The sequence below is a fragment of the Ornithodoros turicata genome, unplaced genomic scaffold, assembly GCF_037126465.1.
Source record: "Ornithodoros turicata isolate Travis unplaced genomic scaffold, ASM3712646v1 Chromosome22, whole genome shotgun sequence".
Classification (NCBI taxonomy): Eukaryota; Metazoa; Arthropoda; class Arachnida; order Ixodida; family Argasidae; genus Ornithodoros; species Ornithodoros turicata.
The window spans coordinates 483,136-555,224 of record NW_026999340.1 but is presented as its reverse complement, the minus strand read 5'-3'; the positions used below and the strand labels follow the sequence as shown (position 1 = coordinate 555,224).

General features: G+C 45.4%; 1 protein-coding gene across 5 annotated transcripts; it reads left to right on the top strand.

Moving 5' to 3' along the window:
- Nucleotides 1-45,238: 45,238 nt before the first annotated feature.
- Nucleotides 45,239-60,072, top strand: LOC135373196 (uncharacterized). 5 transcript variants are annotated; one of them, XM_064606440.1, is made up of 9 exons: nt 45,239-45,341; nt 48,170-48,601; nt 48,662-48,688; nt 48,768-48,821; nt 50,123-50,215; nt 50,503-50,699; nt 52,764-54,526; nt 57,609-57,711; nt 58,779-60,072. In XM_064606440.1, exons 3-6 carry the CDS (start codon nt 48,674-48,676, stop codon nt 50,674-50,676), a joined length of 336 nt encoding a protein of 111 aa, XP_064462510.1. In that variant the 5' UTR covers nt 45,239-45,341; nt 48,170-48,601; nt 48,662-48,673; the 3' UTR covers nt 50,677-50,699; nt 52,764-54,526; nt 57,609-57,711; nt 58,779-60,072. The 5 variants fall into 5 exon arrangements, 2 of the variants coding, with proteins under 2 accessions (XP_064462510.1, XP_064462509.1); XR_010416336.1 differs by having other exon boundaries at nt 48,170-48,272; nt 48,435-48,601; nt 50,123-54,526; XR_010416335.1 differs by having other exon boundaries at nt 48,170-48,340; nt 48,435-48,601; nt 50,123-54,526.
- The last annotated feature ends 12,017 nt before the right edge of the window (nt 60,073-72,089 follow it).

Sequence of the window (72,089 nt, the reverse complement as noted above, 5' to 3'; positions counted from 1 at the left end):
TGTTTGTTTTTGTTTTGTTTTTTTCTGCTGCAGATGATGAACCTTTGTACAAGGGGCATACGTCCAAATGCAATTTATCTCATATTTTTATCAGAACTACCTCAGTGTGTAATTAACGGATGAATACGCGATAAAAAGCAACATTTCCCAGATTCATTTTTTTTTCTGATAGTCTTCCAAGTCTGTGTACCTCAAAATATTTTTAACGCATTTTGTGCTTCCTATTCAACACCACTAACCATGATGTGTACCACTATTACATACTAGGTTTAAAAATAGGTTAACCACTAAAATAACTCAACATCAACTAAAATAAGCATGGAAGGGGTTACCATCTTGTCTGTACAAAAAAACCTTTTCCCTCAGCTTCTGAGTGGCCTCTCTGTCATCGCCATATGCACCGTTTCGCCATTGTTCATACCAGTGGTGCACTGTTGTCTGCGTTGGGTTGGGCTGCATTTGCAAGCAGTTAATGGGCATTGTTTCACATCTCCAGCTTAGTTTCATGTAGGCTGATGGCCTGCTACACAGGTTGCTCCACGGAAGCAACCTGGTTGTGACAACAAAGATGGAACAAATGAACAACAAATAGCATCTTGTAAGTTAGCTATGTAACATGAGAGTGCACTGTCTTGCAATAGGATCAACAGATATACCTCATGAGAACCTGAACTCCTTGTTGAGCAAGTTATACACATTTAAGATTGCATATTGTCAATCTAGTCTTGTTCCATGATTTTTCTATCTTAACTTTCCTACCAGTGTCCAGCATAATATGATCTAAAATGACTGTGTGCACCTCAAGACCCCTCATCATCAATCAGCATCATACCTAAACCTCTACCCTATGGTATCGCTCTCAGGAGGTGGGTAAGCAATGAATAGATTGAAACAGCAGAACTTCCTGAAAGTGCAAAAAACTCACCGTTCAGATCTCTTCACCGTGCTAATAGTAGTATAGAGATAGACTGCATAATATTGGAGCGGCATAAGAACCGAGCGGCATAAGAACCGAGCGCTATAACGGCATCCTTTTTCTAATCCAAGATGGCCGATTCTAAGCCAACACAATCCAGTTCTAAGCCAACACAAGCCAAATCTAAAGCCATCTGATTGGCCGCCATTAGCTCCGCCCACTTCACACGTTGATTGGCCCATGCTAAGCCTACTGATCTTTAATTGGTTGACCGTAGCTCCTTCATGCTAATTAATTGGCTCCGCCCCCACTTCACAAGCTGATTGGCTCATGCTAAAGCTTGACTGAGCATTGATTGGTTTACTGTAGCTCCACCCCTTCATGCTAATTACTTGGCTCCGCGCGCCCCCGTTGATTGGCCACCGCTAGTGATCGCGCGCGCGTTGATTGGTTCACCATAGCTCCGCCCCGCCCGTTTATGTTAATTACTTGACTCTGCCCCGCCCCCCGGCTTCACGCTGATTGGTGCACGCCCCGGCGCGACCGCTGATTGGTCCAGGCGCGGCGGCAGCGACCCCGCTGCGGCTTTATCTGAGATGTCCAAACTTACCCATCTCTTCATGCTGATTGGTCCATTCTAAGCCGGTCCGCGCTAATGAGCACTCTCCCAGCCCCCTCTGATTGGCCGCCGCTGCCGCCACTGCCTTCACCGGCGCCCACCAGACGGCGGCGACCCCGTTGCGGCCCTATCTCAGATGTTCAAACTTACCCGTGCCGATTGGCCCGCCACCAGATGGTGCGCGGATCGCTCGTCGGCGGCTTCAGATGGTTCTAATCCAATGTCTCTATCTCATACATCCAAACTTACCTCGTGCCACCAGATGCCGCGACTCAGGTGCATCAACTCCACGCGGTTCCGCTTCGAGGCGTCACACGAGCGAGAGAACTTCGTCGAGATGTGCTGCCACATATTGCGCTCCCGTATCACCGCAAACAAGTTGCGGGAAATCATACGCGAAATCTTGGACGAGTACCTGTCGGCTTACAGGGAGCAATCACTGCGCGAGCTTCAGGAACTATGTCAGGAAGAAATAAGAGTCCTGGAGACGATCATCAATCGCTCTAGGAGCTATGGATGAAAATAAAGATGCATCACACCTCGCTACACAGTCTGCTCAAGTTATTCCACGATGCGCATGCAGTTCCAGCACCCTGCTCGAATTCTCATCTCCGGCGCGTCCATGTGTGGGAAGACGGTGCTCACGCAGAATATAATGAGACACCCCGAATTATTTAGCATTCCACCGCAGAAGATACTCTACGTACGAAAGTATGCAGCCGGCTGGGAAAAGGATTTCGACGGTGTGGAGTTTATGGACCGGATACCCGCAGATTGGAATGAGCGATATCCCACTCGCATAGTTATTGACGATCAAATCACGGAAAAGGGGGTTCTATCGGAGGTAGAGTCGTTGTTTGTACGTGGGTAGCCACCATAAGAACGCGTCAGTGATCCTGATCACACAAGCCTTGTTCTATCACAACGCCGCTTTTCGAACGATATTGCTGAACGCCAGTTATATCGTATTGTTCCGGAACGCTCGGTCCGTACAACAGATCGAAACCTTCGGACGTCAGGTATTCGGGAAACAGGGGCTCTCCTATTTTCTCGACGCATATAACCAGGCGACGGAGAAGGCGCACGGTTATTTAGTTGTGGATCTGCACGCGCAAACACCTCCCTCTCGTAGCCTGCGAACGGGTATTTTACCGCACGACCGGCAGTTCCTGTTTACGCCCGCGAAATGACGGCCGATCTTAGAAGACATCTCACGCTCCTCAAAGTATTGGCCGGCAGCAAACCGACGCAATGCGCAGAGTTACTCAAAGAGCTCAGCTGCGACGACATTCGAATCCTTTCGGAAATCTGTCTGAATATTCTACGCGGAAATATCCCACTTTCGACGGAACTTCATAAAAACCTGAAGAAACACAAAAAAATCCTCCGCTTCCTCGCCTACAAGTCACTTCATAAGTGCCCCCGGCAGTTGAAGAAATATATTAGAAGACAACGAGGTGGTCTCATTCCCATACTTCCACTGCTCCTCTCAGGGCTATCAAGTCTCGTGGCGGGAGTCGCCGGGCGAGCGATATCCAAAGCCATCGGTCATGGCTCATAGAATAGAAATAGGTGAAGTTCTGAAATCTAACGATTCGGACGATGTAAAAGTGGGCAAAATACTGGAACCCCTCTATTACTTGCTGAAGCGAGCTCACTATCATCCTCCTCCTCCTCCTCCTCCTCTGGAACCTCTCCATTCGGAGCCCGAACCGGAACCCAATCCATTCGATTTTAATCTTCTACCCTCCGGCGTTGATAAAGCACGCGCGAAATCTGTGCTAAAAGAATTGAAGAAAGTTTTCACCTGGCAGGCGGATAATGTGCTAGTATATAGAGGGAAGCGAATCAATCGCTCAAACATTGTGGCTCTCGTGAGCTACTTAGCACGTCGTAGCGCGCTCATCAAGAAACCCCGCTGGTACAAAAAAGTATCGAAAATTATAAGTGCTCTGAAAATACACCGCATTGCTCGCTGGAGCAAATATGGGGCCCTATAGAAAGATCAAGGAGAAAGGGTTAGGTGGAGTGGATCGGTACCGACGTTATCACAAGCTCACGCGCGTAGAAGCGGTGGAACAGGTGAAAAAAGAAGATGCTTACACCCTTCACAAGCCAGTGAAGAAAACATTTAAGCGGCGCTCCATCATCGCAACTCACGTGTGGGATTTATATCAGGCAGACCTTCTGGATACGCGTAAATATCGGAAATTTAACAAGGGCTTCAGGTACATCCTAACGGTCATAGATACGCTATCGAGGTACCTGTACGTGGTCCCCATTCGCACAAAGCGCCCGCAAGATGTAAAGAAAGCCTTCCAACGAGTTTTCCGTCACGGAATTCCGAAGAATTTGCTCACGGATCGCGGGAGCGAATTTTGGGGTTCCCCCGTTCGTCAGTACTTTCAGTCGCTACTAAATCACTATAGCACGCAGAGCGGAATGAAAGCGGCCTCCTGTGAACGCGTGCAGAGAACATTTAGGGAAAGAATAGCCAGGCATTTCACTAGTACGGGGAAGTTTAATTATATCAACGCGCTGCCGAAGATAGTGGCCGACTATAACGACTCGGTACACTCCGTCACGGGCGAAAAGCCGAAAAACGTGAACGCCGGAAATGAAGTAGCTCTGTTCAACAGATTGAATCGTAAGACGACCCCGCGCGAGAGCAAGTATAAATCAGGGGACCAGGTGAGGCTCGCGTTAGATCGCGGCGTGTTCGCCAAAGGCTACGATCAAAGGTGGACGGCCGAAGTGTTCGAGGTGTCGCGAACGAGAAAGACCGATCTGCCCGTAGTGTACGTGAAAGATTCGACGGGAAAAGAAATACTGGGATCATTCTACGAGCAGGAGCTGCAGCCCGTCCACCATCTTTCCTCGTACGATAAGGGACTCATATCCGCGGTGATTAGAAAGAAGAAAATTAACGGGGTATTGCACTACTTGGTTCGTTGGTTCGGATACGCCAAAGATCACGATTCTTGGGTGCCCGCCAGCGATGTCAGAAAATGAATTTTACGTGTATCTGCTCTCGAACGCTAGCATGGTCCTGTACCCGTCCAAAACGCTGAATGACCTCACGATCGCGTTAGTTAGGTCGCTACACCTGGATGATTAGTACGTCGTCGGTCTAGAGGGATTTTCCATTCCCAACAGCTTCCTGAACGTGAACCAAGCGCCTGATAACCTGATAACGCTATCAACGGAGAAGTGGCAAACAAAACAGCTCACGTTCGAAGACACGGACACGCTATTGAATAAAATATTCCCCGAATATGGGATAGAGTGGACTTACGAGGAAGATCACTACGTGTTTAAGCTACCGTCGCGCGTGCGCTCGGCGAAACTAATCGACAGACCGCTGCATCTCGCCTTTGGAATCGTCGACATCGATGGAGATCACCCAGAGGGCGGTAAAGTACGCGCCGTCCCAAACGTGTTACCGCTCGCGGAGGAAAGAGCCGTTATGATGCGAGTTCGCCGGGTGATAGTGATCAATAACGATCTAATTTTAGAACCCCGATCGCTCATTACCGACACATTCAACGTATTCTTCAGAGCGACGAACGATACAGAATCACGGGTGGAATACAAAGACAACAATTACTCGCTTTCTCTCCCGGTGAATTTCAACTTGTCGACCGAGTTCCTGGACCTCATTCAGGTGAAGCACATCCATGTTGAAGGATCCCGAAAGCGCATCACGTGTAATCCCATAGTGAAGACGTACCGCATCCACATAAACACTCGAGAGACGGAAAGTCGGCGCATTTCACTTCCACCGAATTACTACGAAACACCCGAAGCTCTCGTGAGCGCCATCCATGAGCGTCTGCAGCCGGAGGCTTCCCTCACGTACGATGCGTGGGCGAGGATGTTCGTTGAGCTTGCGGGAAAACGTGTCGCTTACATTATCCGATTACTTTGCGTACCTACTGGGTTTCGGCGCGAAAACCGTATTTACGGAAAACGATACGGGCGTCGACGAAGTGACCATAGATCTTCCCATTAACTGTATTATGATATACACGGATCTCGTCACGCCCTCCGTAGTGGGAAACGGGCGGCATCCGATACTGAAATTAATTCCATTCGTATACGATAGAACGAAAGAACAACTGAGTTTCAGCTTTCTACCCGTTCAGTATTTTAAGTTAGTGCAGCGCGAAATTTCCTCAATCACCGTCTCCATACGCGACGACACGGGTCGCAAGCTACCGCTACAAAATCGCGGTAGATCGACGCTGACGCTGCACTTTAAGCATGTACACTAAAGCGGTACCAATCTACGGATTTGGCGTTCCAACGGTATACAGGTCGCACCTGTACCAGAGGGGAGGCAATTTCTTTTCTCAGCTCGGGCGTTTCGCTATTCCACTCTTTAAACGCGTATCGCCCTACTTAAAAAAGACGGCTGTTGCGGCCGCTAAGCGCGTGGCCAAAAATCTGTCGGAGGGAGACTCTTTCCGAAGTGCGCTTAAGAGATCGGCGAAAGATACGGGCCGTGAAATTCTCCGCGGCCTCGGGGGGGCTGGCGGGCGAAGAAAGAGGAGAAAACCGGACGTCTTCGACGGCATAAATCACGCTGGTTGCGCGGCCACAATTTAGTTGCGAGATGGACACGATTAACGTCGTACATCCCGACACTCCTCTGTTGGATAAGTCGGAAACACAGTTATTTTCCGTGCCGGGAACGCAGTGGCATATACTGAAGGGGGGAATATGATGTATTCTACCCGGTCGCTGACATATCCTCCGTCATAGAGTTCCAGCTTTCGAATTTGGGGCACCACTATCTCGATTTGAACTCCGCGTACATAGTGACGAAAGTCCGCATCGTACGTGACGATGGTTCGCTACCGGAAACACAGGCTGGCGATCGGACGACCTACGACGAGGTCTACCCCGTCAACGCGTTCGCCAGCTCGCTTTTCAAGAACGTAGCGTCTTCTTGAATCAGACCATGATTACGAATAATGATTTGTATAGCTATAGAAGCTACCTGGATATTTTGCTTCACGCCAGCACCACGGAGCAAAATACCGTGCATAAAGCAGGTCTGTACACGGAAGAAGAATCGCGTCAATCGGAAAACAACATTCGCGCTCATGGACCGACCGAACGATACAACCTCACACGCGGCGGCAAGACCATCGACCTGGTTTCCAAGATCAACTCGGACATTTTCCTGCAGCCTAAGCTACTCATATCGGGAGTGGAAATTAGGCTTGTTTTTTATCAAGGCTCCGACGCGTTCCGCATTATGAAGACCGATCAGGAGCAGCACACGCATAAAGTGGAAATCATGAGTGCCACTTTGTACATAAAGAAAATCACCGTGTCTCCCAGCCTATTCCTCGGACACGAAACGGAATTGCAGAAGCGCAAGGTTCTCTACACACTGGCCGGAAGTGAATCGCGTATTCGTTCGCTACCAGTTGGCAACCTGGATGCATGCCTGGAAGATTTATTTCCAGAGAAGATACCGTCTAAGGTGGTGGTCGCATTCGTGCCCTCCCTAGCCTACCAGGGAGCATTCAATCGGGACCCGTACCGATTCGTGAACTGCGACATTGAGTCGGCGACGCTCACCGTGAACGGGACGCAGCGAATAGACACGTTCGACTTCAGCAATAACCTGAACCACCGAAGCTACTTCAACCTCCTGGAGCAGCTGTGTGAGAAGCACGTCTCCTACGAATACGACCACTACGTTGGAAACAAGTTCCTACTGTACTACGACCTGGATCCGGATCAATCCTCCGTCCACCTGTCACCGATCAGGCGTGGAAACGTTCGTCTGCAACTCAAGTTCCGACGTGCCTTGGCCGAACCCACGACCGTATTGATACTGTCCGAGAGTGTGCGAATTATGTCCATCGATAAGAACAGGAACGTCACACTGGATTAGCGATGTTCGAGCAAGATATCGAGAGACTCCTGAAGTACAACGATTACACTTCGGCGCTCTTTCGCGGTGTATACGCTCGAGACGACCGTCTGCCCGCACTGGATAGACCGGGTATGATCGTGGTGAACACCGATCGGCGACGGCAAGCTGGGGAGCACTGGATTTTGTACGCGAAAATGAAGGATGACCTCATCTACTTTGATTCCTTCGGATTGGCACCCATCGAACGCATTGAAACGCCTCACTGTAGACGAATATAATGATGTCTGTATCCAAAGCCTCTATTCTCCAATGTGTGGTGTGTACTCTTGTATTGTGGCGACATTGTTGGCGAAAGGGAAATCACTGAAGAGCATTGTATCCCTGTTTTCCGATAATCTCGCCGCTAATGACCTAAAATCAATAAAGCTGCTAGAAAAGTTGTTTGTTGCTTAAAAACGCCTGGTGTCCTTTATTCTCCCCCCACGCGAACGCATACAACACACTATTTTATTGTCGTGTTTTATTAACTTTTTCTTTACAAGGCGCGTCGCTGGGTCTGAGTTTTGCAAAAGCCATACAATTTGGTAGGAGGACTCATTTTTACGCAGTTCTTTCAGTGGACTTAATACCTACAAGAAGCCTCTTCACGGAATGCGCTACATGTTGCAGCAACAATAAACAGTCCGGTGTCAGCACATTTATAGATCATAAGAATGCACAGCTGTGTAGCCCCCTTTTCTTCCCAGACTCATCCATGCCACGTCCAATAGGATATCCATGGGACGTCAATCGGTGGACAACGCGACGTCCCTGAAACGTCTGGCGGCGATAGTGGGATATCACATGGATCTCCCGCACGTCCCGCAGTGATCTCCTTGGGAAGTCCAGAGGATGTCACTGTGTTGTTTGGGAAGTGCTTCTGCGGACGAAACTTTCAAAGCATGTTGCAGCAAATGGTTCCTGAAACAGTTGCACAGCATAATCAAAGACAAATGTTTGTGCTTTATAGACAAAAACCATTACCTTTTCAGATCTGAGAGTGTTGTTGTTCAATATCCCTTTTTTTATACGTGCCCGCTAACCTGACACTGTCTGCTGCCACTACTCCGTGCATTTGTCACTAATCTGCGCTGTCTGTGTTGGATATAGGTATATAATATATTATATATATTATATATACGGGGTGTCCCACCGAAAAAGGGCCAGGGGCTAAAGAAAAAACTGAGTGCTCTACGCAAATGGAACCAAGTGCACGTGCTTGGCAGTTGTGTAGTCGATCCAAAAATATTTTTTCATCGCCCCTTGTCAATTAATTAGCGGTAATTAATTTTCTAACTTTTTAATTATCGGTTTTAGCTCTCGGATGTCAATCAGGAAGTTGTAGTACATGTCGAAAAAGACGCAACTGAAGTGGTTCGAGCTTGCTATGGCTTGTGGTTTCGTTTTTTCCCGGGTTTAAAAATTGGTTTCAGAAGCCGCGCGCACCACAGAGCGCTCCCCATAATTCGGCGCCCGCGCGCGACGATTGCAGTGCACTCTGATAGGTGTGCCGTGAAACAGGTTAAATATCTTCCTCTTGTATGACGTGGCCCAAGGATGGTCCCCAAGCGCTAATCTCAAGGTGAATGTACGCCGGAGGGCGCTGGAATCGTCGCGCGCAGGTGCCGGATTGTAGGCAGCGATCTGCGGTCCGCCCAGCATCAGAAACCCGGGAAAAAACGAAACCACAAGCCATAGCGACCTCAAACCACAACAGGTGTGTCTTTTTCGACATGTACCACAACTTCCTCGTTGACATCTGAGAGCTAAAACCGATAATTAAAAAGTTAGGAAATTATTTATCGCTAATTAATTGACTAGGGGCGATGAAAACTATTTTTGGATAGACCACACAACTGCCAAGCACGTGCAGTTGGTTCCATTTGTGTAGAGCACTCTGTTTTTTCTTTAGCCCCTGACCCTTTTTCGTTGGGACACCCTGTATATATGCGTACAGCTGTAGCTATGTTGTATATAGTGTGTGTCAATTAATATATAATTAAATGTGATGAGTTAACCAGTTTCTATGACATATCAAAGCATACTGACAACTTAGTGCGTTGACCCTAGTTGAGTCCAATGCCTCCTTTGCAGGCTTATCCTTGTACGCATTTGATGCAATGCCAAAGAGGGATTTGCTCATCAATTCTTCTTCGGTGAAGAGTACACGTAGAAGGGCCCTTGCAAACTTCGTTGGCTGCCTGCACAGCGACTCTTGAGGTAGGTCAGGTGTGTGATGCCAACGAGCACTCCACCACCAACGTCCACCCCATTGCAAAAGCATGATAACACGGCCACTGTGCATTGGCTTCGTTTCATGCACTAACACTGTACTACAAGCGTATTTAGAATCGGTTAAAGACTCTGTTGATTCACACAGTAAAAGATCCCAATATCCGAGGCTCATCCAGCATACAACAGCTGGATTTGTCGCTGAAGGACAGTGGCAGATCTGAGTCTGATTCATGAGGTCTAACTGCAATCAACGATTTAGCGCACAACTCATGACTAGCAAGCATAACAGAATACATCAGCTTGTTCTAAAACGTCAATAAAGGGCTTCCACGGCTCCCACTCAATTTTGAAACAAAAATTCAAGGGGGTTACAAGGGCCAGTGTGCGGCATTCTATTTAAGTAAGTATTACTTAAGAAAATACTTACTTAAGGGCCTTCTTACTTGAATATGTATATGAACTGTTAGGTAGGGACTGCTAGGCAAGCCCGAGATGCAGTCCCACTAGACCGCTAGCAGGGCTACACGAGACTGCAGCATCTACGATGTTCCTCTCGTTGATCGCACAGGCAGTACAAAGACTCGTCGAAACCGCTCTCTCATCCTCTACGCCTCGTGACCATATTTAAAGCTTTGGTTTTCAATCGCTTTCTTGCTTGCACTACTCTCACGCTTTTGTGATTCTCACCATCCCGCGCAACCACCTTCATCGTAACGTATCCCTGTCCAGACTGCGCCTCTCATTCAACGGAAAGCAGCTCGATCACTCATCCGTATAACTCTTTGACTTAAGGTTTCTTGTTCTGAGTACGCGTCCTGGAGTCCGTGGCTGACCATGTAATAGAAGACTAAGATTCGGAACATACACTGCACGCGTGTGCTTAACACAATGATAACATATAACAACCGCATCTCGCGTTTCTGCGTCAGGTAAAGAGTGGCGCCTCGTTATTGTGGTTACACGAGCGGTCATGTCGAAGACAATGCGAAAGGTGGCACTTCCGCTCCCTACGAAAAATGGATGGAGAGGCAGCTTCTCTTCCTTTCTCCATCTTATTATCTGGTGCCGGCGCACATTCGTAGAGGCGACGACATTTTGATTCATGGTACGAATAAATTAAATACCAAGGATCTGCCGCATAGATTTATTGTAATGTGGATTACAAACCATCGATTCAACCAACGGCTACCTTGGTGAAGAGATAACGGCGTCTCCATTGGTCGAAATAGCCAATTGCTGAATCACCATAGACGATGACAAGCATCACACAAAACGCGAGACTGAACATTGGCATGTTGCTATTTTGCTGCATACCTCTGTGTATATCAGTGTGTATCAGTGTATCTAGTTGATTCAGTGATGGATTCTTTCATACACTGTGTCCTTCGGATCGTCTACTTGACGCTAGCCACTGTTTGTATCATTATTGCCATAAACGGGGCTAACCTTATGGACGTTGTATTCTGCAGTTGCGCTGCTATTGCTCTTATTTTGTTCGCTGCATACGACTACGTAGTCTTCAGCAAGTGGTCAGATAAAGAGCCTTCTGAGCATTTTCTCGCTGAGCTTACCGTGGATCATAGTGCCTCTGCGTACCCGCCTACTGGATGGCTATCCTCGAACACAAGCACTACCATATCGATGGAATAATCTGAATACCGCCTAACCTGGTCCACCTATGCACGTGTGCCTGTGCCTGCCCTGAGCTTACTGAATCCTGGTAAAACAGTGCAGGAGCTCAGGGCAGGTTTACGCGAGGTACAGGAGAGGGGAGAAATTCGAAGCACATCAGGCATACATGACGTCAATCAGTCTGTCAACCAACAATTCAATCAGTCAGTCAACCAACCAGTTAATGAGTCAGTCAACCAATCAGTGAATCAATCAGTCAGTCAATCAGTCAGCCAACCAACTAATCAATCAGTGAACCAATCAATCAATCAGCCAACCAAACATTCAGTCAGTCAGTCAACCAACCGATCAATCAGTCACTCAACCAAAAAGTCTGTCGGGCATCTAACCAACCAATCAGTCAGTCAATCAACCAATCAGTCACTCAGTCAGTCAGTCAACCAACCAACGAATGAATCAGCTGACCAACCAACCGTTCAGTTAGTCAATCAAACATTCAGTCAGTAAAACAATCGGTCAGTAAAACAACGGATCAGTCAACCAACTAACCAATCAGTCAACCAACCAATCAATCAGTCAGCCAACCAACCGATCAATCATTCAGTCAAACAACCGTTTCAAGGAATCAGTCAACCAATCAATCAATAAGTCAGTCAGTCAACCATCCATTCAATCAATCAATCAATCAATCAATCAATGAACAAAACAGCTAATAAATCAGTCAGTCAGTCAACCAACCAACCAATCAGTCAGTCAACCAACCAATCAACTAGTAAATCAAGCAACCAATCAATCACTCAGTCAGCCAATCAATCGGTCAACCAATCAATCAGTCAGTCAACTAATCAATCAGTCGGTCAACCAACGAATAATAGTCAATGGACAGGCAATGTCGGCGGGAAACAGCTATAGAATTGATGCGGAAGTCCATGAAAGCCGGGACACTTCCCAGTGCGCAGGGCCTTGACTGCAGCATAGCATGCATGCAGAAGCATGCACACCACAATATAAAAGTACAAAAAAAGGGTGCAATGTTATGGTGCAATGGTTAGGGCAAGGTGCAATGGTTAGGGTTAGCAATCAATGCACCACATGTGGCGGACTACCTTCTTGGCCCGGAGATTCGTTTCTTTTGTTCCTTTCAGCAGTATAGGCCGCGCTCAGAGTTTAGAGTTCCCCACTTAAAAGATGTGGGGACCTGGTGCTCGCGATGTGGTACCTATTACTGTGATTTCCGTTAAGCGGACTTCCACGTTGTGGGGACCATCCCCACTCTCGGGGTCGTGCTCGCCCGTCCGGCCCGTGAAAGCAACTCAGAAACCAAGTCAATGCATCAATGTTTTATTTACCTCCGTGCCTCAGCAGTTTACACGAGTCCCCTGAGTGGTGGTGTGGCAGAGGCCAGACCAGCAGTCCTAAGGAGGCGTGGCTGCGCCGACCACCGGCTATGTGACGCCCAAGAAACTGGGTACCCTTGATGCACTACGGTCCACGTCGACGAAGACCTCTGGGTGGGTCCGGGCGACCGCGAACGGGCGTACTGCGTCGACCGAGGGAACCGAGATGCCCATCGAGATGTCCTGGGTACGTTTTCGTATTGAGGTTGACGGTGCATAGTAAACCTGAAAAAAAAAAAGGAAAAGGGAACGGCAGTAAGAGGGTAACTCTGTACCGCGAGCGCCTGGAAAAGCCCTCCCCAAATGTAAACGTGGAAGTCCGCGTAACAGAAATCACAGTAATAGGTACCACATCGCGAGCACCAGGTTTTGGTGACCGAAAATAGTAACTGCTACGTGCGCTGCGGGTGCATAGTGTCGTAGCTGAAAGCAGGTCCGGAAGGAACCAAGCGTAGTTGATGCGATGCGGGCCTCTCTAGGTCGCTAATTGCGGTGATCGACCTCTGCAGAAATACGAAGGGATCAAATGCTTGGGGGAACAACGCATTAGAAGCATGCTTTGCTCATCCCACCAGCTAAAAGCCGGTACTCGGTTGAGTAGACGCCAAATTCACTAGGAAGATATCGTGTATATTCCCACGCTATCGCTTCAGAGCTATCAAAGTGATACGCTCGGAGATATATGCACTAGGGGGGTGGCAGTGGCGGGAATAGCTTGTGCCAGACGTCTGATATCAGTGCAGCCTACAGGATACACGTGATTATTACTCCGTTGACGGTTCTCATGACAGTCTGATAGGCAGTCATGCTAGCTACGAAGTCTGGTTCAGACCTCTAGTCTGTGTACCGGTACTAAGTGAGCACCGAATTGATTTTGGGGAAGGCACTGCAGATACCATAACCCCAAGAATGTGACTGCCCGGCAAATCGGGTCACCGTCAACAGGCCTACGTCCGACCGACGTGACTGGTCGGTGAGGAATCTCCCCTTGGGGGCGGGTTTCGTATCCATGGTCGGGACGCGCCGCGAGCCAGCCCGCGCCCGGATCTCCAGTGAAGCGACTGCAAGACTCGAAAACATGGGAATGCACAATAAAAAAGGAAACCTCCGAGGCTCCGAAATACCGTATTCCCTACCAATTTCAAATAGCGGCAAAAAAAGAAACGTAATTAGGTAGAAAAAGAGACGAAACTTGAGTAACTGACGGCGTCCCTCACGTGGCCGGGCACACGAGCAGGTTCTGCAACACAGGGCGTTAACCACCCGCTTCGGCAGCGCAGGTATCGTGAAGCCAGAGTAATAATACATTTAAAAACAACGCGGTTTTCCGGCTAAACTGTCCCCGAGACAGGAAAGCCAACCGGCACCGGGACAACAGCGCGAGGCTGTTCAAACCGTCCCGAAAAAACAAAACACATTCAAAAACAAAGAAAAACCTACCCTGGCCGCATCCTCCAGGCACCGAACGCACGTGTACGTTCCTAAACCAGTTGGGCGCCAAAATGTGGGGACCATCCCCACTCTCGGGGTCGTGCTCGCCCGTCCGGCCCGTGAAAGCAACTCAGAAACCAAGTCAATGCATCCAAGTTTTATTTACCTCCGTGCCTCAGCAGTTTACACGAGTCCATCCACCAAGGAGAGCCTCCCGTACCTTCTTCCTTCTGCTCCTTAAATCCCTTTCTCCTAAAGCACCACCACGCCCCCCTTCCCGAACAGCGGACCGATAAGGACGGCGCCCTCTATCGACATGTTGCCGACATACGCGAAAGAATGCCCACAAAGAGTACGTGTCATCAGTCCGTCGCCTCCGCGAGAGCCACGTTAACGCTGATCTTGTCTTAACGTGGACGCTGATCTTCTATGTGTCCCTGCTGGGCTTACTTCCGGCACCCGCGGGTGCACCGGAGCTATTTGTACCGCGTCAGATCGCGTGGCGCTACGCTACTGCAGGATGGTTGGACTCTCGTCGTGCAAGTTTGCAGTGGAGACTTGGGCATGATGTCCTGCCGCTCAGGGATCGTTTGCATCGTTATGGTCTCACCTCGCCTCGATGTCCTTTCTGTTCAAGCCATGAAACTGCGCAGCACGCTTTTCATGAGTGTCTCGTTCCCGACGTTTTGTGGCACAGAGTTGAGGAGCTGTATGGTGTTCCACAGATTCGCTGGAGCACCATTCAAACGCTCCTTCAACCCCTCGTTCCAATCCGGGATAGACGGCAGTTCATTCTCTTAACCGTAGAGATAAACTACCAAGTGTGGATAGCGCGCTGCATAGCAGTACACGGCGGTCGCGCTCGGGGGCCGTCACATGTTCTATGCCTCGTTTGAGCGGGTGTTCGCAGAGTTTTACTGAGGGAGAGAGCAGTCCTTGGTGCTACGGAGTTCGGAAGACGCTGGCTAACTTCGTCTGTGCTATTCGAAGAAACGCATGGAAGGTACGTTGTTCACTACTAAGCATTACTTTCCTCCGTGCCGTTATCCCGAACGAAACTCTCCGCAGTCTTGGTCTGTTGTATGGCGACGACAAGCACGAAGAGCAATTCTTAACGTGACGTGATTTCACAAGCAGGAGTTGGCATTGCACTACACTCTTAAAAATGAACTTCACCGCATAGCGCGCTCCTAGCCAACCATCATCTCGAATGATATCGTTATCTGCCCTGATTTGTTGAAAACGAGAGACGTACGCCTTTTTGTGACACTTATGCTGTTCATAATTGTCACAGAAAAGGCGTACGGCCCCCGTTTTCAACAAATCAGGGCAGATAACGATATCAATCGAGACGATGGTTGGCTAGGAACGTGCTATGCGGTGAAGTTCATTTTTAAGGGTGTAGTTCTAGTTTTACTCCTAGCTTGTTGAGATAGTTATGGGGTTGAGAGAGTTATGTGGTTATATGGGAGCCAGTCCTTGTGACTGGTCTTCCGCCTCGATGCCAATACACGCGCAGATATAATTTAGAAGAACATACGCGATCGATTCTTCGGTCAGATTTTCCGTCCTCTCTTCTTGTCCATATCCAATGAATAATCAGTAAACAGTCCACATGATGCCGGACGAAGCGCACATTCAAAGACGTCACACCAACGACCAGTCGTCACATCTGCCCCGAATGCATCGCTTGTATTTTCTCAAATTTCCACACGTGCACAGGTTGCAAAGCAAACTATACGACACATAATGGACAACTTCAGAAACACATATTCAAAGTTGCTCACATTCCCGCGCCGTTTTTATGTTGAAAACCTGGACGGAACGCAACCTCAACCACATCGGCCAACTCGGCGAGTTCAAAACAGAAACTAATGTCGACGACGCTGTCGCTGTCTTACGTGACAAGTTTCGTTTTCAAACTGGAGTGAAAGCCGCGAAAGCGTGTGAATTTCTACACTAAAGGGAATTATTTGCGAAGTGAATTATCGTTCACTTCGGAAAAAAAATTGCGCTAGCGACCTCATGATAATTGTGAAATGCAGTTTTCATGGGCAACGCGTAGTGCTCTAGAACTCGCGATTGACACCCCAAGCACTTTGCTGACACAGTTTGTATTACCAACGCACCCAGATCACGGTTCCCGTGTAGTTGAAACCTAGAGACCAACGCAACGGATACGCCCCACAGAAAGGGGAACGCTGCCGTGTGCTGGCAGCTTGTATTACTCTGGTCTCCTTCAAATCCGCGTAAGTGGTGGTAGAAGGCAAATGGGAGACGGCCCCTCATATACCGGAGAGGGGCCCCTTGATGCCGCTGTCCGCGCCCGGGTAGGCCGCGTCTTTGAATGCGCGGCCCATAAAACGGTCGTCGGCGCAGCATCGCTTGCGGTGCTGTTCCGGGAAGATATTTTCTCAGAGTGCAAAAATTGGAACCCGAGAAAGAAATTTTTTCACCATGTATCAGCTGGCCTGCACCCTTGCCCTTTTGCCATTTTCTCAGAGCTTGTATTAAAGCTTGTGGGGATGAAACTAGCGCAAAAAAAAAAAAGTAAGTGACTGTAGTACCGTGCTGCTAGCAGTCGGGCCAGAAAACTAATCCTGAGATCAACAAATTTAAGCTGCCGCAGCAAAGCACTACAGCGGCTGAATTCTCGGGCCCGGTTGCCAGCTGAGACCACTACACTGTCAAGAACTACTACTATGATAAGATAGCGTGTGTACTCTCATCAAGTAAGGAACGTAGACTAACAATGGTTTCTCCTTCTGTAGGATGAGACAAGCGTAAGCTTGTCCTCACCGGCCTTCAAGAATAGTACTGCTCACGCCCCAAAGATGAAGAGCAGGCGTACTAAAAGCAGGCAGGTAGCAGACTTCATAGGAATCCTCCCTTCCACGGCAACCGTAGTTGTATTGCCAACTGTAGGATGAGGCAAGCACAAGATTACTCACATCAACCCACTGCAAATGCAGTCACCTCATGTACCTGGATCAGGGATCTTCCCAGGAACAGCTCCGCAAGCGATACTGCCCTGATAGTGCGATTAGGGCACTTGCTTGCCATGAAGAGACGACTGCGTACAGTGAATTGACTCCTGCGAGCTGTCCCTGGAACGCATCTGACAATTCCAGAACTCCCACCACGCCACCACCTGTGCTGAACAGCTGTGGAGCTGATGAAGTGCTGCCAGCACTCGCAGGGTGGAGAGCGTGGGCGGGGGCACGCGTTTCTTCATCGTCGGCGGAGGCCGCTACAGTAACGTGAAGTGCCCCTCCCACTTCCCCTTTTCTTCTCCCTCCTCGAACACAGTGATGTGATATGATGTGATGTGAATAACGAAAAAAATCGAACACAGTCACAAGGCTAGTTACACTGCACTTTATTGTGGCTGCATTTTTCCTATGACTTGCATTCTGGGTATTTGTTAACCCAATGTTTTCTTGTCAAACCAGACATTAAAACCGTACAAGAAGTTGTGCCACCTGTTGGCGTAGAAAGAGACTCAATGCTAAGACTTTCTTCAACCTGTACTTCACAGATGAACATACATAGTAAGAAACTGCCTACTAGGTGCTAAAATTGTGTTTCCTGAGTATTACTTTGAAGCAGGACGAGCATTATTCGGCTTAAGTTGCTAGCGCATTTCCAAAGAAACAGAATCCCAGGTTCATGATCATGCAAAGAAATGAAAGAAATGTAAAAATTCAATGGAGTTTTGGTGACAGGTATTGATGAACTTCTATTTTTGGGGACATGTGGCATTTCTTGCAAAGAAATGCTTGTGCAAAAAATGTTTAGGCTATAGTGCCAAAGATACCCCTTTCTTGATATATTTGTTTGCCTACGTTTTCAGTTCCACGCTGGGAATGATGTGTGGCTTCCCAAGACTGTTTGGGAGAAGGTGTCTTCTCATCAAGACAACGTCTTCTCATCAAGCAAGCGGCGCTGGCCATCTGACCAGCATCGGTTCTGGCAAACAGGTCTCTCTGCGATACCCTCTCGAACAAAGCCATTGTGGATGGGCAAGTAAATGCAAAACCAGCACTCACTCCACAGAAAATGGAGGCACTATATTGTGAGTGTCCTTTTCTGTGCTATTTTTGAATCGCTGCATGATTATTTCTCATAATTTGCATGCCATCTCAGAAACTGCTATCAGTTTCTGACTGAATCTGGTTACGGAAGTCAAAAGTTGAGATGGTGTCGTGGAAGTTACACAATTGCTCTCTTCAACAAAATGTGAGCCTCTTAAAGGGGCCGTAAACAGGCCACCAAACATTTCTGAAATAATGATACCCCATGAAAGAACGCAGCTCATAATACCCAAATATACATTTCGTTCGGCTCGTGCCAGCTCATTGACCCGTACAACTGCTTTCAAAGATGAGTAACCAGCGAGCCTCTCTCCACAACGCATACGTCATATAGCTACGTAGCGTTTTGCCGTCCAATCGGGGGGCCGAGCTGCGCACATGACGTTTCAAATTACCAGCCAATAAACATACTTCGTTATCAGCTGTGAGTCGGAGCGCTCAGTTTGTGTGAAACGACGTTTTGCGCTCCGTGGTTCCGAAATTTAACGTCATGACATCTTCAACATCTCCGGCTGGCGCAAACGTCAACAGCTGGGCTGCTATCACATGACGCGTATCGAACCCGGGTTCCTCCCAGTCACGACGTGACATGGCCAGCACGCTATCCACTGTACCACGCGAGCTGGTGACGCGACGCCGCGTGGCTCAAAGCGAAGTACGGCAGCCCAGTTGTCGGAACCATTCGAAGATGACGAAGATGTTCCATCGCGCACCTACCGAAGATTCCGGAACTGTAGTCCCGGATATTCATTCGCGCTCGTGGTGTGCTGCGTGCTACTGCCCAGAAAACGTAGTGCCCGTATGATACCTAAATTAAACGCATTTCTTTCTCAGTTTGAGGCTGTAACTGTATGGATTTCGAATAGAAGAGGATTCACGTTCATCTAGTCCAATTCCGCATTCGAAATAAAATCATACGTGGAACACTCAATCGTAATTGGTGGGGAAAGCTCTACGTCAAAATGACGTAAAGTTAGAGCGCCGGGCGGAGCTAAAATGCGAAAGAGTGCAGTGAATATTTCATTCGTATGCAAGCGCCTTTTGTTTTTGAGTGTTAGTAATTGCAAGGAGTTTTCACTGCCTAAGTTCCAATAGTATAACACAAAGAAATGTGCACCTTTTGTACCTGTTTACGGCCCCTTTAAGCGATCATACATGCTTTTCAGTGATCATCATAGGGGTCAAAACCGGAACTGAACCATAACTGGAAACTGCAAAAATACGCTATTTTTCGCCAAACCCGAACCGTAAGCATTGTTTGTCTCCCCTTGAACGAACCGTAACTAAAGCGAAAAAATATTATGCGGTAACCAGTTCGTCAGATGGTAAAAACGGCTATACCTTTCCATTCGATTGCTGCCAACACCACCTAGATTGAGAATGCCTGTGCATTGCCTCCTTTCCCTCCTCTAATACGTGGACACATAGTCAGAATTTGTCTACTGCGGTTCACCGTTCTGTGAATTCAAGAACCCGCAAATGATTGCAGCTCACCTTGAACCAGCAGACCTCAATATTTAGACAAAAGTGCATGGTGCTTTCCCGGTAATCACCTTTAAGAAAAATTGAGACCGTTTGCGCTTTAATTCGAAGTTTTCCCGTTTTGTACGCGATGACGTTAAATCACAGCTCGGTGACGACGGTGGTTCTTCTCAAATAGCCATGGTCGCTGGAAGCACGTTCGCGATTTCTGCACAAATACTGATAACTGCAAACATCTTACTCCATCAACATAGCAACCAAGGTGAATACTGACACTCAACAACATCTAACAATAAACAAAGAAATTCAATTATCACTAATTCCGAAGGCCAAGCGACTTTCTTCTGTTCTACCTGGATGCTGACTGTTTTCCCTCAGCTACATTCGGAGTAAAAGCAGTGAAATAAGAAAAGGCCAGTGAAAAATTACACACACTTTTGCTCGCATAGCTATAAGAGAAAAATAAAATAAGGAGATACACGCTAATAAACTGTGACAAAGACACCCATTTCTGCTATCAGATAATTGTTGCATAATGCTAAATACACAATTGTATTGTTCCTGCGTGAAGAAAGCACAGAAAAGGGACACACAATTTATCTTAAGCGAGCAGGGAAAGTCACTTCTTCTTGGACAGCTTAATACCATCAAGTCTGAATTTTTGCAAAGAAAACAAAGCTTGAACAGCGCTACGAACATGACAGACACATATTAACAAACAAACAACAGCAGGACCGGCGTCGCGCACTCATAAAATGCCCTGTCCAAAACAAAGACTTCACCAGGTTCGCGGGGCAATTGCATTAAAAACGCTCGTCCTATCCTACAGATAGCAATGCAAACGCGACAACCCTTATTTTTTAAACCACTATTACACGCAATAGCACATAAATGTATCACTCGTGTCACACGAAAAGGCAAACACATAGAATATATCCAGAAGAAAGTCGCTTGGCATTCGGAATTGGTGATAATTGAATTTCTTTGTTTCTTGTTAGATGTTGTTGTGTGTCAGTATTCACTTTGCTCGATATGTTGATCGAATAAGCTGTTTGCAGTTATCAGTATTTGTGCAGAAATGCTGGTATCTGAGCGTGGAGGAGAAATCCCTATAGAGCACCTCTCGTTGTGCATTCCTGAGCTGCTGTCTGTGCGTGTGTGCGTAAACGGCAACGCCAAAGTCCAATTAACTGTGATTACACTGAAGGAAGGTAAAACGGGTAGGAACACTTTATTACAATTAAGATGAACAAGGCTTTCGTGCAGAGCCTGCACTTCATCAGGTTAAAGAGTAGCCGTACAACAGGACGTATATATACGAGTAAAATAAGTTTGCAGGCCGGCTGGGAGGGGGGGGGGGGGGGCTTGGCAGCTCGGCCGGCTGGGGATCGCGGACCGACCTTGAGCCTTTCCCGAAACTCCCGGTTACAGGGAGCATCGGAAGGGTCGCCTTGCGTTTTTCAGCTGTCCGCGCTGTGAACTTTCCCCTGTTATGTGTCTGTGACACATGACGCTGGGCTGTAGTTTTTGTCTTGTCAGTCCTGCTTCGCTTTTTACTCATTATTTTTTCAACTCCCTCAGCTAGATAAGTGTCTTCGATTGTGTTTTTGCTTTTCTATTTCCTTTTCTCCCTCCCTTTCTACTGGTATATATACGTCCTGATGTACGGCTACTCTTTAACCTGATGAAGTACAGGCTCTGCACGAAATCCTTGTTCATCTTAATTCTAATAAACTGTTCCTACCCATTTTACCTTCCCTTGTTTAGCAGTGTTACAATTTTACCCGCCGGTAGTATCTTGTTGACGTCTTGTGTTAGCCGCATAGCGATGTGTGGTGACTCTGCGATTATTCCTGAGGTCTTAAGCCTTTTCACTGCTCGCTTAGAGGAATTTGTGTGCCCTTGTCCTGTGCTTTCTTGACGCAAGGGCAATGCGGCTGTGTATGTAGCACTGTGCACGAATTATCTGATACAGGAAATGGGTGTCTTTTTCTTAGTTTATTAGCGTATGCTTCGCTTGTTGCTTGTTGCCCTTTTCCTTTTTCACCGATTTTACGCAGGAGAAAGTCGCGTGGTACAGCTGAATTCGTGAGAAGAGGGTTTGTATGTTTTTTGTTTGTTAGATGTAATTGGGAGAACGGTGTGTTGAGGAAGGCAGCTGTTACAAGTATTTGCGCAGAAATGCTTGCATCTGAGCGCAGCGCAGAAATTCCTAGCACGCCACCCTCAGTGTAAATTAATTATTTTTGATGTGAGACTGCTTCACTGCATGACAAGGCTAAAACGGGAAGAGAGAAAACATTGGAGCGCTTCATTAATAGTGATCCAACTAACAGGGCATTTATAGTTTCCAGAGAAAGTAGAACTTAATGCTCCTATATTATAGTTGAGCGTTGTACGGATTTTTTTTTTTGTGATAATCTTTCTAAACTGCAATGCAATAATCATTAATATGTAGGAGTGCAATCATGTTCCCGTAATGGCGTTGTGTCTAGTCCTCACTCGAGCGCGAATGTACCCTCAGAAAACGAATGTATGAGCATAGAAAGGGTCATGTATTACATAAGCCTGGTGATGATGTTGAGTGGTCACAATTATTATCATTTCAAAGAGCAGTCGTAGTTTACTGGTGTTATGATTCTGATGACCATGATGAGCCTTAACAGTAAAAATCGCTAATATGCACGGTGCTTTCTTGTTGAATTTTAAAGTAAGAATGAATATCATTAAGAGTCGGACAAAGGAAATAATCTTGCGATTCAATAAATAGTAGGAGTCTTTGTCTTTGCCGCTGCCTTCTTCAGACAGGATGTGATGACGTCACACAGTGTTCCAGGTGTCTCTAGCAATGCATTGACCGTTACTGGAAAAAAGTGTAGCAATAGAAAAATGGAGGATGGTGTGCATTGTCTTGGAAGGATTTACGATGAGCACTGTTCTTCGAATAAGAGGAATGTGTGTGCTTAGAAGTAGTTTGATGTTGGTTTTCTGCTTTGTTCAAGTGTTTCTCTTCGCTTTTTTCCTCCTTGTTGTCTGACAAACATGCGTTGACATGCCTAGACCTGTTCTGTCATGCTTTCCTTCTACATGTATTTTTTTTTTTTTTTGAAATGAAACATTCTTGTTTTGACGATAGTGCTGCCCTGAGTGGGAGTAGTGCTAGAATGATTCTTAATAGTTTTGCGATTCAATTAGTTCAGAGAGTAACCGCAAGGGGGGCAGGTGCATGGCAATATTCAGGAGGAACAAGGCGTCATTATTCAGTTATCTTCCTGGCTCTCGGATGAGACGGACATCTCTTCTGAGCTTGTCATATTTAGCCATTGATGGTGTTAGGATATTGTGAAGAAGACGAGCAACGGGCAGCCGCTTCGCTATCGTTGGGTTAGCACCCGCCGCTTTCGAATATTGAGCGTCGCTCAGTAAACGGTCTCTTGCCCTCCTATCCTGCCTCTACTGTCCTGCTTACATTTGGTGGAGGTGCGGCCGCTCCCATCCTCGAGACGATTTTATCGTTGCTTCCCTCGCCTACTGACTGACCTGGAACTTCGCTCCGGACGAGTTTTGCGAGCAGTCGCCATGCTACAAAATCATGCTGAGAGATCTTCTCCTCCTGCTGGGGATGCCCAGCCATCCTCCTCTCCTCGGCCCGCCCCTGCGCTCCGCCAACGCGATCCTCCATTCTTTTCTGGGGCTGACTCTTGTGACATAGAGGACTGGCTAGCCGCTTTCGACCGCGTGAGCAAACACAACCTGTGGGATGACACCATGAAAATCACCAATGTCGCGTTCTATCTTACCGACCTCGCGAAAACTTGGTTCCTGAACCACGAAGCTGATCTTGCCACCTGGCCTGTGTTCTGCCAACGCGCTCGGGAGCTCTTCGGCCGCCCGGCATACAAGAAAGCGGACGCCCAGCACAAACTCTCGCAGCGGATGCAGCACTCCCAAGAATCATACACGTCCTACATCGAAGACGTGTTATGCTTGTGTTCCAAGGTCGACCCGCATATGCCCGACTCAGACAAGATCAAGCACATCATGCGCGGTATTGCGGAAGACGCATTTCAACTGCTCGTCACGAAATCGCCAGCGACCGTGGAAGATGCCGTTCAACTATGCCGTCACGCAGCAACTTCCCGCACGCGCTACCTCATTTGTCCCCCTCGCAACGCCTCCTGGTACTCGCGGGTACCCATCCGAAGTTCTCGTCATTCCTCAACCCGCACCCCTCGCTCGCAAAGGCCTTATTGCACCGTGTACTTTGTCCACTATCAAGGATGGAGAAACCTGTATTCCCATCACCAATACATTGGGAGCGCCTGTTTGGCTGCCGGCTGGCTTCGTTGCCGCATTGCTCGACTCGCCCAGTTCTCCTGCCGTTACGCCTCTGCTCGCCGCCAACGACGACCCACCGCCCCCCCTATCGGCCACCGACTCCAGCGCTCTAAACAAAATGATATCTACCGACCTCGAGGAATGTCACCGCGCCGATATGCTCCGCCTTCTTCACGACTATGTTTCGCTCTTTGACATCGGCCGGCCATGGCAAGGAGTTGCCAGGGGTGTTACGCATTCTATCGACACCGGAGATTCTCGGCCAGTCCGACAGAGACCTTACCGCGTGTCTGCTTCCGAGCGGCGAGTCATTGAAAAGGAAGTCCAGGACATGTTAGCTAAAGGAGTCATACAGCCATCTTCCAGCCCTTGGGCGTCTCCAGTGGTACTTGTCACCAAAAAGGATGGTTCCATTCGCTTCTGCGTTGACTATCGTCGCCTTAACAAAATTACCCGCCGGGACGTCTACCCCATGCCTCGCATTGACGACGCACTGGATTCACTTCAAGGCACTACGTATTTCTCTTCCCTCGATCTCCGGTCAGGCTACTGGCAAATACCAATGGAACCATCCGATATCGAAAAGACCGCGTTTACCACTCCCGACGGCTTGTACGAGTTCCGCGTCATGCCCTTCGGCCTATCCAACGCCCCAGCTACCTTTGAGCGAATGATGGATACGGTGCTCCGAGGCTTGCGATGGAACATCTGTCTCTGCTACTTGGACGATGTAGTTGTATACTCCAAAGACTTTCCCACCCACCTCCAGCGTCTTCAAGCTGTATTCGACTGCTTCGTCGCCGCCGGTCTGCAACTCAACCACAAAAAATGCCATTTCGCCTACCGTCAAATCAAGGTATTAGGCCACGTTGTCTCCCACGAGGGCATTTCCCCCGATCCCGAGAAGATCAAAGCTGTTTCTGAATTTCCGGCACCCAAGACTCTCAAGGAGCTTCGCAGTTTCATTGGACTTTGCTCTTATTTCCGACGTTTTGTTCGTGGTTTCGCCGCCCTAGCAGCCCCGTTAACCACCTTACTCTCCAAGGACGCGCCCTTCTTGTGGTCAGAGGCCTGCACGGAAGCCTTCGAACGCCTCAAATCCACGTTGACCTCCGCACCTGTTCTCCGCCATTTTGATCCGTCCGCTCCCACCGAGATCCATACAGACGCCAGCGGCGTGGGTATCGGGGCCGTGCTTGCACAACGCCTGCCTGGAGCTCCGATGGAACACGCCGTGGCGTTCGCCAGCCGCACCCTTACGAAAGCTGAGCAGAACTATTCCACCACTGACAAAGAATGTCTTGCGATCGTCTGGGCCGTTTGCCACTTCCGCCCATATATTTATGGTAGACCCTTCGATGTCGTGACGGACCATCACGCGTTATGCTGGCTCCACTCATTGCGGGATCCATCTGGACGACTCGGCCGCTGGGTTCTCCGTCTTCAGGAGTATGATATCACCATCAAGTTCAAATCCGGGAGGAAACATTGTGATGCCGACGCCCTGTCCCGCTGTCCCCTCCCGAGGAATGCTACTGCAGATCCTCCGGAATCACCGACTGCGTGCGTGGCCTCTGTGTGCCCTTTCACGTCCTACGATGCCCGCTCTCTGCGTCATGAACAACTGAAGGACCCCAACCTTTCTTCCTTAATAACTCTTCTGGACGGTCAAGGCGCCTCATCTGACAAGAAACTTCTCAAGAGGGCTCGGAACTTTGTTTTGTCGGACGGCGTCTTGTACAAAAAGAACTATTGCCCGGACGGCCAGCGCTTGCTATTAGCGGTTCCTCGGACGCTCCGTGCGCGCATCCTTCGCGCTTTACACGACGATGCCACCGCGGGCCACCTTGGCTTTTACAAAACATACCAGCGCGTCCGTCAGCGGTATTTCTGGCCCCGCATGTATTCCACTGTACTGAGCTACGTGAACTCCTGCTTGGCTTGCCAACAGCAGAAGCCTGCGCCCTCTCCTAGCCCTGGCCTCCTTCATCCTCTTGAGCCGCCGCAACTACCTTTTGATCGCATCGGTCTCGACTTGTTTGGTCCTCTTCCCACATCGTCTACTGGAAAGCGTTGGGTAATCGTTGCAATCGACCACAGCACACGGTATGTCGAGACTGCAGCCCTCGCTTCTGGTACATCTCAGGAAATAGCTGCCTTTTTCATATCTCACATTCTACTTCGCCACGGCGCCCCTCGCGTCCTCATCAGCGACCGTGGTCGCTCCTTCCTCGCCACTTTACTGCGCGACATCTTCCGTGCCTGCGCGGTCGTCCACAAGCCTACCACCGCTTACCATCCTCAGACGAACGGTCTCACAGAACGTTTCAACCGCACTCTCGCCGACATGATCGCCTTTTATGTGTCGGCGCAACATGACAATTGGGATGCCATTCTTCCTTACATCACGTTCGCTTACAATACGGCGGTCCAGTCCACGACACGCTACAGCCCATTTTACCTCCTTTACGGCCGAAACCCCGTTTGTACCATCGACACCATGTTTCCGTATCCCCCTTGTAGCGCCAACAACCCGACACTTGAAGAGGCGACCTCATGCTCCGAGGAATGCCGTCAAATCGCCCGCTGCCGTACCTACGACTCCCAAGCTGCAGCGAAACAGCGCTACGATGAGACGCACCGTGTTGTGTCTCACAAAGTTGGCGATCTGGTCTGGCTTTGGGTACCTCGACGGAAGCCCGGGTTCTCCCCCAAATTTTCATGCCGCTACACCGGCCCTTACAGAATCGTGCAGCGGGTTTCTGATGTCAATTACGCCGTTGAGCCTGTGCACTCCCCGCCCGACGCCCGACACCGCGGCTCCGACGTCATCCACGTCTCCCGGCTAAAACCGTGTGTCCTCCCGTCCCCAAACACCGGAGCGATCGCCAGGATGGCTCCCTCTTTGCCCCGGGGGAGATGTGAAGAAGACGAGCAACGGGCAGCCGCTTCGCTATCGTTGGGTTAGCACCCGCCGCTTTCGAATATTGAGCGTCGCTCAGTAAACGGTCTCTTGCCCTCCTATCCTGCCTCTACTGTCCTGCTTACAATATTTTGTTCGGTTGCGAGTCTCATTTAGTAAGACTTTGGAATTCCTGTGATCAGCGTTCATGCATGGTGCTTTTCTGCAATAGTTTTTCTGCTTCCTATGCAATCGTTATAGAGGAATAAAGGAAATAATCTTGGGATAGTGATTCAACGAGTAACAGGTCCCCTGTCTACAGCGCACGCGCCCTTGAACCGTACAGCTGCATTCTTGGGTGATGACGTCATGCTGCGGATCTATTGTTTCAGGTGGACCTTGTCCAGTTCAGCATTAGTAAAAAAAAAACAGTGTAGCCATGACACAATAGAATGACGTCACGACCTGTGAGAAAGGGATGCAGAGGGCGCTAGAAGTCACTTGTCTCTTGGCCATTGGCGGGTGTGGACGCGTTAATTCTGTTCGTAGCAATTGTGTTGGCCGTTAGTGGAAAAGTGCAGCCTCGGTGGGATTCAGGTTACCTCTGACGGGGTACGGATGTATGGTTCGTCACTGGTAAATGGTGTGTGCTTCCGTGGACGGACGGACGATGGCGACTTTATGAATAAGTGGAGTGTGTGTGTTTGCCACTTTGTTTAAGTGCTTTCTCTGTGCTTGCTTTCCTTTGTTGTCTAGCAGTCGTGCAGCTTTACGTCGTGTGACACTGCTTGTTGAGCAATGTCCTGACATGCCCAGACCGGTTCTATCTTATGATGTATGCTTTCTTTTTGTTGATGCTCTGTATTTTTTTTTATTTTTTGACAAGAAAGATTCTTGTTGATCATTCTTCTCTTGACGATGACGATAGTGCTTCCACACCCTAGATCTGGACGTGAGTAGCAGTGACATGATTCTTAATAATTTTGCGATTAAATTAGTTCGTAAAGTAACCACATGGGTTATACATGTGGGGCTTTATTCAGGAGGAAGAGAGCATCATGATTCAGTTATCTGCCTGACACCCGGATGGAACGAACGCATTGTTGTGCGCTCCTTCTTAGCCATGCTCTCTGCTGATCTGTTGTGTACCTAGTGCTCGTTATTAGTTATTCATGATGTTCCTTGTTAGGATATTTTGTACTCTCTTGACTTTGCAAAGTCGCATTTACTAAGTCATTGGGATAAAAATGCTTGCTATGACCAGATTTCATGCATGGTGCCCTTCTGCAGTAGGTTTTCTGTTTCATTATAGTTGTGAAATGGAAGGAATCTTGCGATAGTGATTCAATAAATAATAGTTCTCCTGTCCAGAGCGCACGCGTCCTTGAATGATGTAATAGCATGGCTGAGTGATGATGTCATGCCATGGCTTCATTGAGGATTGACCTTGTCCCAAGGAGTTGTGTCCACCGTGTGAAAAAAAAAAGCGCTGTAGGCTTGGGACAATGGGATGACGTCACGAACAAGGCAACGAGAGGGAGCAAAAATTCACTTCTCTCTTAGCATCTCGCAGGTGGTCGCCGCAGGTGCAGCTAGGAGCACGCAGAGGGGCACTAGGACGCACGGCCGGTCGCTCCACTGTCTCCGTGCCCGGTCAGTTTGTGCCTGGCTGTTGAGGGAATCGGACGCTCTGTCGCCGAGGGGGAAAGGCGAGTGATTTGCCGATCTTTGCACGTTGTTTTACCGCGCTCGTGTTAAGCCTTTTCCCGCATGTTCGCCTAACGAATATTCCCCGCACGTGCATGTTTAGACTTGTTTAGCAGTGACCCGTAGCGGCCTTTTGTTCGTGTTGTTGCATGTTTAGCGTTGTGTGACTAGTATTTTTGTGGTTATGGTTATTTTCTTGTGTTAGCCGTTGAATTCTCTAGGTGATGACGCTGTGGTTAGGCCTAGTCCATTGCCTTAAGCCTTTTCCCCGAACTCTGGCATGCTTAGACTTGTTGAGCAGTGTTGCAATTTTCCCTGCCTCTCGTATTTTGTTGTTCTCTGTCTTTCTCGCATAGAGCTATGAAGGCAGCACCATCTGGTGTGATGCCTCGCAACTACGTTGCCATCTGTCTCTGCAAGCATCCTGCCCCAGCCGCCCGCACCGGAGTGCGTTTTTCAAGAAGGCGTCCTTAATTTTCAAATAAATTGTTTCTCTCCGTCTCCTCCCTTTCTGTTTAGTTATTTTTTTTCTACAACCCGAGTTTTATTAAAAAAATCCACGACAAGTATTGTTTTGAGTCAGATTATGCACTATTTTAAAATTAAAAAAATCAAATAATTTTAAAGTAAAAAGTGCCATACTTGCCGTGGATTTTTTGTGTAAACCGTGGATTCAATACTCGTGTGATGCACAACACGTAAGCTACAGGTCTCGAATGCCCTGTAAGGGCCTTTGGGGTATGTAAATAAATAAATATGACGACCCTTACTTTCCGTTATTGCACGTTCCACGATGCAGCGTAGCTGCAGGACAGTTTCAGGACATACCTTCTACGGCGAAAGGGATCTGCGTGGCAGTAAGACATTTATCCATTATTTTGAACCTTGACCACCGCACCCGTTTTCTCTTAGGCTCGTTTATTTCGAGGCACTGAACACTCCCGATCACTCAGCGTGCGCATTAGTGCAGTGCTCTCTCGGATGGGCCACAAGGTGGCTAATTGAGAGTCCCGCATTTCGGCCCGGGTCCGAAGTCCTGCCTCATCAATACGCAGGATGTGTTGATGTTGTGAGGCGTTTGCGACTCCAGCTTCCTGACGCTGACATCCAGTTATGGGCTGTCGGCGATTTTTATACGGCAATCGAGGAGTTGCCGGTGCTGACGGAGCTTTCGTGGCGTCCAATCACTGCGGGGTGGCGAGACGCCCGCCACGCCAGTCTTCAGTGGAAGCCCGCCCTCAATGTTCTTGCTCTCCGCGAGCAATTTCACCGGTTTCACATCTCTCGCTCTGACGGTTGCCCGTCTCGCGGGATGTGTGAAACCGCTGAGCACTATTTCAGGCGTTGTCGTGTTCCTCTTTTCCTGGGCCGCAGATTAACGCAAATATTTCAGTTGTCGACTGTCGCCTGTGCTACCGTACAGTTCCTTGAACCGTTGCCTGTTCCGCGCACTCAGCGTAAACAATTGGCTTTATTAATTACCGAGATAAACTTTCAAATTTGGATCCATCGTTGTCGGCTGGGTTTCGGTGGCCCAGACTTCGGAGACGCAGCTATATTTCAGGCTGTCAGGGCAGTGCTTCGTAGCCACAATGTCCGTGGTGAAGCACTGTAGGTCTTGTCGAGTGCTCCCGCCGCTGGCTGATGTCTACTCGTCTTTTCCGCCACGTTCAGGGTGAGTGGCAAATCATGTTCTCGCCAGCTCGCTAGAACTGTACTGCACTCCGCAGCGTCCAAACAGGACTACCACCTCGGTAGCTCTCGTGCTTGATGACAATACACACACATGCCAGTACCGTCGTGCAGTACTGGTCCTGGGAAGAATTTTCATGACCTTTCGAAGTGACTTTTTCGGACATGTTGGTTCTCTTTATATTTCTCTCACTATATTTTTCTCCGTTTGCTTCTTAAGCTGCCTTAAACTGCCACACTCATTCTTCGTTATGGGAAGTACCAGAAACTAACAAAGAGAAACACAAAAGCAAATGTGTGGTGGCCGAGGTTCAGGACAATGAAGAAATGTCTTACTCCCACAGACCCCCGTAGCCCTGGAGGGTGCGTCCTGAAAGTGATTTGCGGCTATTCTGCATTGTGGAACGTGCAATAAAACAAATTCACAGAAACTGTATACCTGTAGCTTTTCTGTTTTGCATCACACATACACGCAAGCTAAATCATGCCAGGGTGCAGCGATTGGAAGCTGCCGAACCCGCTTTTTAGCATTTTTGTATGGAGTCTCTATTGCATAATGTCTATTGACGCTTCTCAATACGTACACGGTAGCCAATTTGGAATAGGGTTGCAATATAATCTGTATGGCTCATGTATATACAATAGTACATACATCGAAAATCAATATGAAGGACATAGAGATTTACAGAAGTCAGGAAACTGAGAAATGTAATAGGATGTCAATGTAGTACATAGACCCAAAAGAAAGAGTCAATACAGAGTCAGTGTTCATTTTCGTGATGGGCTGCTCAGGCAGATCCGGATCCAGAATTTTTCTGACGGGGGGGGGGGGGCGTTCCTGCCTTGGACAGCATGCCATTCACTACCAAGGTGAGCTGAAACTAACGACCGAAGTTGAAGTTGGGTCAGGATATCCGGACCTCCCCGTCCCTCAATCCGCTTAGGGTCAATCACATGTGTCACGGAGAGGTACTGCGTGCTCCGTGCGGCGTCCAGTTTCGTTTCTGCTCTTCGCAGCGCTAGTCCTTTGAGCCGTTTCAAGTTTGCCCCTTCGCTGACTCGCCGACGTGGAGATGTCTTCGTTTTCCCTTGAACTGAGAGGTTTATCGTTTTAGAATGAAAAAAAAAAAAAACGACAGCGACACACGGGTTAAGGCCATCTACTGCTAGTCTCAGATTTATGCGAGGCTGTCAGACATAAAGAAGCATAGCAAGTCAGAAAAACACGAGAAAGCGTCGGAACCTTTTGCAAGCAATAAACAAACCACCATTACGTGCTTACGATGACAATGGCAGACAAAGTTCAGCAGAAGATGCTCAAGGTTCCGAATTTCGTTTACTTTCTCTTATTTTTATCCACTCAAACTCGTGTTGTCATGTCCTCTCTTGGCCGTCTAGCACACTCATTCGTTAAAATATGCGGTACATCTGTCACCACATTGTTTCATAACGTGCGACGAACAAAAAGGGCACAGTGGTGGCAGCGACTTTCTTTAGCGACTTTCAGTTTCAATTTTAGCGACTTTTCGGGACGCCAATAGCGTGTTCCTGTGGATGAGATTTGGCAACACTGAGCCGTCTTCAGTTGCGCCTCGTCTCTGGACGTCTTCAGACGTGTCTTGTGCGTCCTCCGACTGTTTCGCGAGCGGCTGAGTTTGTGTATCATGTCGTGTGGCGTATGCCATATGTATCATGTCTGTATGTAGTGTGGTGTGGTTGTGTGGTATGATCTAGGTATGCATTCGGTATAAGAAGCACAAATAAGACGAATGTCTAATGCTAACACATTGTCATCGCATTCATTACATTAATCGCCCTTAATGTTTTTTCGCTTTTCCCCTCCCCTAGAATATACCGTGTGGATGTCGCTCGTGCAAATACACGGTAGCAGGCGCATTCAGAAATATTTGAAGAGGAACCATTCCAACACAATATAGCAGTCGTCGATAAAGCCAGACAGTGGCAGGAATCTAACCAAGCGCATCTCGATTGCCGAGCGAGTGGTTAACATATTACCCAACGCTGACATCTGCTTTCCGTCGACTTCAATGGGGCTTCGTTTAACTAACCGAACACTCATTAACACTCTTCGCATTCTCTCCAACACTTTTTTCTGGTACACACAAACGTACATATAACACAAATCCGAGGCAGCGTCACCTAGTGTGTTTCAGCCTCAAAAAAGTTTCTGCCCATCATATTCCAAGATTTCCACTCCTATCACTCCGTAAAGCACTACTAAATGTCTGCCCTTCATTAGAGAATCACATGAAGGATTATAGCGTTTTTGCCGAAGCACAGCATAATTTATAGGCTCTGTACAGGTTCTCTAAAGCGTTCCATCACCCGATATGTACCCCATAGTGAAAGGGGAACGATAACGGTTATTTTCCAACATTTCTTAGAGTTCATTACGATTTCATCTGTAAACCCACACGAAATTATTATTACATAATTAAAAACGATAAAAACCTTGACAGTGCAGGACTTAAGAAAATTGAGGCGGGCTCAGTTGTGTCAGAGCCGTGGTCTTTTACATGAAAACTTCACTATCTCTGATTCTCTTGCTCGGCTCCTGTTCCTTCACAGTGCTGATCTCCCTCACTGGATGCACTCCATCGTCTTTGTAGGTGACTTTCACACTCGCACAAGTCGAAGTTACCCCGCTGGCAGAGGGTAAGGGCTCGCTGTGCGCGCCGGCACTCGAATTTGCCAACGCCGCTAATTCTCTTCGGCGCACCCGTAGCTCCCTCGACCACTCGGTGCTGAACTTTAGGGGCTTTTTGGCTTTCTCTAGAGACGCCGTTTCTTCTCATTGCCGTTTCCTTCGATTGTGGTGACCTTCTAGTTTCATATATGATGACATTCTGGCAAAATTTTGATATTTCAACTTTGCAAATTTATCAAATTTTGGTTATTGTTGTTGAAGCCGATACCGCTTAAGGTCCAGGTAGAACCTCTCAAGAAATTTCCAACGACACCTTGACCTGCGTCCTAGCTTCACGCGTTCGCGAGATAGACCGCCCGCAAGGTACGTTAGCCTATATTTCCGTCTTTCCTGCACGCGCCCGCCGCACCCAGAGTTTGCGGCAGCCGCGGCAACGACTTTGTTAGGTAGAATCTTACAGGTGTAAGCTATCTGCATTGAGCCGGTTGATTGTTATCGGTTTATTACTCACCGAGTTATACGCAACATGAAATTCGGCATAATTTCGTTGGATTGTAAATTTTGACCTGGCGACCAAACCGAACTTGCAGACGTTTTCACGTCGAAACGGACACACACAACACACAGCACTGAACTTTCAACAAATTGATTTTAGTGATGCATGAATAGAGTATTTCCATTGTCAGCAAAACATGTACCAATATATAATCTAGCGATTACCTCTTAACGGTATTTCCAGGAACCGATGGATTTTATCAGTATAAAATATTGACGCCTGACTGACACATTTTTCATTTTTATTTTCTATCTGTCTGGCTTCCTCAAACAAAAGTGTCCCCTGACCCCAACACCCTTCACGATTCCTGTTTTGTGAAACAAAGGTACGCAATTCAAGCAACATTCTGAGTGTTGAAGTAGTTTGCTTTGTGGATTATTTTTTCTCTTATGTTCGGCCAACGTGGTGTTTACGTTAAGAGTGGATATGCTAATGTACTCCTTAACGACAAATGGGGTTTTACAAGCAACATTTTTTCTACGTTGTATGTACATGTTTGTACGCTTTATCTTACAACCTGCGTTTCTCTGACGGCAGTCATCTACTAGATAGAGAATTTAAAGACGTTCCTTCTTTTAAAACAATTTGAACTCCAAATTTTTCCGCAAATTCCATTATTCCATATGTGCACCAGGGGAAGCAGTGTGCACATGTGGAATAACCGCTACGTTGTTAATTTCCGCAGTGTATTTTTATTTTCTCTGTTTTTGAGATAGTCGGTATGCGTGGGAATAACAACGATTTCATATGAGTAACTAGGGACGAGACAATACATGTTGGAGCCTATGTCTCCAGACGAATCAGCCAGAAGAATGATCCAGGCCGAGCTTTCGCGCATCGTCTTCAGTGTCCGCAACCCAACCCACTAGCGCCACTACAATACCTCCCCCTTTAATAAGTAGAGCCATAGCGGTCTACTGAAGGACGGATCCTCAAGGGGTATCGGCGTGCATTGTCGCCCGTAGGAGCCGCTTCACTTGAAGGTGCGATAGCCTGTACATCCCTCGGTGGTTGGACACTTAAGGACGTATCACGATTTCCGTCACTCAATGGTGGGTCCTCCACTTCAGGGAACGGTAAAGGAAATTCCGGTCCCTCGAGCACAAGATCTTGATCTGCCGTTGTCTTTGAAAATCTGCTTTCCCACGATTCCAAAGATTCCCTGAGCTTAAGATGGTCCTTATGCACTCGATGAATCTTCTCATCAGCATCTCGCACATGGAAGATCACTCTCCCTTCTTTTTCCATAATTGTTCCGGTTTTCCAGTGACCTTTCCTCTGTGGGTCAAGCATCCACACATATGCGTCTTTTCCAAAAGATCGGTCCCGTGCGCGTTTATCACGACAACGCCTTTGTCGCTCTCGGGCACCCGCATCCCTTGACATAGGAATCGGAGAAAAATGAGAAGGTCTAACAAGGTCCAACACAGATCGATAGTGCCTGCTGTTGAGCCGCTCGCGCGGTTGACGACCTGTAGATGCATGTGGCCTATGTCTCCAGACGAATCAGCCAGAAGAATCATCCAGGCCGAGCTCTCGCGCATCGTCTTCAGTGTCCGCAACACAAGCCACTAGCGCCACGACAGTTTTAAGTCCCCAAATACCCGAACACATATATCCGTAAGATATACGACCCACGGTGACGGTGGTGATGGTGATGTGATAAAGGAAAAAAAATGGGGACGTGAGTTTCGACAAAGTCGAACTGGCTGCCCCAGTACGCTTACACACAGAGAGTACAAGCAGATTATGAGATGATGAGAAAACAAAGAGATGATGACCAGAGAAGAACAGAGATGATGGTGGAGTTCAACATGTAGTTCAAAAGGTTCGACCAAGTGAGTGTAAAATGTCGGAATCTGGCGACTCATGGTACCTGGCGCTTTTGAATCTATTGAAGTATTTGGAAAAGCTTTCCTCTATCTTGTGTTCACGAGACCTACACAAGGTGCTTTTTATAGCTCCAATTAAGATAGCTGACTTCACAGTTTTTGAGTGGCCTGGTCTATACGGTAGAACTGGTTTTATGGACTTTTGTCTGCGTTCACAACCAATAGAGTTCTTTTTTTAAAGAATCAAGTCTAAAAATTGAACTTTTGAATCATTAAGCTCATCTGCGATAAAAAGCACACCTGGCGAGTTATTACTCACAATGTCCATTATTTCTTTCTTTTTCACAGTCTAAATTGTTTACAAGAACCAAATAATCATCAACATATTGAAAAGCTTCTATGGTAAGGTGCTTTTTCATTTTATGTTCAGTTTCTACGAGTATATTTCTATCATATTCAGCCAAAACTAGACTACTGAGTATCGGGACGGTTGTGGAACCAATGCACACTTCGCTTTTTTGTAAAAAAAGGCATCTCCTTTAAATTCGATGCAAGTGCGCTACAACCATGTACGTCTGATCTATTACTTGACATGAACTCTAGCCAATAGAGTTAATGAAGAAAAAAGAGCCTTCTTTTATGGAGGTGCTCTAAATGTTCTGAAGGACGTCAGGCATTTCAGAGACGAGAGAAAATCTTTGAAGGCTGTAACCAATGAGTTCAAAGAATATTATATTTTCCTTTTCATTGCTGACAAAACAAGTAAATCTGTTATAATGAATTCTCAGTTCGCTGCCAATAACGAAGCTGAAGTAATTGAAAGGACGAAAATAAACAGCCTGCATGCAATGTAGAAAAAATGGTGTTTATAAAATCCTTTTCACGTGTGGGAAGGAGTACATTGGCATAACCACTCGTAGCGTAAACTCCAGGTTGGCCGAATATAACAGAAAAAATGATACACAAACAAACTACTTGGGCTCTTAGAATCTTGCATGAACTGCGTAACTGTTTGACAAATGAGGAATCATGAAAAAGTGTAGGGGTCAGGAGGCACTTTTGTTTGAGGAAGCCACTGTCAACGTTTTTACTGTTTTTAATTATGGATCACCAATAAGTCCTAATCCTTACTCTTATGGACCCTATCATTACATGTTTTCTTCAATTTTGTGATGCAATATGGTATATTCGGGATCACTCTGGTTTACACTTCGCAAAATAAACTTCGAGAATAAACTCCTCGAAATAAATCACGAAAAAATCCACGGTGTAATGATAGAAGTCTCCCCCCAGAGTGGCGAACCGTTTCGACAAAGTTTTATGTGGGCCGCTAAATTAAAGTCCACGCTATTTCGATATTGACCTCGTCTGTCATTCACACTCTGTGAAGTTTGTCCGATATAAACAAAACCACAGGTTAAAGGAATAGAGTATACAACATTGCTCAGGTACAGCAATTATGAAGTTTGCATCCTCCGCTTCACTTCGGAAAACAGCAACAACCAACTTTGACAGAACTGTCATCATAACTTAAAAACCCGAGACTAGGGGACAAAAAACGACAACACAGACAAGGTCCTCTAGTCTCTGTTTTTCAAGATATGCATCTATCCACCACTCCCTTGCTACCTCTCTATCCTCTCGAAAACTATCATGTGTAGAATTTAATGGAGCAAAATCTGTTATAAGGACAAGTCTCAAAACGTACCAATATTTTCTATAGGGTGTGGTAAGCAAGCACAAAATTTCCCGTTCCTCCTTGAGCGCAAGGTACCTTAAAAGAATTGCAAACATGCAAAAAATACCACCGAAACACCTGCCCGCCTCTTGTAGTAAAAATAAAAAGTTGGCAAGGAAATCAGCTTTTGCGCACTGCTGGGGTCTGATTGTGCTGGGTTCTGTGGCACCTTCCGTGCCACAAAACCCAGTTCGTCTGGAGAAGTCAGTCCTCTCGGCTTCTTCCTACATAATATTGTTTTCTCTTTCTGCGTAAATCTTGAAACGTATCTAGAGAACGGGTCCATATTTTTTAGTAAAACTATGGCAAATGCCTAGTAATCTGACAGAGTATCATATTTTTTTTGCAAAGAGCTGGGCAGAGGGGGGTTAAGCAGGACCATTAGATCATTTAGAATGACCATGCTGCATACTATCACAGAAAAAATAACCATATAAAGTTATCACACAGTTTTATGATTCTCCACATCTACATAATTAAATACATATATAGTTGGACACAACCTTTGCACACAAGAGCACTGATGGCACATTTTTCTTGGGAAGAGGGTGATGAAGGTGTTGTTATGCTACTTCCCAGCATCGTGCCCAGCCAGCGCACACATGACTGTGTTTGGAGCTATTTACTCATGTCATCGTGTAACCTGACTTGATCATTCATATATTGCTTGCTTGTCTGGCTACAGCACATTACACTTTACAATACATTCACTTTGTTCAAGCCAGTCACTGAAAATCCGATTATCATTGCATTGACTGACCAAGATCGAGGGAGGCTCTGCCTCCTGGATGCGGGCCAATAGGAGGACGCGGAGGGCAGGCATATCCCAAGCCTCTCCTCTCCCCAAAGAGATGGTGCAGCGTCACCGTTGTTTCGAGTGTCAGGTTGTCAAGTGTGTCGCAAGGCTTCTGCCACATCAATGGTGTGCCATGGCAAAAGCCTTGCGGCAGGCGAAATAACAGTGCTCCTGTCTAAGCCTCATTTAGCCGTTGTTTAGATTGGCGTGCCATGGCTTAAGCCTTACGAGAATGGTAACGCTGCACCATCTCTTAGGCGAGGGCAGAGGCTTGGGAAGTGCTTGCCCTCCGTGTCCTCCTATAGGCCCGCATCTTGGTCAGCGAACCGATATTATGTCTTGCGTTTTACACATAGCAGTTATGACGAACTCTAACGGGATCCCTGATATCCGCTATTATTTTCCAAGTACCATGGGTGGCCTGTATACTGCATTTTGTGTTTTCATACGTTCTGTAGGCCTAAGAGCCTACTTTGATTACGATCATATTGGGCGACAAGACATTCTACTCCCTTACCCCACTCCCTGGAAAAAATTATGGTGGCGTCCATGCGCAGTGCCTATTCCTGCGGAAAATACATGACAGAATGGCAGTACACATGACATAGCATGGGGTATACGTTACTAATTCTGGCATGATCGTTTACGGAGTGTAATGTTAAGATTATTGCCTCACCTGCAACAGCCCTTGTCTTTACTGTGGTAAGTGCCTTCCTCGGTGCGGCTTTGTGCTTAATGCAGCGTATGGTAACTTCTGTAGTGACACGTTGATCCTGCAGCACCTCCTGGCTCGGCAGCAGTCGTAACATTTCCTTGTGGAACCGACAGTACCTTGCAGTGCCCATAGCCTTTTTCCGAACTTTTCCTTTTTAATGGAGGCTCCAGCACTTCCAGGAATACAATAAATAAACCAAGGGATTAATACGAATGACTTTAATCAAAGAAATGCCCCTGTGATGCACTTACTGGTAATTGCAGTGACACCAGCTACATGGAAACTGAGACAACGAGAAACACACAAAACTATGGAAGTGTGCAGTAAAAGACAAATGGAGTCACCATGCTAACTAGATTGGTGTGAATATTGAAATATGAATTGAATATTTTCTCAGTTTGTGATTGGTTGTTTCATGGAAAGTATAGTTCCTCATTTTACCTGACTACACAAATGCAGCTAGTCAGATATGCTTTGTACCAAGCAAAAATAAATTAGGCTCATTGTGCCTGGACATTTTTCAATGGGTCGTGAACCCATTAATTGTGCCTTTGCTAGTTTTCTTATATATTGTCTCTTGTAAGTTGCAAGAGTTATGTGCCTTTTTATGGTAAATGATACCTGATATTCACTTTAATATTCGCAGGGTACTAATTTCAGGTACTCCTTTTTGGGAATTTCAATATTCGCAAGCCTCTAATGCTAACACTTCTCTTTCACTAGTTTACTAAACATGGTGCAATGTTGTATCGTTTGATGTCACTTGCTTGGAAACAAGGGTATAACATCTGAGGTGTCCAGCACAGGACCTAGCAAAAAGAACGTGCTTGTTCACAGCATTTCTCACTCGTAACCAGCGAAGAGAGATTTGATATGTGCTAGGACTCCTTTCCTAGAAAAAATTGTAACATGAAGGCAATGTGTCCATGACTGAACAGACCGGAAGGTACAACCTATTTATGCTAAGAAAGAGAACCACGTAAAGTATAATATTGGCTGAGACGGCCATCAATGCAAAAAGGTTTGACGTCTTTAGCAGGTGTCTGTGGTGCATCATTTCTCACCTGATGTCTTAACGTAGTTAATGGTGAGCATGGAAGCTCGACAGGTGCGCCCTTGTGCCCTGCCATGTTGCTTCAGATGTGCCGCAGTCCTCCCACGGGATCGTGAACCACAAATGACCCCTCTTTTATAGTAACAGAATGAGCAGAGCGTGCTTATGGAACACATGGCTCTCACTGGCTTCATAACTAAGGACACTATACCGCCGGAAGCCCCCTGGTCTCTACCGGTACCGCCCACTTTTGTAGGCCTTTCTAACCTCCTGGAAAGAAGAGACCAGGTCCGCCCTCAAGTCCTCCGAGCCCATTTTCATGCTCTGGTAGACGAGAAGTTTTCTACGTTTACCGCAGCATATACCGATGGCGCATCCCTAAACATCAGGTCCGCCTCAGTATTCGTCATACCATCCGAAGGCGTAGTGCACGGAAGACGCCTTTCACATCCAACCTCCTCCACAGCTGCGGAACTCTATGCCATCCTTTTCTTTCTACAACACATCGCTGATTTTACACCGCGGGAATGGGCAGTCTTCACAGACTCGAAATCTGCACTTCAAGCAATTGAATTGAATTGAATTGAATTCCGGCATGCGAGACCCATCCGCACCCCTAGTCACAGATGTGTTAATGGCTTACCACACTATCTACGCAGCAGGCCACAGGCTAGTTCTCCAGTGGGCTCCAGCCCATTGTGGTGTCGTGGGGAACGAGCAGGCCGACAGCGCCGCAGAAGCAGCACGCTCGTATAGGAGACGGACCAGTATTGTTCTGCTGAGAGGAGATCGCCGTTCAATTCTCCGACGCCTAGGGACACCCCTGGCTTCCCGCCAATGGACAACCGACATTCTTCCCCCCTCTACGTTGAGCAGAGTTGATCCAACGCTCGCTTTCCGCATGCCACGAAACACCTCTCGTCAAGATGCCGCATTAATCCACCGAATGCGTCTCGATGTGGCCTTTACAGCTCAGTCGCGTTACCGCTTGAGACAAGTTGACTATCTCACCTTCTGCCACTGTGGTGTGCTTGAGGATCTGGAGCATATTCTTCTTCATTGCTCATCAACCGCGCATGGGAAAAGCCACAAAAACGGGTTCACTCCCAAGCAACCTTGTTTATTATCCCACATTCCAGATCGCATTGCCAGCGCATCAGAACAGGTTCTGTCCGCCCAGGCTGCGTGGCAGCCACTGCCTCACTTCCCTGCTGCGCCCGCTTTTTTATCCCCAGCAAACAACTAGTGCCCCCAAGGGGCTACATCCCTATTGCTACCAGCGCCCCCACAAGTGTCATAAAGTACACGGAGCTTAGTCACGTCGTCAGAGGATGATACATGAGGGAGTTCTAAAAGCTGTCCCATATGCTCTGCTATTAGTCGATCCCGATTCCCGAGCTGTTGTTCTAGGATGCTGATGACTGCAGGATAATTGTCCACAGTTAAGTCGAGTCCCTTTATGGCCAGCTCAGCCTTTCCTTTCACAAGCGAACGCAGACATTAAAATATTGCGATTACCGACAGAGACGAGTCCACGTGCACACCGGAGTTGAACTGATTCCAGAACGATTGCCATGCTGATAGCTCTCCCGTAAACGAGTCAATCTGAAGTTTGGGCAAGCGCGAGAACGTGGTGCCAGTGTTCCGTAGAGGTGGATGGCCTGTCATGGCCGGTTGAAGGCAACTGTACGATGGATTACGAGATATGTCCATTGACACCGAGTGTTGCCTAAGCGACAGTTTCCAGATACTGATCGCATCCTTGCGCCTCAGCATCAATCTCTTGATCGTCGACAATTGTCGCTATTTCGCATTCCCTAACTAAGGCGGCCTTCACGGTAAGGAGAGCCAGCTTCAACTCGAGGTCTTGACGTGAAGGACTTTCAGCCTTTCCTTTCTTAATCTCTTGCACTTTCTTAATTTTCGTCAGGCAGCTTCGTAATTCGTGACCGAACCGGGCGCGTAGCTTTCGAAGGCGGTTCATCGTTGAAGAGTTCTTTCGCTGATATTCCAGAAAAGACTGGGTTCCCGACAGAGACATGGGTTCCAGAGTTTGTTCCAGGAAAGACCTGGGCTCCCACGTTTCGGCACCAAATATCGCGTAAAAAAGAACAACTTCAACTTGAGGGAGAGAAGTTTAATTGTCCTATGTGGCCAGGACGATCCCAGAAAAGATTAGTAAATCAGTCGGCCGTCGTAGAAGAATGAAATCGAAAACACGCGCTCATGCGCCAGGAACAAATGGCAGGTGATCCGGGACACGTCATCGTCGTCTCCAATTTCCTACAATAGTATTTAGCGTAACATATCATTGCCCAAAGAAGATACCATTCCGTCAGATATAATACCCTATCGCACTATCCACACCATGATCTACTGCTAGTTCCTGGACCCTCCAAGAGTTCGTTATCTACGCTTCACATCACATCACTTCGCGTAGTCCCGTGCGGCTAGTTTGTAAGTTTTGAAATTTGTTTTATTTTTCTTACTTTAATATGTATATAAACTGTTAGGTAGGGACTGCTAGGCAAGCCCCAGATGCAGTCCCAGTAGACCGCTAGCAGGGCTACGCGAGACTACAGCATCTACGATGTTCCTCTCGTTGATCGCAGAGGCAGTACAAAGACTCGTCTAAACCGCTCTCTCTTCCTCTACGCCTCGTGACCATATTTAAAGCTATGGTTTTCAATCGCTTTCTTGCTTGCACTATACTCTCACGCTTTTGTTTTTCTCACCATCACGCGCAACCACCTTCATCGTAACGTATTCCTGTCCAGACTGCGCCTCTCATTCAACGAAAAGCAGCTCGATCACTCATCCGAATAACTCCTTGACTTAACGTTTCTCGTCCTGAGTAGGCGTCCTGCAGTCCGTGACTGACCATGTAATAGAAGAGTATGATTCGGAACATACAGAAATAAAACTGCACGCGTGGGCTTAACACAACGATAACATATAACAACCGCATCTCGCGTTGTCTGCGTCAGGTAAAGCGTGGCGCCTCGTTATTGTGGTTACTCGAGCGGTCATGTCGAAGACAATGCGAAAGGTGGCACTTCCGCCCCTAGAAGAATGGATGGAGAGGCAGCTTCTGTTTCCTTTCTCCATCTGGTGGCGGCGCACATTCGTAGAGGCGACGACATTTTGATTCATGGTACGAATAAATTATATACAAAGGATCTGCCGCATAGATTTATTGTAATGAGGATTACAAACCATCGATTCAACCAACGGCTGCCTTGGTGAAGCGATAACGGCGTTTCCATGCGTCGAAATAGCAAATTGCTGAATCACCATAGACGATGACAAGCATCACACAAAACGCGAGACTGTACGTTGGCATCTTGCTATTTTGCTGCATACCTCTGTGTATATCAGTGTGTATCTGTGTATCTAGTTGATTCAGTGATGGATTATTTCCTACACTGTGTCCTTCGGATCGTCTACTTGACGCTAGCCACTGTTTGTATCATCTGTGCCATAAACGGGGCTAACCTTATGGACGTTGTATTCTGCAGTTGCGCTGCTATTGCTCTCGTTTTATTCGCTTTATACGACTACGTAGTCTTCAGCAAGTGGTCAGATAAAGAGCCTTCTGAGCATTTTCTCGCTGAGCTTACCGTGTATCATAGTGCCTCTGCGTACCCGCCTACTGGATGGCTATCCTCGAACACAAGCACTACCATATCGATGGAATAATCTGAATACTGCCTAACCTGGTCCACCTATGCACGTGTGCCTGTGCCTGCCCTGGGCTTACTGAGTCCTGGTAAAACAGTGCAGGAGCTCAGGGCAGGTTTACGCGAGATACAGGAGAGGGATTCGAAAATTCGAAGCACATCAGGCATACATGTCGTCAATCTGTCTGTCAATCAACAATTCAATCAGTCAGTCAACCAACCAATTAATGAGTCAGTCAACCAATCAGTGAATCAATCATCCCGCCAACCAGTCATCCAATCATGAAGTCAGTCAGTTAGTCAACCTACCAATCAAGCAGTCAGTCAAGCAACCAATCAATCAGTCAGCCAATCAGTCAACCAACCGATCAATCAGTCACTCAACCAAAAAGTCTGTTGGGCAACCAACCAACCAATCAGTCATCCAATCAACAAGTGAATCAGTTAGTCAGTCAACCAACCAACGAATGAATCAGCCGACCAACCAACCAGTCAGTTAGTCAATCGGTCAGTAAAACAGTCTGTAAAATCAGTCAGACAGTCAACCAATCAATGAGGCAACAAACCAACCAACCAATCAGTCAGCCAACGAACCGATCAGTCAACCAACCAACCAATCAGCCAACCAACCAATCAATCAAACAGCCGGCCAGCCAATCAGTCAACCAACCAATCAATCAGTCAGTCAACCAACCGATCAATCATTCAGTCAAACAACCGTTTCAATGAATCAGCCGACAACCAATCAGTCAACCAATCAATCAATAAATCAGTCAGTCAACCATCCAATCAATCAGTCAATCAACAAAACAACTAATAAATCAGTCAACCAACCAACCGACAATCAGTCAGTCAACGAAACAACCAACCAATCAACCAGTAAATCAAGCAAGCAAGCAACCAATCAATCAATCAACCAGTCAACCAACACATCAATCAGACAGTCAACAAGCCATCAAACCAATCAAGCAACAAATCAATCACTCAGTCAGCCAATCAATCGGTCAACCAACCAATCAGCCAGCCAATCAGTCAGTCAATCAACCAATCAATCAGCATAGCATGCATGCAGAAGCATGCACACCACAATATAAAAGTACAAAATAGGGCGCAATGTTATCTCTTCTGCAAGTGGAATGCACCACATGCGGCGCACTACCTTCTTGGCTCGGAGATTCGTTTCTTTTGTTCCTTTCAGCGGAATAGGCCGTGCTCAGAGTTTACAGCTCCCCACTTAAAAGAGTACGTGTCGTCAGTCCGTCGCCTCCGCGAGAGCCACGTGGACGCGGATCTTCTATGTGTCCCTGCTGAGCTTAGTTCCGGCACCCGGGGTGCACCGGAGCTACCGGAGGTACAGCGAGTACGTTAGAAAAGTTGGACGTCTAAAGAACGTACAGTGGATCTTGATTTTGGACGTCTACTGTGCATCTATTCTTATGTGCACTGAACGTCCGATGTATGTTGTAAACGTAAACATGGATAAGCGATAACGAACGCTCAGTTGTTATAAGTAGTTGCATCACATAACTGTGAAAATAAAGTATCTCGCTCTCTCTGTGACGAATTAGTCTTTCTGTTCTTTTCAATACCCTCTTCCGTTTGTTCTTTTTATTCTAAACTCCAGTAGTTGTTCATAGCGCGGTTGTCTCGATTCCATATCACTGCTCAGTGGTTTCCATTTTCTGCCTTTTTGTGTTCAGTGACACGGCGGAAATGTAAGATTCCGTCTTTTGAAGCTTTTTAAGCAGTCCTCAGAGTCTTGTGAAGACGTGAAAATATTAGCGCATTTGGTAGTAGCAAACGTGATATCGTCATTGTCATCGGTATCATCTCCCGCCATTTCCTTTGTCTGTGCTCGGGCCGCGCGCGTCTATGTTTTTTCCTGTAGTTTTGTACTTGATCTCCAGCTCCGTTCAACAAAACAAGTGCGTATATTTAATATTGGTCTATTCTATGTTCGTTACATAGTTTTGCAGCATGGGACGATGTCCAGTGAAGCTTATAAGCACTGGCATAGTTGCGCGTAGACGCTGTATCATACCGCCGCCTCCCATACGAACCAAATCGTACAAATGTCGAGAATCCCAACGAAAAATCATGTTCGAAAGCGGGCTCGTTTGGAGGTCGTTACGCTCTTCGAATCAGCAGGCCCCTCAGGTATTTAAAGCACACATCACAACTCCTCATTGCAAGCCTTCACAGAACACAGAGACTCAGGGACAGAATCTGACAGCAGCGGGCATATTTCTACTTCAGTTTCACCAAGTAGCTACAGTACAGTTCATCCGGAACATGTTGAACTTCATTACACTGGTTGTGAAAATGAACGTGTTGCCAGTCACACAAACAACTCTGACGCCGATGGTAAGAACGATTCGTTCGGCGGCTGTGGAAGCTACGAACGATCAGATCGTCGTGTGCAAGAAAGTTTACGCTCTACTTCAGAATTTAGCTCACGGTTGGCAGAGTGGGCAGCTAACTACAACATCACTCATAGATCATTGAACGCACTTTTAAGACTGTTGAAAGACGACGACGACGGTCGTTTTGCATATCTACCAAAAGATGCTCGAACGTTATTGAGGACGCCCCGTAGTACTGCGAATGTCGCCAGTATTAGTTCACTCTCCCCTAGACAGTACTGCCATTTTGGCCTTAAGAAAGGCTTGATGGATATCTTGGTTGAGACCACACAGGACTCTCAGGTGGTCAGCTTATCATTTAATATTGATGGCTTGCCCTTATCCAAGAGCTCCAGAGAGCAGCTCTGGCCGATTCAGTGTTTAGTGCATTCCAGCAATGATCAGAAATTTGAACCATTTAGCATTGGTGCATTCGTTGAGCCCTCAAAACCGGATTGTGCAAACACCTTTCTACAGCCTTTTGTATCCGAACTGAAGGAGTTCACGAAGGGACAGACACAACACGAAGTCGTGATTCAAGAGGGAATTGCAGTGTCTAATGACAATGTTAAAGTTTAAATAAGAAACTTTATCTGCGACACTCCTGCCCGCGCATTCATATTTCGAACAAAGGGTCCCACTGGATATTCCGCATGCCCAAAATGCACAGTTGAAGGTCAGTTTCGTGAGAAAATGTTTTATCCTAGTAAAGCTGGAAACACACGAACTGATCAGTCGTTCCGAAATCAGGACGATTCAGACCACCACCTGGGGGTGTCAATTCTAACGGAGCTGCCAATCAACTGCATTACATCCGTGCCTTTAGATCCGATGCACCTGTTGTATCTTGGAGTGGTGCGGAAGCTTGTGAATTTGTGGTTCGCGGGGCCATTAGCAGTCCGGCTCGGGCCAATTGATCGCAATGCGATATCTGCGAGGAGTGCCGCACTCGAAAAACATGTCCCAGTGGAGTTTGCCAGACAGCATAGGACGGAAAAGATCGCTGAAAGAAAGATCGCTGGAAGGCTACAGAATAGCGAACTTTGCTTCACTACTCTGGGCCAGTGATCCTACGAGATGCCTTGTCAGATGCAGTGTTTGCAAACTTTCTGACATTGCATATGTAGCAGCTACAATACTTTGTACTCCATCACGCTGTCAGCAGTTTGCTACTTATGCTGAAGAACTTCTTGCACACTTCTTAAAAGGCGTTGTCAGAATTTATGGGAAGCAAGAGGTATCGTACAACGTTCATGGGTTTCTCCACCTAGCAGATGACGCACGCCTGTATGGTCCCCTCGACTCATTTTCAGCATTTCCGTTTGAGAATAATATGCAGCTAATCAAGAAGCTACTCCGTAAACCTGGCTGTCATCTCAACCAACTGCATAACAGGATGGAAGAAAGGCGCAAGTTCATAAAAGGCAATAGATGTACGGAAGAGTCGGATCAGTTTGTTCTGTCAGGCAGCCATGACAGGCACCAGCTTCCGTCTGAATGCAAGTCTCCACAATACAAGGTGCTGAAATTCCCGTCTTTCACCCTCAGCCTACTTGCAAGTGACAACTGTTGTGAAATCGAGGGAGACATTATCATTGTTGAGAATTTTGCTCATATGAGGTCCACTGGCGATGCCTGCATCATCAGCAAGAAGTTTTCTGAGACGCAAGCCTTTTACAGCTCCCCAATTGATTCAACAAGGCTGGGAATCCAGCTTGTGAGCAAACTTTCATCGACAATGTGTTGGCCAGTGAAAAATGTGAAAAAGCTTGTAAAGTTCCCATACAATGACAAAATTGTGGTTATACCGCTTCTGCATACAGCATAATGATGCACGAGTAACCTCTCTTCAACTGTGTGATGCCTTGAAGCATAAATGGGCCGGCATGATGAGTATTGAGTCTTCATGTCAGAACATGCTTTTCTGCACTAGTCAGCATATCAGATCATGATTTTCTTCACTTGACGTTTGTTGAACTTCAGAAGGCTGCTTCTTTGGACATGCAAGGACTTTTAGTTAGGACTTTTTTAAAAAAAATACTCTGTGTTAGCTGTACGAAGCAACTGAGCTATGAGCAGCATCCATGGTGGACTGATCGAGAGAGGACAGCGTGAAGGAATGGGGGACGGGAAGTGTTAGTATGCGTTCTGGGCCAATCTAGTAGTTAGTGTGCCGTTGCATACTGCTTTATTGGCGCTTAATTGAAAGCTTACAATTTATTTTTTATGGACTTTTGCACCTTACAGACTTGGGTGATGTGGTACTGCTTGTAGCGCGCAACAAAACTGGAGAGTACGTGAACCTGTGTTTTTTTTTTTTTTTCTGGCATAATCTTTTTGTGTGTTTTCAGATGGCAAAATACTGCATTGTGGAGTTCATTGAGGAAGGCTCTGTGGAAGTAGTCCCAGCTACATGGATTGCTGGCGACAGGTGCTCCTGGCCCCCTGGACCAGGTGACAAACCAAGTTTGGTGAAAAGGTGTCAAGCACCTGGACGAGACTAGATGACCTACAAAATCACTGTAAAAGGAGCATATGGATGATTTATATGATTTAATTTTCATGATTGATCATGCTAGGTGTACTACTTTTGCACGCCTTATTTCCTTCAAACAGAAAGGTACGGAGATGGTCGGAGAAAACTCGACCTTGCCCAGTATACATCAGACCTGGACTCTGGTCAGGAACCAAAAATTACGAAAAATACAAAAGCGTATCAGATATGAGGATGAGGACTCACAATACAGTCCACCAGCACCACCACTGAATTTCAGCTTTCCACTGTAATGGAGAACTTGAGATAAAAATGTGCGTTCTCCTAATTGTTTGTTTCCGAATTACAGCTCCTGACGTAGATGCACATGGCGAAGGTAACATTTCTAAATCGAAAAAAAAATTATTATGTACCTGCGTTTGTATCCATTCTCATTGACTAATTTTCTTTTGTAGATGATGCCACACTGTCCACAACATCCAATACCATTATCAGTAATTACGACCTTGGTGGGTCTTGCTTGGATGTTCGGAAGTGCTTATAACGAGCGTGTCTTCAGTCGGGGGCAAACCTGCGTGACACATGCGAATGTTTTTTGCCACCCAAACAGGCCCTTTGTGTGTGTGTGTGCCGCATTAATTAGAATAATGATCTTAATTGAACTCTTAATTTAACTTTTACCGAGAAGAGATAACTGTTTTTACATTCATTGGAAGGTCTGTGGCCACAATATCCTATTCCAGTCTTGAAGGTTCTTTCAACTCTTCCATGGTTGAGAACCGAAAACCTGACATCTCTGCAATCGTGGCATGGCCCGAAGACGTTCCCACTTCGTATGGGAACAGCCTGAGAAAAACAGAAAAGAGGGATTGTGGGGACCAGGCGCAATCTGACAAACATATTTCATGTCAAGAAATGGAAGCAGCAGAAAAGGGGATGGACACGGCTACTTGCTGTTTTCTGTGTTCTTTCCTCTTCCCCATACTTTGGTCAACTTGACTGAGCATGTGCATGGTGGTTACCTATTTTCAGGTGTCAAATTTTTGTGCAAACATTGTGAAAGATCCTTTATTGTGACTAAAATGGTGTGCTATTGCCATGAGCTTAATTAATGCAAAAAAAAGCTTCCTTTTTCTTGGCATAATTTGAGAGTTCAAATAAGCTAATTAGACTAATTACTGAGGTACACTCATGGTATACAGAAGCCTTCAGAAGTGTCATGCAGAAGGTTTCAAATTTTTATCTCAAATAGATTTTTAATAATCGGGTCACACTATTGTGCAACATTGTATATCTTGGAAGCACTGCTCTTGACACACTTGTCTGGAACCAGGACCCCGTGGTTTATCCCATCTCTAATCTCCAGATGCATACATGCAACTATTGTAAGACCAATTCTTTCAAGTAATAAATACGTGCAGCATACGGTCCACTTTCAAACGCAATACGAGTACAACACTTTTGGGCACAGCAAAGATGCATGAGCACATGTGGGCTGCGGAACTACTGACACGCAATTTCAGACAACTGTGTTGCGAGGAGTACATATCTAACTACCTCTTTGCAGGATTTGGTAACCATGATTGGCGAGTGCTTGAACTCTGAAGAAGCTTATTTCGGAAAGGCAGATGTTGGCGTATTGATGTGTTTTCGTAAGGAAATGCAGAACATGCAAAAGGGAGTGTCTCTGCTTGCCCTAAAATTCCACCAGCAAGAACAGCCAGTCTCCCTCACAGCTCTGTTCTGAAATTAAAATTAATCTGAAGAGATTGTTATTATAACAACTCTTCTCGATATTCACCTTTTACAGTGCATGGTTCACCTTTTCTGCAAGTTAGCCGTCAGTGCACAAGGCTACAACAGCAGCCAACACCTGCTGTTGAAAAAGTTATTTCCCCAAGTGGTAAGTAATAGGCCTTCAGCACGGTTTTACTGGAAGGTTTTTGTAATACACGTTGACCTGTGTTTCGGTCTTAAATTTGGCCTTTCAGCTTCCAGTTACTGTCACTTCTGTCAATCTGCTAATCGTATGTCAGGCTATAGCCAATGCGTCGAAGAGGACAGTGTCTTGCAAAATAATGAGTGTTCCAGCAACGTTCTGAATTAATCAGCTTGCACATCATTTACTTGTTGCTTCAGGTGTGATGAGAGAGAGAAAATTACAGCACACATATTGTTGCAAACTTCCAGCGTGAAGTGCTCACGCGGCTGACTGCTCTTCGTCTTCTGGTACAGCAGCAGACAGAGCTTTTGACGGTGCTTTCAACTAAATACACAAAGGAGTGTGCCATTCAAGAACAAGACAGCATCCTGAAGGAGCGGTTTGAGAATATTGCAGCTTTAAGCGCTTCGACGAGTCCCTGATTGGCTCCACTGCAGAGTCCCTGGTAGGAATGGCACGCGTGTCTCTCACAGGAGGGCTGAATACTCCCCAGTGGTCAGTCATAGGGGCACTCCTTTTCTTGATGTTTATCAATGATCTGCCAGGTTGCCTTCACTTCACACGTTTATTTACGTTCTGACGACTATGCCTGTATCAGACAATTCATGATGAGCCAGATTCACAGGTTTTACAGTCCTCTCAGGTTGGCATTCAACATGTGGCAGTTGTCACTTAATATTAATAAGAGTCTTGTCCTTCATGAGCACTCATCCCTTTCATTTCCCCTACCATTTTGGCAACTCCTGTCTCCAGCACGTCACCTCTTACAAGTACCTCGGTTTGCATTCCTATGAGATGTCCTGGACTAGCAATATTTCCTGCAATATCAGCCGCGCAAACAATATTCTCGAGTATCTGCATCATAAAGTCTCCCATTGTCTGCATTCGGTTAAAAATATTATGTATGTTACACTTATTAGGCCTAAACTTGAATATGCTTCTGCAATATGGGCCTTGCCCAGTTATTATAAAAGAGCAATAGAAGCTCTACAAAACACTCAATTCATTTTAAACCACATTTCATTGACTACAACAATGACAGTAGTGTTTCTCCTATGGAAACCGATCTGTACCTCCCTACCTTAGCTCTGTGAAGAAAGATCTCCGGTCTCTGCCTCTTCTATCATATTTTTATAACAGACACTTGAGCACAGATATGTAAGCAGCTGGGGTCGAAACCGGAACTGAACCGTAACCCAAAACCGCAAAAAATTGTAATTTTTGTCGAACCGAACAGTAAACAATTTTTCTCTCCCCTTGAACGAACCGAAACTGAACCAGAAAAATATCATTCGGTAACCAGTTCGCCAGACGGTAAAAATGCCTATACCTTCCCAGTCGACTGCCGCGTACCAGCTCACTGCATCACTCGGAATCTTGCGGAATTCACAGAGTGGACAAATCGATGAACCAAGAAGTGGTGAGTCCATGCACCTGCAGCCCCATGCATGAGTCCTGCAGCCTCACCTCCGAAAGCTTCAGGACATGCCTGTAAATTTTTGTGGCTCGAGGTGTAAAAAAAAGAAATTGCTACAAGATGGATATACTTTACACTGTTGCCTCGGCTGCTTTCTTTCATTCAGTGTCGCAGTGTGAATGCGACGTAAATTTTAATAGTCCACAGTTATATCTACAAGCAACGCAGACCTCTGGCGATCATGGGAAAGAGTTTGGCATGTGGTCCAGAGCATGTAAGAAAGAAACACAGGAGCGGCCTCTCGTCCTGTTTTCAACGGGGAGCAGCGTTTTGGCCCACGTATGGCACTCTGGGATACTCCAATCTACCACGTGATCGCTTTCTTCTCTTTTTTTTTCTTTAGAAATTGGCGATAGCCTTTTGTAATGGAGTGTAATGGTATGCTGTACGCCATTTCCCAGCACTTTTCGATACAGTAGAGGATGATCTGCTGTGAGGTGTATGGCAAGCCATCGCCGGAACTTGTTATTAGTACGTCTCAAATGTGGTACACTGATTAGCACAGCACACGTAAACCGGTTCGGACTGGTAAGTATCGGTTCAAACCTTTATTTTGGTTGTGCTGAACCCGAACCGAACCGATAACATTGAACCAGAACTTGAACCGAACTCCAAAAAATAACGGTTCCGAGCCATGGTAAGCATTGCTGCATTATTTCTCAGAAATCATTCCCTCAAGGTGGAGTTAAAACACTGAAACCATGATTACTTTCCTTATTTGTGTCTTCATTCGTTCTAACACTAGGCCACTTGGCCTAGTGTTAGAATGAGCTTCCACATAGCATGGTCGCTATCTGAGGTCCACTACCATTCAAATATATAATAACCAGCCTTTTCTCCTCCACGCCAGCAACTGTTTCAATGTGGTGCTTTTTGGTGCCTCTGTATTAAGTTTATGCCTGACTACTAGGTGTTTTACTTTCTTCAGCTGAACATTTTAGAGTGTTTTTCGGTATCTATAATAACCTTATTTGTATGTTTATCTTGACTTTTCCTACTCCTACATTGCATTTCTGATTTGTCTTCTTTCAGATCTCCACAAGTTCTGTAAGTGTATGTGTGCCCGTGCCACCTCCAACAATATGCAAACACAGACTGAGGAACAGACACTAGTCCTGTCTGCTCCTTCGTCCCTTTGTCTTTTGCGTCGTGTTTGCCTCAGTTATGTAATGCCCCTATCTGGGCCTGAACGTATGACCAGCTCTAAATACAGAAGTGCTAAAGAAGTAATACTCTAGGAATTTTAATGCTTTGTAGCAGGGCCATTCCACGCCAAGTTATCCAGAGGTGTCGCTCGACCTCCCTAGAATTTTATGATTTTTTGGTGGTTCCTTATGACTCAAAAAAGCAACAGAACATTGGTCTTTTCTACCGAAATTGAAATTTAAGGGGTACACAGCCCCTCAAAGATGCAGTGCTTTGTGAAAACGTACGTCGTTGCAAGCAGATATGACGGTCCACGTAAGGCACAGAGCGCGTTAAAGAGCATCTTATTTGACAGGGGAAAGTTCATTTTACCGTACGCATCACACTCCACGGGCTCTACGCTTTTGGCGTGCACGAAATATGCAAATGTTGTACAAGTTCACAAATTTGTTTGCAGTATAAAATTCTGGAATTTATTTCTCAAAATCTTTTTGCCATGTAGCCCCCTTCAGTCAAGGAAAGATATGGAGATAAGGGTCCATTCAGGCTTCATGGTACCATATGGCTGATTTTTGGTCGTATGGCATCCGGCAGTCGAGTCGTTGACATGACTATAGTAATCACGACATGAACAGTGATAAAGTACTGCCTGCACCAAACACAAGCGTAAGTTCCTACTATATGCCATTGTTCCTTTAATTTTTGAACACATTCCAGTATTGGAAACAGATCCCTTTAGCTGTCCGCTCCTCTTCCACGTATATAAAAGTTACTTGGTAACTGTGATGTACGATCTTTTCGTTTTGTGCACCAATACTTGAGATGTACATATAAAAAAAAATGCCAGTCACGGGGGCTATCACTTTCAATACCAGGTAAGCTGTTTCTGGGCATTTCTGTAACCGCCACCTATTGTACATTTTTAAAAATAAACATAGATATCCACCACCAGGAACTTAGTGGTGAAAACATTCTCCACTTGTGTTCGGTGCAGGCAGTACTTGATCACTGTTCATATCGTGATTACACTACTCGTCCCTAATTGTGGTCTGCCTTGGCCAATTCTCGTTGTTTACGTCGTTTACACTACTCGTGTCGTGATGACTCGACTCGACTGGCGGATGCTGGATGCCACACGGCCAAAAATCAACCATATGGTACCATGAAGCCTGTATGAACCCCTATCTTCATGTCTTTCCTTATCTCTCACTTACCAGCACTGCGAGCTGGCTAAAAGTTTCGTTGGAGCGCAAGATGCCCAGCTTGATGAGCGCTCACTGTACAAACTTCGGCTCTCAAAGGAGGCAAACACGTGTTTGCAACCATTATTTGCTCCTCAATAATGCGACTGCCTAGTGTGCCTCTGGACCACTTGGCATGGAATAGCACAACAGCAAATAAGCTCCAAATATCTTTTAGTAATCTTACTTTTTTGTTTTTGTTCTTGTTCAGTTATGCGCATGTGTCATGCCGTGTTGTGGTCTTTCAGATCCGTCATTTCAGCAACATTGGGGGCGTGAGTCCAGAATCGTGTACGAGGCGTATACTCAGGGCACTTATGTCTGATCAAGTGGCAGCAGAATTTTCCTGGCAGGGCAGAAAAGGGAAGCAACCATTCAGAGACCTGAATGTTTCCAAATGCATTATTGGTAAGTAAATATGATAACCTTTTGTAGCCATTATCAATCAGCTCTGCTGTTTTTTCCCACACTGCCACAAATGCATTTTTCTTCTCGATAAACTAGTGTGACACACCTAGAACACGTTGCTGCACACGCAACTGTGTCCAAGGTAAAGCAATCCGGAGTAGTTTCATTGATAATCTTGTGAATGTTGATATCACATGGCAAACAGCTCTAATCCAACGCTGGCTGCAATACGTTTAGAGTGGTTCGTTTACCTACAGAATTTCTGCCGCTGTGACCTAGCAAGAACACACAACTAAATTTTAATCTTTCAGTGTTTTTGGTGTCAAGCCCCTCTCAACGTCTACCATTTGCATGAAAACCACGCAAAAATGTACATACTGGGGACCTGAACTAGGGAGTTTGCTCGTCGGTCGCTAGTTGGCGCTGCGAAAAACTCCAGCTCGACAGGCCTATAGTATAAATAGAGCCTGACGTTTTTTGGGAAATATTTTTTTTTAATTCAGGGAGTAAAAGTCTGGTAAAGAAAAGTGTGCTTTAAATTCATGCAAATTTTGGTGTAAGAATTTCCAATACACTAAATTCGGGGAGAAATAGGGCTCAGTTACTCTTAACTGACTTAGGTGGTTCAGTACAAATGGTGATGTAACTGCATTTGCTGCCAAGCAAGTTAGTGTGCATTCCTACAGGCGTATCAGTGAGGGCAATTTGCCGGGTAAAAATCAGGTTTCACCCGAAAGGTGAAACCTGAATTCAGGGAAGAATTGGATTAAACCCTAAACCTTCGTACTACCTAAACTGTGTCATCTTCAGACAGCAAGGCCTAGAGAGAAAGGAATAATTGAAGTTAAGATGGATCGTTGGACGTTCCTCATGCTCCACACCGTTCAAAGTACAAAGCACGTAATGATTAATAGTTAGAGTCTGAAGTTTTAGGGATTAACCCGATTCTTCCCTGAATTGAAGGTTGCCTCCTTAGGGTGAAATCTCGTTTTTCACTGAGATGTCTCTAGGAATGCACACTAACTTGTTTTGCAGCAAACGCAGTTACATGACCATTTGTACCGAACCAGTTCAGTTTGAGTAAAGGAGCCCATTTCTTCCCGAACTGAGCATACTGGAAGTTCTTTTTCACCCGGATTTGCATGATTTAGAGCACACGTTCATTTACCCAATTTTTGCTACCCAAATTTAGAAAAAAATATTTCCTGAAAACTTGAAGTAGCACAGAAGTCATTTTTAACTCCCAGTTTTCTTCCTATAAAACTGTTAAGCAGCCCAGTAAGATGCACCATGCGAAGTAATTTACACAGCGGAGTCATAATTATCGCAGAAATTGAATTTAAAATACACCGCAAAAAGCGACCGTGCGCAACGGTGGTGAAGAGCAGTACCAGCCTGTGATCTGCCTGGAACCTCGCGCTGACGCTATAAGGAGAACGCTCGCTGATTGGCCTAGAGAAATGTTGCCTGCTACTTCGCTGTCGTCTGCTGCTCAGCTGTTCGGGGTTCTGATAAAGCCTTTCTCCTTGCTCGGTAATGCTTCGGCCGCTCCTTCTATCCCCAATTCTCCGATAGAACTGGCAAAACAGGTTACGGCGGGAAAGGGACACTGCGCTGACCCCCACTGACCGGCGAACCAGAACAAGTTCTCCTTATACCGTCATCGGTGACGTGGCATCATACCTCCTCATCCTCGTTATAGCTGGAGTGGCGAGTTAAGGGTAAACGCGTGGAGCTATGTTTATGCGAGTTTTTTTCTGGGAAACAAATTGAACACATCAAAACCTTTCGCGCTATTTGGTATTATGAGACACACACTTCCTTCAGATGTGTTAATCTGAATTTTTTTTTGTTTTTTTGATGGCCCTCTGTACTCCTTTAAGGCTCCATTAATACTACATGAATAGGTCCTGACTTTTTAGGGTTCTACCCGATTATGCCTGATATTTACCTCCTGATTCAAATCAGAGTAAATCAAAGTTTTACGCCTGATCCAACCCGATCCAACCAGGATTAGGTTGAATCAGGTTCAGTTCAACCCGATTACTTGCGAATTATTGAAGCAAAATATAACCCGAATTTACCCCTCCCGCCGAGTTTCTGGAAAATATGACCCAAAAAACTCTGGCCCTATACATGAACAATGAAAATACTTTTTAGAGGGTGTACAATGTGTATTAAAAGCGATAAAAAAACCCCAGTGCAAGAGGAGAACAAGAAGGACGACAGACAGACAACACAGCACTGTACTGCCACCCAAAAACTTTTATTCCTGAAACATCCCCCGTTTTTATAGTACAGCAACCCTCTACCCTTCCCTCTCCTGTCGAACAATCTAGACCCCCCGAGCAGCACTTAGGTCACGAGAAAATTCATCACCTTATTGGAAAAGAACAGAGGGGTTACTGATACAACTCAACCACCCTTTTCTTATCTCTACGGCCTCTCTGTACAACATACAACCAGATTTGCTGCTCTTAAAAATGTTAGTAAAGAATCGTACGCACCCAACACATGTAGCTAAATGTTCCCCCGAAGTACTATACTTGATTAGATATGTTCGAATGATGTTCTTCTAATCTTGTATTAACACACCGGGAAGTCTCACACTATACACACCCAATTTGACAGTTCACAAATTTATTCCCATGCTTAATCTGACACCCTTTTCTAACATCCTGATTGACTTGACTGATCAAAGAATCCAACTGATAGCCTCTTTGAAAAACTACCTCAATACCATACAGTTTTGAATATATTTTTTAACCTGTGTGAGGCTGTGTGCGCATAATCTATGACCCCGAATTTTTTTGGTTCTTCCCTTCCGGCTTTCAATTGCGCTCCAGATTTCACACGTTTCAAAACCCTGCATACAACATCGTATATGACCCCGCCCGGATTCTAACTTTTTTTCTGTATAATGCGTATTTCGTTGCACTCTTAGATCATCCATAACAACTTCAAATGACTCAAATCTGTTTCCATTTTAAAGGTTATAAGCCTAAGAATTCTACAGCATTATTTTTTATGTTCTATCCAATCTGTGTGCATATAGGAACCTGCACACTTTTTTGTTTTGCAGCTGCCGTCAAGGCTTCACAGAAGTGCAGCGAACACTCAGTTGAAAGTGCAGTCAAAGACTGGCTCCGCCATGCACCCGCAAGAAGTCGGGACACAGCCAAGAGGTGCGTGTTTCGGGACGCTTTTTGCAATTGTTATTAATACACCTGGGCAGTTTCACGTGAAATGATCCAGGTCGGCAATTGATGTTTAGAAAGGACAAATAGATAATCCACAGGTAATCGGTAATCCAGAAGATGTGGGTTCGAGTCCTACAGCTGGCTACCCGTTTCAGTGACCTCGTTCTTTGATTTAGGATCCCTCCTCGACCATCAGCAATGTTTACAAAAAAAATGCTGATGTTCCTTACCCTGCACAATGACATACTGCAGAATATTGCAGTCTAAACTGGTGGCATTCGGGTGCTAGACTGCTCCAAAGTCTACCTTTCCTGCTGAAACCAATGCCGGCATGACAGTTAGCTGTGATGCTCTGGAACATCCTAGAAACAGACTAGTATTTGTGTCATGCAGAAGGAGGATTATTTCATATCTTAGTTGAAGTTGCAGTTCACTTGCGTAAAGGGCTGTGGAAATGCAGGAGCCACAATGAACACAAGTATTTCCTTAGCTTTGTGATCTTTTTACACGAAAGTGAGTGTTGACTTTGACGAAATTTTTCTAGAACAAGCCCACAGAGAACAACAAACAAACAGAACAAGCTTTAGGCAATGAAGAGGTCGGATTAGATAAGTAAAAATGGTGTCTGTTGCATCTGGCCTTCCTTAATAACATAAAAATTTCACGGCATTTTTAATATACTCCAGAAAATTATTATTAATATTATTATTATTGCATTGCAGTGCCAGTTCAGTTGCAAAGAAATCTGTATGACAACAAAGTTATTAATGGAACAAACAGGAAAGTAAATGCCTCCGGAAGGTTACGGGATCTGCGATGTCAGCAATGTTCTGTGGGAGTGAGTTCCACTCTGTTTCGTGGTATCAAAGTGGTATAAAAGAGTGCCTGAAGGACTCGTTGGGAGAAATAGTACGTGGTACTTTCCGACTGTGATAGGTGCGATGAGAAATATACGGGGCTCGAATGATGTATAGCTGACTCAGTGATGTACTTAGGAGAAGTTACTTGCTGTTGTTCTGAGACAAATGACCTTTCCTTTCTGAAATGCGCAGCTCTTCGGCTCACCAAAGGGCTCACAGAGGAGTGAACTAAAGTTCTCCGCCACAGACAACGGTACTCGACCGTGCACTACTACCGTACCTCAGCTCTGATGCTCTTTTTTAACATTTTTCCCTGTTGGACATTTTTGCTGTTTGCCCAGTGCTTTTTGGATATCCTGTGTGCTGGTAACTGCTGCTCCTAGGAACCCTACACTCAGAACCAAGCTAGTCTCTTAGTGAAAATGTTTTATAATGTTTTTATATACACATTATATCCAACCCACACAAACAAAAGAGTACAAAGTGATGTACTACATTTTAAATATATGTGCAATTATATATACAGAGTTTACATACATGTTTAAAGTATGCGTGACATGTGATACAGGGTGTCTCAGAAAGTGTTAAAACTATAATGAACTATGCCACCTAGAATCACGTGACTAATGGCTCATGCGAATGTCATTTAAGTTTTTTCTATGAATTTTAATGAACTGAGCTCTATGTTTTGCCGAATTTCATGAAAACTGACACTGATATCGAGGAGCCCATCAGAACAAAACACAGTCTGAACATCATGCATTTCGGAATGCTCGCAGCTTAACTCTTGGCATCTTTTTGAGCCAGCCTGATCGTGAGTGCGACATAAGAAAGTTGCAGAACTCAGCCCACATATGGATAGCAGAAAGAGATGCAACTGACATTGCTTCTCGCGTTTGGCTTCGACTGCGATCATACCTTCAATTTCAAGAACTCATTTTTTGTGTTATCCCTCTGGGGATTTGGTTTAGCAACCTTCTTTTGCTTTGTTAAAAATTCGCATAATAAAACTTCGACCAGATGACATTCACATCAGTAGGTGGTAAAAACCAAGTAAGAAGAAATGCCATTGACCACACGATCCTAGGTAGCGTAGCTTGCTTACCATAATTCAATTACACGTTTTCTGGGACACCTTGCATATGTGTGTATTTAATGTTTTATGTTCTCAATGTATTTGCCCAAGTGCTCCACACTAACGAAAAGTACAAAGTGATGCACAAGCGTCATGATATTAGAGCTTTTTTTCTTCTTTTATGCGGTCACTAGTCACTATATACGTCCAACTGCTCTGTACTTACACAGAAAGTACAAAGATATGTACTATATGTCTCAAGTACCCAGTTTGGTGCCGCTTCCACTTTGTGAACGACTACTAAAATATTCCAAGCATTTTCTACTATCTGATACTGTAAAGTACCAAACCACAAAGTTGTGTGTAGTACACTACGATTCATTTAAGTGCATTACAAGCAATTGCAAGAGACATTGTATTGACAAGGGACATTTCTATTGAAAGTATTTTGTTCATTGTATTAAAAGAGCCGTGACTCAAAACTGCTTTGTTGAGTGACTATTATCAATTCTGCTCTTCCACCAAGCGACCTCGCTTCGAAATTGAAAAATATTTCCTGTGTCATAATGCATGCAAAGTACAGGGGTGGTCCTACAGAACGTCCATTGGACATCCATCTATGCTTTGGATGTATGTCCATTAGATGGGACGAACATCCATACGGGATATCTCTGTAACGTACCAGCAACGTCTTCTGGACAAGCATTCGATCATCTATGTTACGTCTTTTCAACGTAATCTGGATATATCGGGATACCCACTGGAGATACTGAACGTCCTATCTGAACCATCCTCTGGACGTCTAAAGGACATTTGTGGTTTACTGGGTATCTGTCCCGCGTCAAATCGCGTGGCGCTACGCTACTGCAGCATGGTTGGACTCTCGTTTTGCAAGATTGCAGTGGAGACTTGGGCATGATGTCCTGCCGCTCAGGGATCGTTTGCATCGTTATGGTGTCACCTCGCCTCGATGTCCTTTCTGTTCTAGCCATGAAACTGCGCAGCACGCTTTCATGAGTGCCTCGTTCCCGAAGTTTTGTGGCACAAAGTTGAGGAGCTGTATGGGGTTCCACAGATTCGCTGGAGCACCATTCAAACGCTCCTTCAACTCCCCATTCCAATCCGGGACAGACGGCAGTTCATTCTCTTAACCGTAGAGATAAACTACCAAGTGTGGATTGCGCGGTGCATAGCAATACACGGCGGTCGCGCTCCGGGGCCGTCACATGTGCAATGCCTCGTTCGAGCGGGTGTTCGCAGAGTTTTACAGAGGGAGAGAGGAGTCCTTGGTGCTATGGAGTTCGGAAGACGCTGGCTAACTTGCTATTCAACTGCTGGCTAACTACGTTATTGCTATTCGAAGAAAAGCATTGAAGGTACGTTGTTCACTACTAAGCATTACTTTCCTTCGTGCCGTTATCCCGAGCGCAACTCTCCGCAGTCTTGGTCTGTTGCATGGCGACTTCAAGCAGGAACAGCAATCCTTAACGTGACATCATTTTGCAAGTAGGAGTTAGCATTGCACTAGTTCTAGTTTTAGTCCTAGGTTGTTGAGATAGTTATATGGGAGCGAGTCCTTGTGACTGGTCTTCCGCCTCGATGCCAATACACGCGCAGATATAATTTAGAAGAACATACTTAGCGTGCAATTTTGAGTTTGAAAATTTAAAGCAGAAAATGATCTTTAGTGTGGAGTTTCCGTTTTACAACGTTATGAGCTAAAAACTTATAAAATTAAAGCATGGCCTTTCCATTTGTAGTGCCCTGATGCTATGTCACTAAAATATTGTGATAGTTTTTCTGTATGGCTACGGGAAATCTCGAGTATATTTTGTGAATTGGCTCTACGTTTATGTGTGACCTGCGCTGATCTGCTTGTTTTAATTAATATAACATATCTTCCATTGTGTTTATGCATAACGCTCATCTTCATTGTATTCATTTCTCATGGCGGTAGTGTGATCCGCTTCTCCCAAAATCTGATTGCCACTTGGAAATTATTTCATATACGTTTGTGAGCCGTGTGTTACGACGATTACGTGATTCGAAATGTAGGCTTCGCCTGCACATCATGCTTGTAAAATCCTCCAATTGCATCGCGGCATTTGATAATAGATTCGCTTTTGCGCGAAGGCTTCGTATTATCTCGCAGGCACTGAACCCGAATGCAATTGTAAAAGCTGATGACACTGTGTCGCGAACGCTTTGACTTATCCCGCCGCAATCAGTTATCATGCCTTATTTCCCGTTTTGCCCTAACTTGGACGGCTCATTTTTCCTATTCGGCCATACAAACGGACAACTGTGTTGACGAAAATATTTATTCCGCACTCTTCTTCGTCTTCTTCGTCCCACTCCAATCGGGTTGCTTGTCAAAGACGCCTTTTCTTCTTCTTTTACTACGTCTGGGTTAGTGCAACTGTTTGAAAAATATACATGCACTGTGGAATTTAATTCATGAAATATAAGTTTTTACAAAAGATTAGTGATCCTTTTTTGTCATCATAAACTGATGTATCATGCCTCTAAATTTCAATGACCGATCCTTCTCTGGCAATTCTATCCTTCGGATGTTGAACTTGTACAGAGTGTAGTCGGGTAAAACCTATTTGCTGGTCTGCTCTAATTCCATATGAGAATTCTTACACACAGTGTGGAATATTCGTTTGCTTAGCGATCACTGTTCTCAGTCTAGCCATGCTAAATGCAAAGTGTTTTTCATTGTTATGCGTAGAATTCATTATAATGATGACAAAGACTACATTCATTGATTTGGTTATATGCTTGTTTATTCCGATCATTTAGAATTTTCCTATTCCAATCTTTGAAGTTTTCGTTTGTTGTCTTGATTGATGAATTCGGAATGTATCAGATACTGATGTCTTATTATCGGTCGCTTGAGTCCAGCGTTGATTGATGCAATCCATACGTTGTAGCCGCATTTGTATCGCTTTAGTAACTTGCACTTTGTTGCGACGAACTTGCACGATCTCTTATTGATGTTTCCTTTCTTTGTATGAATGTTCTTGAATGGCGTACAGGACAGTATTAGATGAAAATCGTCCGACGGTCCACCGCAGTTCATATGTTCGTTGAGTTTCAATAAGGGATGATACATCAGACGTTGTACAACAATATTGAACTTCTGCTCATTCGACATCGTTGCGGGGAGTGCTAGAACAAAATAATTGCGTCGCCGTGGTATTGGAACATATCATGTCATAAGATTTTATGTACTTTTCATCTCAGATATGTGCAATTTCAACAGATCCGTAATGGATCGTGCGATATATACCGCTTGTATATGATAATTTGCTCTGACTGCTTTCTTGATGAACGCAATGCCCATTGCAATGATTACAATTACATCTGTTTAGTGTATTTCAATTCTTCGTTAGCGAACCTCAAAAACTCCGCCATCAATCCCAGTGGCCCTTGCGATGTCCATGTCCAGATATTTTTATAACTATTGTAGATTCGGCATGCAAGTTATCCCACCTTCAATTCCGTAATTTGGACCATATCTCCGAATACGACCATGTCAAGGACGTGTTGAAATGCAGCGATAATGGAATCGTTTCGCGGCTCTTCCTGTTCGAAGCAGTTTTTTTATCACATCTTCCCATGACTTCCCAAGCAGCACAATGTACTGAAAGTCGAGTGCAACAGGGGTGGACGGGTAGGTGGAAGGCCTTGAAGAGACTCGTGAAGCTAAAGAGCGCTGATAAGACACATACCAACCACCCGTATTGCACTCGACTTTCAGTGCATTCTGCTGCTTGGGTTATGGCATCGAGTACAAAATCCGTCCATCTCTTCAATGTAGAGTAATTGTCTGTTCGGTTTTCAAGTGCACGTCTACACTTAATTAAAAGCATATCTACGCTCCTTTTATTGATTGAAATTTTATTATCTGGTTTAGAATGCTATCATATCCACCTGTCGTGAGAATTGTTGTTTTGACTTTGTTTCAAGTATTCACTCAACTGATATTCTATGAGTTGTGAAGTTACTCCCTGAAATAATTATTGTCTTGTATTTGTTTCAATTGTTCACTCGATTGACATAATAAAAATAATCTATAAAATGGGAATACCTCATATCTCTGAGTTGCATTTCACATTTGATATTTCTGAGCGGTTCCTTTATATAGAACTTTCAAGCTATCACAAAAATGATGTAATTAGTGTCTCGTTTTTGATCGAGTATTGTTGCTGTCATTTAATAATTTGGACTTTCTCTACATGTTCAATAAAAATATCGCACCTGTACAAACTTATCCGACTTGTCAACCACTTTGACGAAAGACTTCCGTTTGAATGAAAGGATACGAAAAGATGGTGATCCCTGCGAATAATGCCGATATCTACTTGCGATGTACAATAAAATATATCGCCTTTGAGCTATCTTATCTGACCTCGAGAGCGCCCGGTTTGCTGGAGGGAGGAATATAGCCCCCAATCCTTTGAGTGATAAAGCATGGGAGTTGCTTCATTTTGGTCATATAGAGAGAGACATAAAGTGTCCAGGTTTTGAGGAAAAGAGTAAAAACCGAGATGAAAACAGTGCATATTTTCTATGTCATGGATACCTCCATCAAGGTTCGCAGTGTTTGTTAGAATGAAAATTGTATATTGGTACATTTTATGAAGGTTCAAGGATAGATTATTTTCCTCTGTTGTTGTTTACGTGTCGCCGCTTAGAGTGTTCCTCTGTTCTTCAGCGTGAAGTCTAATATTTCTCCTTTTGATAGATTGATTAGCTATTATTTCTCTATGTGTTGAATGGTGCGCAGGTTTGGCTCTCTAATAATTGTAGCTGTTGATTGTGTTGTTTCTCGTTATTTCCTTTTGTCTATGCTGTTTGGTTCATCAGAAGTTGATTAATTAAAAGTTGTGTAATGTTGCAATACGAAACTTAGATTCCCTATCGCGCTCGAAATGTTATGACAGATATTCACGCTAATGCAATGATGGTTCTCACGTATAGGAATATTAGACTTTTTATAATACAACTTGTAATTTGATTGTAATCATATTGATTAAGAATATCTCCTTTGTAGTGGTATAGATTTTATTTCCTCTTGTGTTCGTGTCGTTCTTGTCGTCCGTGTTCTGTGGTCTTCCAAGGTCTCTGCTGTTCGCAATTAATTACATACATCTATCGGCACCCGTCTTCAACAAATCAGGGCAGATATCATTGGAGCTGGTTGTTTGCTAGATGCGTGCTATGTGGTGAAGTTCATTTTTAACATTTCTATTTTATGTGTGTGTGTTGGATTCATAAAACAAGGCTAGGTTTGTAATGTGTCTTAGAATGAAAACTGTATAGTGTTCGATTAGATTATGTCACGAGGATGATTTTATGACAGATAATATGATAGATTATTCTTCTCTGTTGTTTTGATGAATAATATATTCTTTGATTAAATGTTGTGTTATAGATTTTATTTCCTCTTCCGTTCGTGTCATTCGTGTCCTGTAGATGTCCATGGTCTTCCAGGGTCTCTGCTGTTCAAAGTTAATTACATACAACTCTCAGAACCTCCCGCTATTGCAATGATGGTGCTCATGCATAAGAATATTAGACTTTTTATAATACAACTTGTAATTTGTTTGTAATCATATTGATTAAGAATATCTTCTTTGAATAAATGTGGTGACCGTTTCTCGTGTCGATATGGTATTGTGTAGCTATTATTTCCCTACATGTTGGTGGATATGTCGGTTTGGTTCTATATTAATGCTATATGTTGATCGTGTTGATTCGAATTATTTCCTAATGCCTGCGCTATTCACTTCATAAGGAACTGACTTATTAAATTTGTATCATGTTGGAATATTGAACTTAGCTTCCGTATTGTGCTCGAAATTACTTATATCTATCAGAATTTGTAATTAAAGCTGTAATTCAAAATATTGTTTTTGATCTGTGATACCTATTGAATGCTATTGTATCGTACATGTAATTAGTATATTCTCAGTTATGTGTATTGTATTGAGTTTCGTCTGCTTCAGTTTTTTTTTGGCCGGGTTTTTCTGCTCCATACAGAGTCACAGCATAATTCCTGATACTATTGACTTCAATAAATATATTTTCACTTATACTTTCGTGTATGTCTATCCTTTGCACGTCTATACTTGTATGTAAACCGCCTAGCAAAGGCAGTTGTATCGAAAAAATTGCCAAAGAAGTCTGGCACTATTGCCTTTAATAAATATATTTTCACTTGTACTTTTGTGTATGGCTATCCTTTGCATGTCTATATTTGCATGTAAACCGCCCACTGCACACCTGTTGTAGTGGAAAAAGTTCTAAGGGAAGTCGGCCCAGGCTGAAAAATACGCTACGATAAGCGCACGCGCAGCCCTCCCCCAGCCGGTAAGCGCGCGGACAACCATCCGCACACGCACCGCCCGCCGATAAGCGCCTCCGCCCTCGCGCCGCCCGCCACGCGGCAAAAAATATGCGAGCGCAGTCGGCCCAGACGCTGTTGGGGTTCGAACCAGGCGCCTAGGGTCCGTACTAGCGCCTATGTATACTAATGACTTATATTAAGTACTTAAGTACTAGTAAGCGGACTTATTATATAGAGAGCTTGTGTTTTGTAAGTAACTTAGTACAGGTTCATGTTCATTCGTAGTGATTACGAATAGTCAGATTATAACAGCATTTGGAAAATCTTTAATACACTTTATAATCCAGATTTAAATGGTACAATTTCATAAAGCTGGTGCTCTTAAACATCGTTGTAACTTGGGTTGTCCAGTATGTAATGACACAACTTGATTGCCACATTAGCAGAAGCCATATTTATTATTCATGTTCTAGCATGACGAGAAACAACATGAGCACCTTTTTTAAAACTTTTGTGAGCGACTTTGCCAATATCCCTTTTGCATGCGTTTGCATTGTAAGAGATAGGGCTCTTGAATGTGAATACAGCGAGGAATTGTGGTGTATACCTTCACAGGTGCAACAAGTTGCAAGGAACAGGAACAAATACACATGCAGACAGACGAGTGTGCATAGAGTCACGAATAATGGATTTTTCTCTGTGGATATCCTGCTTTGGACAGCATGCTATTACACCACCAAAGTCAATTGGAACTCTACGAAACTGAAATGGAGGTGGCGGTGAGAGTGTCTGGACACCAGCATAGAATACATTTACACCATTTTTTAGAATAGATCCACCATAGAATACATTTACACCATACACCATAGAATACACAGTAAGGGATTGATTTAAGTGTCCATCCCTGACTGTGTATTCTATGGACCTCACGTAAGGTGTACTCACTTCTGTTCAGTGCTGTATAAGGTGTCGCTTTGGTGTTCTGCCGTTCACAGACTCAGAAGGGGACCTTAGTACGTAGAACTAGTAGAAATTTGTTTTTTCTCTTTTTTCTCAAACAGTGACCTCCGTTGAGAGGCAATGGGCGAACAGGAGCACAGCTGTAACCACATAATGTTGTCAGTGGTGTGGGGGTTAACTGGTTTTGGGGGTTCTCCCTTTCTTAGTAACAAGACTATATTGTTTATGACAATGTTTCCGAGAATTGTAAAGCGTTGTAAAGGTACTACTACTGAGGTAAAGGTGGTAAAACTGACTGCAGAAGCCAGGGGGTGCTGAAAACAAATAGAGGAAGCGAACGGATATGTGTTAAGATCGGATCAACTCAGTGTAAAAATTTCAACTAGGTCAGCAATCACATTGGGCTCTCAATTCCACAGCCATAGAGTCAAATATGATGTTCAAATCTAATTCTGTTCTAAATCTAGTTTTGATACGTCCTTTAATCCACCCATTCCGTCAGCATGTCGTAACTGTTCTTCAAACTCTGTCTGATAGCTCCCAAACAGTATTGTTTAATGATCGTTATCTGCAGCTAAATCAGGCTGTTTTGCAGGTTACCCTTAGTGTGACCAATCCCCGCTCACAGTCCTCCAGAAGTGCTCACTAGGCAAGTTAACTATCGAAAACCTCAGCCTTACTTTTGTGCGCAAACTGTGCGCTCAGTGCGAGTAGGAGGTAGACGTTGAGGAACCAAGCTTTGCATCTTGAGCTGCTCAAATATTCAATATGCATGTTGTATTCGAAGGTGATGAAACATGAAATGTGTTCCATGTAGTTTATTGTGGCACTCAGATAATATTTTCGTAATATGCCGGCAGAGAGTGTGCAAAATAGCATATATGATGCAGCGTCATACATTTTTGGGCTTCTGGGAAAAATCATATGACAGACGGCAGCGTTGGTAACGGTGTCTGATACATTTTTAGGAGCCATTGTTTAAAATATTGTGCATTAAAAAAGCTCCAAATATGAAAGTATGACGAAGTTCTTTTATTCAAGTTCGACATCTACTTGAGCTCTCTTCAGCAACCTCCTGTATGCTCCCCTCTGCTTGCTCAGTGACAGTCAGGTTTTATGGGCAGGATATTTGTCAGTGTTATTATGCAGGCATAACTCTCTGTCCAGCTTCATCACCGCGGAGTACATTTGCGGGAACTCACATGTATAAAACCTGCATAATAAATATGTAATAACCTCAAACAGCTATTACATATAATAACTAGTACATGGAACTCCAATAGCAGCTCGTCAGGCGGTATAACACAGGTAACCTTGCCATCACCAGACGCTTATGTGTTAAGAAGTGCCAAACACTACATGTACAACTGGCAGATTTCTTTAAAGGGCACACGAAATTGTTTTGTTCCTGTTCCTTCCACATACATCCGTGAAGTCATCATCCTAACATTGTCAAAGAAAGCCACAGTAATTTGTGAGGATCTCTATTTTCAATTCAGTCCGGTTAATTTATTTTCTAATTTAATTAATAAAATGTGAATTGCAACGGAACGTTTCAATTGTTGGAAGAGTTATTTCATTTCGATGTTCCATTTCATAGCAAATTAAATTAGCCTACCAGGCAAGAAAGGCACCAGCCGGATGAGGTGCCTGGCACCAACACAGTTTGCAATAACTGAGATTGATTGAATAAAGATGATTGCCGCTACGAGCATACAGCAAATCGCAATCACATAACTAAATACACAATTGCACCAACCTGTGCACATATTCACACACATGCACTTCACACAAAAAAACAACACATAACAGAGTGTCCTGTCTCTAATAAGACCTCAACAAGTTTGTGTAACACTGTTTTGAAACTCGACACAGGAAGTCCATTTCCAATCAGCTGACCAAATTTGTTCGGAAAAGTCTGAATGAGGGAGGGTGTCTCCTGACTTTCGTAGTTGTTTTGTAGCAGTGCAACTTTGTAAGGTGGCAGTATGATGGATTTCACACCGTAATGGCAAATGTTTGTAATGGCGCTAAAAGATCCTGAATTTGCAAGGCGATTTTGTGTAAATCTCTAATTTCCAAGTGAACACTTTGTCTACTGTAAGTGGCTGCATGGCTTGAAGGTACCGAGGGGCGTGCGCATCTGTAGACGTGGTTGTCAACACCAGGCTAACTCTTTTTGGTGCACAGTAATTTTATATTTGCCCTCTGTGGTGTTTCCGCAGATTACAGAACAATAGTACAGCTTGGGTAAAGTGAGGATGTGAAGTGGGTTGATTTAGAATTCAGAACCCTCCTGTACTATGTGTAGTGTTCTGCAAAGTACAAGGAAAACAAATAAAATAAAACTTGTACTCGATCCCTGCCTTGTATTTCCAGCATTTGGTTCCACATCTTGTCCGAAGAAGTCATAAACTACATTGGTGCGCATTGCTGCGACAATTAAAATGCTACACCTAGGTGCTGAATACACACCATCATTTTAAGTACTGTGGTTGTTGCTTTGTGCATTGGCACGGCTGCATTTTGAACGACACACAAAATTTTACAGTATATCATTTGATTTAGCGCGTAAACTTCAATTGGCTTCCATCCATATTTTTCTTTTTTTGCGAAAATGACCTCCTAACATTTGCATGCCACAGCGTAATTCTCACAAGTAGAGTAATCACTGTGTAAATTATACAGAATACACTAGCTCTGTCGCGTCCAGATACAATAGTCTTGGAGGGTAGACTGAAGGAAGAGCACTGTGGACTGCTGTAGGCGGAGCCTCTTTGTACTGAAACCCAGTTATTGCTCAACTGCCGGGTTGCTCTCATAGTCTGCATTCTTCAAACGCGATTGGCAAAATCTGCACTTCTCTACGTCGCTGTCAGGAGACAGTTCAATACTGTCAAGCCATAGCTGCGCTACGGTTGAACGCGCAGTATCGCATGGAATTGAATGCCCGCCGAGAAATCTGGCTTTGACTATACAACCGGGAGAGGCAGGCCAAATGAAGTCCAACAGTGTACCTCGATAAATTAGTCGGTTGTTCCGAATGATATAGAAAGAAGATTTGAAAATACACACACTACACTAACGCTACAAAACAGGGCGCTGGATACCGAAAGTCGTCGTAGCTAGTTTCGCTTTCCGCGAAAGTCGCTAATTGGGTTATTGCAGTCATAAATCTGGTCGCAGATGTCGTAATATGTACATACTAGACACTGTGACAACAGTATATTGGCGTGGAAATGTTGGTTCTTGCAGAAAGTTGTTGTTGTAGTGCTTGATCACGTGACAGTATTCTGCGCGTTGATTGCATGGGCGATTGACGTCTTCCCAGTGGGATGACCAGATGAGTTTTCTATATATAGCACGTTTTCTTGGTTTGACGCTAGGTGTTCCCCCGTCGGAGTGAACTGCGGTGTTTAAAATTGGAGTTGACGAAAACTAGGTGTTGAGGCATGCATTATCGTGTGTGAAGTAGCTTTCGTGTATTCTATCGGTAGCCACTGCGGAAAGCTCTCTCCAGCTTCTGGTCAGATACCCCTTAAAGATCGGCTACGCCGATTTCCCGATCTGTTGGCACTGTTGTGATATTCTGAAAGAGCATATCCGACTACCCCCGAGATGCACCTTCGTTTCTCAATTTTGCGTTCCTGTTACGAAAATTAATGAATGAAAGAAATCGAAACAAGCTATGGCTGCAGCCATGAGTGTTTCGTCCGGGGTAATCCACAGAACTATTGAGCGAGGGATATAACAAATGGGAACTTAACTCAACGACATTTTCGACGTGAAATATCGTGATTATGTGCTTGAGAACTTCGCAGTCCAACAGCCGTTCACGTCGACCCGTTTGCTGCTTTTACTGCAAGTGCAAGTATGGGAGCGATTGAGCAACAACGTGAGAAGTGGTGGTCTTTTGAGCATAAAGCTGTAGTGGACAGGTCTCAAAAGAAAGAAAGGAAGTAGAAAAAAATAGAAATCGCAACCAATCACACTCCATCCCATGCACACGATGGAGCAGGAGGGTAACTGCCACACCACAGACGCATCCTGTCTCTGTCGAATGCGGCTCCGAAGTCGAAATCCCCCTTGCACATTTCTTCCACGATGTTGCGAGCATAGGTCAGTTTGGGGTCTGGGTATCCCCCACCAAAGTATTCCAGGGGGACACCATGTTGGTGTAATTCAAGGCCGCACACGCACACGAGCACATGAAGTGAACAAGGAGAAAGATTACGTTTACTTTCAGCTACAGGCTTTTACAGATGATGAAAGATGGAAGTCTTTGGAGGCTTGTATTTGTCGGTCCTATGCTGTTCCAGCCTCAGAACATCAGTCCTTTCAGGCTTTTAAAGCTTCGCTTATCAACTGCGAAGGAGAGAGCACACGTCAGGCGCCATCAGCCACACATGCGTGACATCTGTCTCTTTCTTTTTCTTTCACTTTGGTTTACATTTACATCAATAAAATTATCTTCCAACGGTCTTCTTCCCATCAAACTTGATCTTGAGCTTTGTGGGTTTCTGGCTCTCGATACCGTTGAGGACGTCGTCGAGTTCTTCTACTTTTTCGCGGTGGTGTTGCAGCATCCGTGCTGATTGCCAGAGACGGTTGCTGAACGTTGGCTGAAACATAGCCTCCTATATAGGAGGCTATAGGAGTATATAGGAGGCCATGGCTGAAGTGTCGTCAGGCGTGGTTGGTGCGCGGAAGACTCCTCGTAGATGCTCGCGCGTTCTGCGCAAGTGGCGTTCGTCTTCGGTGAGCACAATATAAGAGCTGTGCGTCTGTGCCGGCCTGACGTCACTTCCTGAAATCCTCAGCTTCTGTAAAGAGTCGTAAAGCGATACATTAGTGCCAGTTTGCAGCTGGATGAGATTCTGGGACGATCTGTCGTGGGAGGTCTTCTGTCTTCAACGATATTCTTGAAGGCATTTCTTGACCTTCCCGGAGTTTACTGCGACACATTCTCGCGAGAGAAACGAGTAAATTTACGCTCTACTTCTAATCTTACTTACTAAGCGTAAATTTCGACAAAATGGCATCGGTCAAGCTCTGCTTTACTCCTAATACACTTCCACTCTAAGCGTAAAGGGCAGAGTTTTGTACGTAA

Bases quoted from the DNA above. Each gene is read 5' to 3' on its own strand.
- LOC135373196 (XM_064606440.1), top strand. The intron at 48,822-50,122 runs GTGGGTCTTGCT...CACCTTTTACAG, and splicing joins TATCAGTAATTACGACCTTG to TGCATGGTTCACCTTTTCTG. The intron at 50,216-50,502 runs GTAAGTAATAGG...GCAAACTTCCAG, and splicing joins AAAAGTTATTTCCCCAAGTG to CGTGAAGTGCTCACGCGGCT.